General features: G+C 49.6%; 2 protein-coding genes across 2 annotated transcripts; both read right to left on the reverse strand.

The window, feature by feature from the left end:
- Positions 1 to 40,214: 40,214 nt before the first annotated feature.
- Positions 40,215 to 43,591, reverse strand: LOC141919096 (hydrocephalus-inducing protein-like). Its single transcript, XM_074814082.1, is given in 7 exon segments — positions 40,215 to 40,603; positions 40,606 to 40,795; positions 41,068 to 41,104; positions 41,285 to 41,508; positions 42,133 to 42,363; positions 42,787 to 43,125; positions 43,517 to 43,591. Coding segments are annotated over 7 exon segments (1,377 nt in total). The 3' UTR covers positions 40,215 to 40,322.
- Positions 42,801 to 52,826, reverse strand: LOC141919097 (hydrocephalus-inducing protein homolog). The gene is made up of 14 exons (XM_074814083.1): positions 52,737 to 52,826; positions 51,997 to 52,209; positions 51,177 to 51,315; positions 51,023 to 51,043; positions 50,846 to 50,914; positions 50,378 to 50,424; positions 49,903 to 50,110; positions 49,421 to 49,639; positions 48,694 to 48,947; positions 48,312 to 48,510; positions 46,357 to 46,637; positions 45,792 to 46,011; positions 44,761 to 44,953; positions 42,801 to 42,937 (listed from the first exon to the last, which is right to left on the reverse strand). The coding sequence occupies exons 1-13, from the start codon at positions 52,787 to 52,789 to the stop codon at positions 44,855 to 44,857; spliced, it is 2,022 nt and encodes a 673-aa protein (XP_074670184.1). The 5' UTR covers positions 52,790 to 52,826; the 3' UTR covers positions 42,801 to 42,937; positions 44,761 to 44,854.
- Positions 52,827 to 69,543: the final 16,717 nt, after the last annotated feature.

The following is a 69,543-nucleotide window of genomic DNA, read 5'->3' on the forward strand; positions in this document are numbered from 1 at the left end:
CGGGGAAAGGCAGGCAGAGAATTCCCTGCTAGCACCTTCTCTGTGCCTGTTCACATTGCTTCGCAGAATCGCTTTTGTGCAGAAAACAGTAACACTTGTTCAGAACGAAAGAAAGCACAGAGCCCTGGATTCTATGTTGCCCTGGAGAGCTTGCACAGCACTGGGGAAAGGCAGGCAGAGAATTCCTTGCTAGCACCTTCTCTGTGCCTGGGAAGCAGAAGTGTTCACATTGCTTCGCAGAATCGCTTTTGTGCAGAAAACAGTAACACTTGTTCAGAACGAAAGAAAGCACAGAGCCCCAGATTTTATGTTGTCCTGGAGAGCTTGCAGAGCACTGGGGAAAGGTAGGCAGAGAATTCCTTGCTAGCACCTTCTCTGTGCCTGGGAAGCAGAAGTGTTCACATTGCTTCGCAGAATCGCTTTTGTGCAGAAAACAGTAACACTTGTTCAGAAGGAAAGATAGCACAGAGCCCCAGATTTTATGTTGTCCTGGAGAGCTTGCAGAGCACTGGGGAAAGGCAGGCAGAGAATTCCCTGCTAGCACCTTCTCTGTGCCTGGGAAGCAGAAGTGTTCACATTGCTTCGCAGAATCGCTTTTGTGCAGAAAACAGTAACACTTGTTCAGAAGGAAAGAAAGCACAGAGCCCCAGATTTTATGTTGTCCTGGAGAGCTTGCAGAGCACTGGGGAAAGGCAGGCAGAGAATTCCCTGCTAGCACCTTCTCTGTGCCTGTTCACATTGCTTCGCAGAATTGCTTTTGTGCAGAAAACAGTAACACTTGTTCAGAACGAAAGAAAGCACAGAGCCCCAGATTCTATGTTGTCCTGGAGAGCTTGCAGAGCACTGGGGAAAGGCAGGCAGAGAATTCCCTGCTAGCACCTTCTCTGTGCCTGGGAAGCAGAAGTGTTCACATTGCTTCGCAGAATCGCTTTTGTGCAGAAAACAGTAACACTTGTTCAGAAGGAAAGAAAGCACAGAGCCCCAGATTTGCTGTTGTCTTGGAGAGCTTGCAGAGCACTGGGGAAAGGCAGGCAGAGAATTCCCTGCTAGCACCTTCTCTGTGCCTGTTCACATTGCTTCGCAGAATCGCTTTTGTGCAGAAAACAGTAACACTTGTTCAGAAAGAAAGAAAGCATGAGCCCCAGATTTTATGTTGTCCTGGAGAGCTTGCAGAGCACCGGGAAAAGGCAGGCAGAGAATTCCCTGCTAGCACCTTCTCTGTGCCTGTTCACATTGCTTCGCAGAATCGCTTTTGTGCAGAAAACAGTAACACTTGTTCAGAACGAAAGAAAGCACAGAGCCCCGGATTCTATGTTGCCCTGGAGAGCTTGCACAGCACTGGGGAAAGGCAGGCAGAGAATTCCTTGCTAGCACCTTCTCTGTGCCTGGGAAGCAGAAGTGTTCACATTGCTTCGCAGAATCGCTTTTGTGCAGAAAACAGTAACACTTGTTCAGAACGAAAGAAAGCACAGAGCCCCAGATTTTATGTTGTCCTGGAGAGCTTGCAGAGCACTGGGGAAAGGCAGGCAGAGAATTCCTTGCTAGCACCTTCTCTGTGCCTGGGAAGCAGAAGTGTTCACATTGCTTCGCAGAATCGCTTTTGTGCAGAAAACAGTAACACTTGTTCAGAAGGAAAGAAAGCACAGAGCCCCAGATTTTATGTTGTCCTGGAGAGCTTGCAGAGCACTGGGGAAAGGCAGGCAGAGAATTCCCTGCTAGCACCTTCTCTGTGCCTGTTCACATTGCTTCGCAGAATCGCTTTTGTGCAGAAAACAGTAACACTTGTTCAGAACGAAAGAAAGCACAGAGCCCCAGATTCTATGTTGTCCTGGAGAGCTTGCAGAGCACTGGGGAAAGGCAGGCAGAGAATTCCTTGCTAGCACCTTCTCTGTGCCTGGGAAGCAGAAGTGTTCACATTGCTTCGCAGAATCGCTTTTGTGCAGAAAACAGTAACACTTGTTCAGAACGAAAGAAAGCACAGAGCCCCAGATTTTATGTTGTCCTGGAGAGCTTGCAGAGCACTGGGGAAAGGCAGGCAGAGAATTCTCTGCTAGCACCTTCTCTGTGCCTGTTCACATTGCTTCGCAGAATCGCTTTTGTGCAGAAAACAGTAACACTTGTTCAGAACGAAAGAAAGCACAGAGCCCCAGATTCTATGTTGTCCTGGAGAGCTTGCAGAGCACTGGGGAAAGGCAGGCAGAGAATTCCCTGCTAGCACCTTCTCTGTGCCTGGGAAGCAGAAGTGTTCACATTGCTTCGCAGAATCGCTTTTGTGCAGAAAACACTAACACTTGTTCAGAAGGAAAGAAAGCACAGAGCCCCAGATTTGATGTTGTCCTGGAGAGCTTGCAGAGCACTGGGGAAAGGCAGGCAGAGAATTCCCTGCTAGCACCTTCTCTGTGCCTGTTCACATTGCTTCGCAGAATCGCTTTTGTGCAGAAAACAGTAACACTTGTTCAGAAAGAAAGAAAGCATGAGCCCCAGATTTTATGTTGTCCTGGAGAGCTTGCAGAGCACCGGGGAAAGGCAGGCAGAGAATTCCCTGCTAGCACCTTCTCTGTGCCTGTTCACATTGCTTCGCAGAATCGCTTTTGTGCAGAAAACAGTAACACTTGTTCAGAACGAAAGAAAGCACAGAGCCCTGGATTCTATGTTGCCCTGGAGAGCTTGCACAGCACTGGGGAAAGGCAGGCAGAGAATTCCTTGCTAGCACCTTCTCTGTGCCTGGGAAGCAGAAGTGTTCACATTGCTTCGCAGAATCGCTTTTGTGCAGAAAACAGTAACACTTGTTCAGAACGAAAGAAAGCACAGAGCCCCAGATTTTATGTTGTCCTGGAGAGCTTGCAGAGCACTGGGGAAAGGTAGGCAGAGAATTCCTTGCTAGCACCTTCTCTGTGCCTGGGAAGCAGAAGTGTTCACATTGCTTCGCAGAATCGCTTTTGTGCAGAAAACAGTAACACTTGTTCAGAAGGAAAGATAGCACAGAGCCCCAGATTTTATGTTGTCCTGGAGAGCTTGCAGAGCACTGGGGAAAGGCAGGCAGAGAATTCCCTGCTAGCACCTTCTCTGTGCCTGGGAAGCAGAAGTGTTCACATTGCTTCGCAGAATCGCTTTTGTGCAGAAAACAGTAACACTTGTTCAGAAGGAAAGAAAGCACAGAGCCCCAGATTTTATGTTGTCCTGGAGAGCTTGCAGAGCACTGGGGAAAGGCAGGCAGAGAATTCCCTGCTAGCACCTTCTCTGTGCCTGTTCACATTGCTTCGCAGAATTGCTTTTGTGCAGAAAACAGTAACACTTGTTCAGAACGAAAGAAAGCACAGAGCCCCAGATTCTATGTTGTCCTGGAGAGCTTGCAGAGCACTGGGGAAAGGCAGGCAGAGAATTCCCTGCTAGCACCTTCTCTGTGCCTGGGAAGCAGAAGTGTTCACATTGCTTCGCAGAATCGCTTTTGTGCAGAAAACAGTAACACTTGTTCAGAAGGAAAGAAAGCACAGAGCCCCAGATTTGCTGTTGTCTTGGAGAGCTTGCAGAGCACTGGGGAAAGGCAGGCAGAGAATTCCCTGCTAGCACCTTCTCTGTGCCTGTTCACATTGCTTCGCAGAATCGCTTTTGTGCAGAAAACAGTAACACTTGTTCAGAAAGAAAGAAAGCATGAGCCCCAGATTTTATGTTGTCCTGGAGAGCTTGCAGAGCACCGGGAAAAGGCAGGCAGAGAATTCCCTGCTAGCACCTTCTCTGTGCCTGTTCACATTGCTTCGCAGAATCGCTTTTGTGCAGAAAACAGTAACACTTGTTCAGAACGAAAGAAAGCACAGAGCCCCGGATTCTATGTTGCCCTGGAGAGCTTGCACAGCACTGGGGAAAGGCAGGCAGAGAATTCCTTGCTAGCACCTTCTCTGTGCCTGGGAAGCAGAAGTGTTCACATTGCTTCGCAGAATCGCTTTTGTGCAGAAAACAGTAACACTTGTTCAGAACGAAAGAAAGCACAGAGCCCCAGATTTTATGTTGTCCTGGAGAGCTTGCAGAGCACTGGGGAAAGGCAGGCAGAGAATTCCTTGCTAGCACCTTCTCTGTGCCTGGGAAGCAGAAGTGTTCACATTGCTTCGCAGAATCGCTTTTGTGCAGAAAACAGTAACACTTGTTCAGAAGGAAAGAAAGCACAGAGCCCCAGATTTTATGTTGTCCTGGAGAGCTTGCAGAGCACTGGGGAAAGGCAGGCAGAGAATTCCCTGCTAGCACCTTCTCTGTGCCTGTTCACATTGCTTCGCAGAATCGCTTTTGTGCAGAAAACAGTAACACTTGTTCAGAACGAAAGAAAGCACAGAGCCCCAGATTCTATGTTGTCCTGGAGAGCTTGCAGAGCACTGGGGAAAGGCAGGCAGAGAATTCCTTGCTAGCACCTTCTCTGTGCCTGGGAAGCAGAAGTGTTCACATTGCTTCGCAGAATCGCTTTTGTGCAGAAAACAGTAACACTTGTTCAGAACGAAAGAAAGCACAGAGCCCCAGATTTTATGTTGTCCTGGAGAGCTTGCAGAGCACTGGGGAAAGGCAGGCAGAGAATTCTCTGCTAGCACCTTCTCTGTGCCTGTTCACATTGCTTCGCAGAATCGCTTTTGTGCAGAAAACAGTAACACTTGTTCAGAACGAAAGAAAGCACAGAGCCCCAGATTCTATGTTGTCCTGGAGAGCTTGCAGAGCACTGGGGAAAGGCAGGCAGAGAATTCCCTGCTAGCACCTTCTCTGTGCCTGGGAAGCAGAAGTGTTCACATTGCTTCGCAGAATCGCTTTTGTGCAGAAAACACTAACACTTGTTCAGAAGGAAAGAAAGCACAGAGCCCCAGATTTGCTGTTGTCTTGGAGAGCTTGCAGAGCACTGGGGAAAGGCAGGCAGAGAATTCCCTGCTAGCACCTTCTCTGTGCCTGTTCACATTGCTTCGCAGAATCGCTTTTGTGCAGAAAACAGTAACACTTGTTCAGAAAGAAAGAAAGCATGAGCCCCAGATTTTATGTTGTCCTGGAGAGCTTGCAGAGCACCGGGGAAAGGCAGGCAGAGAATTCCCTGCTAGCACCTTCTCTGTGCCTGTTCACATTGCTTCGCAAGAATCGCTTTTGTGCAGAAAACAGTAACACTTGTTCAGAACGAAAGAAAGCACAGAGCCCCGGATTCTATGTTGCCCTGGAGAGCTTGCACAGCACTGGGGAAAGGCAGGCAGAGAATTCCTTGCTAGCACCTTCTCTGTGCCTGGGAAGCAGAAGTGTTCACATTGCTTCGCAGAATCGCTTTTGTGCAGAAAACAGTAACACTTGTTCAGAACGAAAGAAAGCACAGAGCCCCAGATTCTATGTTGTCCTGGAGAGCTTGCAGAGCACTGGGGAAAGGCAGGCAGAGAATTCCCTGCTAGCACCTTCTCTGTGCCTGGGAAACAGAAGTGTTCACATTGCTTCGCAGAATCGCTTTTGTGCAGAAAACAGTAACACTTGCTCATTACGAAAGAAAGCACAGAGCCCCAGATTTTATGTTGTCCTGGAGAGCTTGCAGAGCACTGGGGAAAGGCAGGCAGAGAATTCCCTGCTAGCACCTTCTCTGTGCCTGGGAAGCAGAAGTGTTCACATTGCTTCGCAGAATCGCTTTTGTGCAGAAAACACTAACACTTGTTCAGAACGAAAGAAAGCACAGAGCCCCAGATTCTATGTTGTCCTGGAGAGCTTGCAGAGCACTGGGGAAAGGCAGGCAGAGAATTCCCTGCTAGCACCTTCTCTGTGCCTGGGAAGCAGAAGTGTTCACATTGCTTCGCAGAATCGCTTTTGTGCAGAAAACACTAACACTTGTTCAGAAGGAAAGAAAGCACAGAGCCCCAGAATCTATGTTGTCCTGGAGAGCTTGCAGAGCACTGGGGAAAGGCAGGCAGAGAATTCCTTGCTAGCACCTTCTCTGTGCCTGTTCACATTGCTTCGCAGAATCGCTTTTGTGCAGAAAACAGTAACACTTGTTCAGAAGGAAAGAAAGCACAGAGCCCCAGATTTTATGTTGTCCTGGAGAGCTTGCAGAGCACTGGGGAAAGGCAGGCAGAGAATTCCCTGCTAGCACCTTCTCTGTGCCTGGGAAGCAGAAGTGTTCACATTGCTTCGCAGAATCGCTTTTGTGCAGAAAACAGTAACACTTGTTCAGAACGAAAGAAAGCACAGAGCCCCAGATTTTATGTTGTCCTGGAGAGCTTGCAGAGCACTGGGTAAAGGCAGGCAGAGAATTCCCTGCTAGCACCTTCTCTGTGCCTGTTCACATTGCTTCGCAGAATCGCTTTTGTGCAGAAAACAGTAACACTTGTTCAGAAGGAAAGAAAGCACAGAGCCCCAGATTTGATGTTGTCCTGGAGAGCTTGCAGAGCACTGGGGAAAGGCAGGCAGAGAATTCCCTGCTAGCACCTTCTCTGTGCCTGGGAAGCAGAAGTGTTCACATTGCTTCGCAGAATCGCTTTTGTGCAGAAAACACTAACACTTGTTCAGAAGGAAAGAAAGCACAGAGCCCCAGATTTGCTGTTGTCTTGGAGAGCTTGCAGAGCACTGGGGAAAGGCAGGCAGAGAATTCCCTGCTAGCACCTTCTCTGTGCCTGTTCACATTGCTTCGCAGAATCGCTTTTGTGCAGAAAACAGTAACACTTGTTCAGAAAGAAAGAAAGCATGAGCCCCAGATTTTATGTTGTCCTGGAGAGCTTGCAGAGCACCGGGGAAAGGCAGGCAGAGAATTCCCTGCTAGCACCTTCTCTGTGCCTGTTCACATTGCTTCGCAGAATCGCTTTTGTGCAGAAAACAGTAACACTTGTTCAGAACGAAAGAAAGCACAGAGCCCCGGATTCTATGTTGCCCTGGAGAGCTTGCACAGCACTGGGGAAAGGCAGGCAGAGAATTCCTTGCTAGCACCTTCTCTGTGCCTGGGAAGCAGAAGTGTTCACATTGCTTCGCAGAATTGCTTTTGTGCAGAAAACACTAACACTTGTTCAGAACGAAAGAAAGCACAGAGCCCCAGATTTGCTGTTGTCCTGGAGAGCTTGCAGAGCACTGGGGAAAGGCAGGCAGAGAATTCCCTGCTAGCACCTTCTCTGTGCCTGGGAAGCAGAAGTGTTCACATTGCTTCGCAGAATCGCTTTTGTGCAGAAAACAGTAACACTTGTTCAGAACGAAAGAAAGCACAGAGCCCCAGATTTTATGTTGTCCTGGAGAGCTTGCAGAGCACTGGGGAAAGGCAGGCAGAGAATTCCCTGCTAGCACCTTCTCTGTGCCTGTTCACATTGCTTCGCAGAATCGCTTTTGTGCAGAAAACAGTAACACTTGTTCAGAAAGAAAGAAAGCATGAGCCCCAGATTTTATGTTGTCCTGGAGAGCTTGCAGAGCACTGGGGAAAGGCAGGCAGGGAATTCCTTGCTAGCACCTTCTCTGTGCCTGGGAAGCAGAAGTGTTCACATTGCTTCGCAGAATCGCTTTTGTGCAGAAAACACTAACACTTGTTCAGAACGAAAGAAAGCACAGAGCCCCAGATTCTATGTTGTCCTGGAGAGCTTGCAGAGCACTGGGGAAAGGCAGGCAGAGAATTCCCTGCTAGCACCTTCTCTGTGCCTGTTCACATTGCTTCGCAGAATCGCTTTTGTGCAGAAAACAGTAACACTTGTTCAGAACGAAAGAAAGCACAGAGCCCCAGATTCTATGTTGTCCTGGAGAGCTTGCAGAGCACTGGGGAAAGGCAGGCAGAGAATTCCCTGCTAGCACCTTCTCTGTGCCTGGGAAACAGAAGTGTTCACATTGCTTCGCAGAATCGCTTTTGTGCAGAAAACAGTAACACTTGCTCATTACGAAAGAAAGCACAGAGCCCCAGATTTTATGTTGTCCTGGAGAGCTTGCAGAGCACTGGGGAAAGGCAGGCAGAGAATTCCCTGCTAGCACCTTCTCTGTGCCTGGGAAGCAGAAGTGTTCACATTGCTTCGCAGAATCGCTTTTGTGCAGAAAACACTAACACTTGTTCAGAACGAAAGAAAGCACAGAGCCCCAGATTCTATGTTGTCCTGGAGAGCTTGCAGAGCACTGGGGAAAGGCAGGCAGAGAATTCCCTGCTAGCACCTTCTCTGTGCCTGGGAAGCAGAAGTGTTCACATTGCTTCGCAGAATCGCTTTTGTGCAGAAAACACTAACACTTGTTCAGAAGGAAAGAAAGCACAGAGCCCCAGAATCTATGTTGTCCTGGAGAGCTTGCAGAGCACTGGGGAAAGGCAGGCAGAGAATTCCTTGCTAGCACCTTCTCTGTGCCTGTTCACATTGCTTCGCAGAATCGCTTTTGTGCAGAAAACAGTAACACTTGTTCAGAACGAAAGAGAGCATGAGCCCCAGATTTTATGTTGTCCTGGAGAGCTTGCAGAGCACTGGGGAAAGGCAGGCAGAGAATTCCCTGCTAGCACCTTCTCTGTGCCTGTTCACATTGCTTCGCAGAATCGCTTTTGTGCAGAAAACAGTAACACTTGTTCAGAACGAAAGAAAGCACAGAGCCCCAGATTTTATGTTGTCCTGGAGAGCTTGCAGAGCACTGGGGAAAGGCAGGCAGAGAATTCCCTGCTAGCACCTTCTCTGTGCCTGGGAAGCAGAAGTGTTCACATTGCTTCGCAGAATCGCTTTTGTGCAGAAAACAGTAACACTTGTTCAGAAGGAAAGAAAGCACAGAGCCCCAGATTTTATGTTGTCCTGGAGAGCTTGCAGAGCACTGGGGAAAGGCAGGCAGAGAATTCCCTGCTAGCACCTTCTCTGTGCCTGGGAAGCAGAAGTGTTCACATTGCTTCGCAGAATCGCTTTTGTGCAGAAAACAGTAACACTTGTTCAGAACGAAAGAAAGCACAGAGCCCCAGATTCTATGTTGTCCTGGAGAGCTTGCAGAGCACTGGGGAAAGGCAGGCAGAGAATTCCTTGCTAGCACCTTCTCTGTGCCTGGGAAGCAGAAGTGTTCACATTGCTTGGCAGAATCGCTTTTGTGCAGAAAACACTAACACTTGTTCAGAACGAAAGAAAGCACAGAGCCCCAGATTTTATGTTGTCCTGGAGAGCTTGCAGAGCACTGGGGAAAGGCAGGCAGAGAATTCCCTGCTAGCACCTTCTCTGTGCCTGTTCACATTGCTTCGCAGAATCGCTTTTGTGCAGAAAACAGTAACACTTGTTCAGAACGAAAGAAAGCACAGAGCCCCAGATTCTATGTTGTCCTGGAGAGCTTGCAGAGCACTGGGGAAAGGCAGGCAGAGAATTCCCTGCTAGCACCTTCTCTGTGCCTGGGAAGCAGAAGTGTTCACATTGCTTCGCAGAATCGCTTTTGTGCAGAAAACACTAACACTTGTTCAGAAGGAAAGAAAGCACAGAGCCCCAGATTTGCTGTTGTCTTGGAGAGCTTGCAGAGCACTGGGGAAAGGCAGGCAGAGAATTCCCTGCTAGCACCTTCTCTGTGCCTGTTCACATTGCTTCGCAGAATCGCTTTTGTGCAGAAAACAGTAACACTTGTTCAGAAAGAAAGAAAGCATGAGCCCCAGATTTTATGTTGTCCTGGAGAGCTTGCAGAGCACCGGGGAAAGGCAGGCAGAGAATTCCCTGCTAGCACCTTCTCTGTGCCTGTTCACATTGCTTCGCAGAATCGCTTTTGTGCAGAAAACAGTAACACTTGTTCAGAACGAAAGAAAGCACAGAGCCCCGGATTCTATGTTGCCCTGGAGAGCTTGCACAGCACTGGGGAAAGGCAGGCAGAGAATTCCTTGCTAGCACCTTCTCTGTGCCTGGGAAGCAGAAGTGTTCACATTGCTTCGCAGAATTGCTTTTGTGCAGAAAACACTAACACTTGTTCAGAACGAAAGAAAGCACAGAGCCCCAGATTTGCTGTTGTCCTGGAGAGCTTGCAGAGCACTGGGGAAAGGCAGGCAGAGAATTCCCTGCTAGCACCTTCTCTGTGCCTGGGAAGCAGAAGTGTTCACATTGCTTGGCAGAATCGCTTTTGTGCAGAAAACAGTAACACTTGTTCAGAACGAAAGAAAGCACAGAGCCCCAGATTTTATGTTGTCCTGGAGAGCTTGCAGAGCACTGGGGAAAGGCAGGCAGAGAATTCCCTGCTAGCACCTTCTCTGTGCCTGTTCACATTGCTTCGCAGAATCGCTTTTGTGCAGAAAACAGTAACACTTGTTCAGAAAGAAAGAAAGCATGAGCCCCAGATTTTATGTTGTCCTGGAGAGCTTGCAGAGCACTGGGGAAAGGCAGGCAGAGAATTCCTTGCTAGCACCTTCTCTGTGCCTGGGAAGCAGAAGTGTTCACATTGCTTCGCAGAATCGCTTTTGTGCAGAAAACACTAACACTTGTTCAGAACGAAAGAAAGCACAGAGCCCCAGATTCTATGTTGTCCTGGAGAGCTTGCAGAGCACTGGGGAAAGGCAGGCAGAGAATTCCCTGCTAGCACCTTCTCTGTGCCTGTTCACATTGCTTCGCAGAATCGCTTTTGTGCAGAAAACAGTAACACTTGTTCAGAACGAAAGAAAGCACAGAGCCCCAGATTCTATGTTGTCCTGGAGAGCTTGCAGAGCACTGGGGAAAGGCAGGCAGAGAATTCCCTGCTAGCACCTTCTCTGTGCCTGGGAAACAGAAGTGTTCACATTGCTTCGCAGAATCGCTTTTGTGCAGAAAACAGTAACACTTGCTCATTACGAAAGAAAGCACAGAGCCCCAGATTTTATGTTGTCCTGGAGAGCTTGCAGAGCACTGGGGAAAGGCAGGCAGAGAATTCCCTGCTAGCACCTTCTCTGTGCCTGGGAAGCAGAAGTGTTCACATTGCTTCGCAGAATCGCTTTTGTGCAGAAAACACTAACACTTGTTCAGAACGAAAGAAAGCACAGAGCCCCAGATTCTATGTTGTCCTGGAGAGCTTGCAGAGCACTGGGGAAAGGCAGGCAGAGAATTCCCTGCTAGCACCTTCTCTGTGCCTGGGAAGCAGAAGTGTTCACATTGCTTCGCAGAATCGCTTTTGTGCAGAAAACACTAACACTTGTTCAGAAGGAAAGAAAGCACAGAGCCCCAGAATCTATGTTGTCCTGGAGAGCTTGCAGAGCACTGGGGAAAGGCAGGCAGAGAATTCCTTGCTAGCACCTTCTCTGTGCCTGTTCACATTGCTTCGCAGAATCGCTTTTGTGCAGAAAACAGTAACACTTGTTCAGAACGAAAGAAAGCATGAGCCCCAGATTTTATGTTGTCCTGGAGAGCTTGCAGAGCACTGGGGAAAGGCAGGCAGAGAATTCCCTGCTAGCACCTTCTCTGTGCCTGTTCACATTGCTTCGCAGAATCGCTTTTGTGCAGAAAACAGTAACACTTGTTCAGAACGAAAGAAAGCACAGAGCCCCAGATTTTATGTTGTCCTGGAGAGCTTGCAGAGCACTGGGGAAAGGCAGGCAGAGAATTCCCTGCTAGCACCTTCTCTGTGCCTGGGAAGCAGAAGTGTTCACATTGCTTCGCAGAATCGCTTTTGTGCAGAAAACAGTAACACTTGTTCAGAAGGAAAGAAAGCACAGAGCCCCAGATTTTATGTTGTCCTGGAGAGCTTGCAGAGCACTGGGGAAAGGCAGGCAGAGAATTCCCTGCTAGCACCTTCTCTGTGCCTGGGAAGCAGAAGTGTTCACATTGCTTCGCAGAATCGCTTTTGTGCAGAAAACAGTAACACTTGTTCAGAACGAAAGAAAGCACAGAGCCCCAGATTTTATGTTGTCCTGGAGAGCTTGCAGAGCACTGGGTAAAGGCAGGCAGAGAATTCCCTGCTAGCACCTTCTCTGTGCCTGTTCACATTGCTTCGCAGAATCGCTTTTGTGCAGAAAACAGTAACACTTGTTCAGAAGGAAAGAAAGCACAGAGCCCCAGATTTGATGTTGTCCTGGAGAGCTTGCAGAGCACTGGGGAAAGGCAGGCAGAGAATTCCCTGCTAGCACCTTCTCTGTGCCTGTTCACATTGCTTCGCAGAATCGCTTTTGTGCAGAAAACAGTAACACTTGTTCAGAAAGAAAGAAAGCATGAGCCCCAGATTTTATGTTGTCCTGGAGAGCTTGCAGAGCACCGGGGAAAGGCAGGCAGAGAATTCCCTGCTAGCACCTTCTCTGTGCCTGTTCACATTGCTTCGCAGAATCGCTTTTGTGCAGAAAACAGTAACACTTGTTCAGAACGAAAGAAAGCACAGAGCCCTGGATTCTATGTTGCCCTGGAGAGCTTGCACAGCACTGGGGAAAGGCAGGCAGAGAATTCCTTGCTAGCACCTTCTCTGTGCCTGGGAAGCAGAAGTGTTCACATTGCTTCGCAGAATCGCTTTTGTGCAGAAAACAGTAACACTTGTTCAGAACGAAAGAAAGCACAGAGCCCCAGATTTTATGTTGTCCTGGAGAGCTTGCAGAGCACTGGGGAAAGGTAGGCAGAGAATTCCTTGCTAGCACCTTCTCTGTGCCTGGGAAGCAGAAGTGTTCACATTGCTTCGCAGAATCGCTTTTGTGCAGAAAACAGTAACACTTGTTCAGAAGGAAAGATAGCACAGAGCCCCAGATTTTATGTTGTCCTGGAGAGCTTGCAGAGCACTGGGGAAAGGCAGGCAGAGAATTCCCTGCTAGCACCTTCTCTGTGCCTGGGAAGCAGAAGTGTTCACATTGCTTCGCAGAATCGCTTTTGTGCAGAAAACAGTAACACTTGTTCAGAAGGAAAGAAAGCACAGAGCCCCAGATTTTATGTTGTCCTGGAGAGCTTGCAGAGCACTGGGGAAAGGCAGGCAGAGAATTCCCTGCTAGCACCTTCTCTGTGCCTGTTCACATTGCTTCGCAGAATTGCTTTTGTGCAGAAAACAGTAACACTTGTTCAGAACGAAAGAAAGCACAGAGCCCCAGATTCTATGTTGTCCTGGAGAGCTTGCAGAGCACTGGGGAAAGGCAGGCAGAGAATTCCCTGCTAGCACCTTCTCTGTGCCTGGGAAGCAGAAGTGTTCACATTGCTTCGCAGAATCGCTTTTGTGCAGAAAACAGTAACACTTGTTCAGAAGGAAAGAAAGCACAGAGCCCCAGATTTGCTGTTGTCTTGGAGAGCTTGCAGAGCACTGGGGAAAGGCAGGCAGAGAATTCCCTGCTAGCACCTTCTCTGTGCCTGTTCACATTGCTTCGCAGAATCGCTTTTGTGCAGAAAACAGTAACACTTGTTCAGAAAGAAAGAAAGCATGAGCCCCAGATTTTATGTTGTCCTGGAGAGCTTGCAGAGCACCGGGAAAAGGCAGGCAGAGAATTCCCTGCTAGCACCTTCTCTGTGCCTGTTCACATTGCTTCGCAGAATCGCTTTTGTGCAGAAAACAGTAACACTTGTTCAGAACGAAAGAAAGCACAGAGCCCCGGATTCTATGTTGCCCTGGAGAGCTTGCACAGCACTGGGGAAAGGCAGGCAGAGAATTCCTTGCTAGCACCTTCTCTGTGCCTGGGAAGCAGAAGTGTTCACATTGCTTCGCAGAATCGCTTTTGTGCAGAAAACAGTAACACTTGTTCAGAACGAAAGAAAGCACAGAGCCCCAGATTTTATGTTGTCCTGGAGAGCTTGCAGAGCACTGGGGAAAGGCAGGCAGAGAATTCCTTGCTAGCACCTTCTCTGTGCCTGGGAAGCAGAAGTGTTCACATTGCTTCGCAGAATCGCTTTTGTGCAGAAAACAGTAACACTTGTTCAGAAGGAAAGAAAGCACAGAGCCCCAGATTTTATGTTGTCCTGGAGAGCTTGCAGAGCACTGGGGAAAGGCAGGCAGAGAATTCCCTGCTAGCACCTTCTCTGTGCCTGTTCACATTGCTTCGCAGAATCGCTTTTGTGCAGAAAACAGTAACACTTGTTCAGAACGAAAGAAAGCACAGAGCCCCAGATTCTATGTTGTCCTGGAGAGCTTGCAGAGCACTGGGGAAAGGCAGGCAGAGAATTCCTTGCTAGCACCTTCTCTGTGCCTGGGAAGCAGAAGTGTTCACATTGCTTCGCAGAATCGCTTTTGTGCAGAAAACAGTAACACTTGTTCAGAACGAAAGAAAGCACAGAGCCCCAGATTTTATGTTGTCCTGGAGAGCTTGCAGAGCACTGGGGAAAGGCAGGCAGAGAATTCTCTGCTAGCACCTTCTCTGTGCCTGTTCACATTGCTTCGCAGAATCGCTTTTGTGCAGAAAACAGTAACACTTGTTCAGAACGAAAGAAAGCACAGAGCCCCAGATTCTATGTTGTCCTGGAGAGCTTGCAGAGCACTGGGGAAAGGCAGGCAGAGAATTCCCTGCTAGCACCTTCTCTGTGCCTGGGAAGCAGAAGTGTTCACATTGCTTCGCAGAATCGCTTTTGTGCAGAAAACACTAACACTTGTTCAGAAGGAAAGAAAGCACAGAGCCCCAGATTTGCTGTTGTCTTGGAGAGCTTGCAGAGCACTGGGGAAAGGCAGGCAGAGAATTCCCTGCTAGCACCTTCTCTGTGCCTGTTCACATTGCTTCGCAGAATCGCTTTTGTGCAGAAAACAGTAACACTTGTTCAGAAAGAAAGAAAGCATGAGCCCCAGATTTTATGTTGTCCTGGAGAGCTTGCAGAGCACCGGGGAAAGGCAGGCAGAGAATTCCCTGCTAGCACCTTCTCTGTGCCTGTTCACATTGCTTCGCAAGAATCGCTTTTGTGCAGAAAACAGTAACACTTGTTCAGAACGAAAGAAAGCACAGAGCCCCGGATTCTATGTTGCCCTGGAGAGCTTGCACAGCACTGGGGAAAGGCAGGCAGAGAATTCCTTGCTAGCACCTTCTCTGTGCCTGGGAAGCAGAAGTGTTCACATTGCTTGGCAGAATCGCTTCTGTGCAGAAAACACTAACACTTGTTCAGAACGAAAGAAAGCACAGAGCCCCAGATTTTATGTTGTCCTGGAGAGCTTGCAGAGCACTGGGGAAAGGCAGGCAGAGAATTCCCTGCTAGCACCTTCTCTGTGCCTGTTCACATTGCTTCGCAGAATCGCTTTTGTGCAGAAAACAGTAACACTTGTTCAGAACGAAAGAAAGCACAGAGCCCCAGATTCTATGTTGTCCTGGAGAGCTTGCAGAGCACTGGGGAAAGGCAGGCAGAGAATTCCTTGCTAGCACCTTCTCTGTGCCTGGGAAGCAGAAGTGTTCACATTGCTTGGCAGAATCGCTTTTGTGCAGAAAACACTAACACTTGTTCAGAACGAAAGAAAGCACAGAGCCCCAGATTTTATGTTGTCCTGGAGAGCTTGCAGAGCACTGGGGAAAGGCAGGCAGAGAATTCTCTGCTAGCACCTTCTCTGTGCCTGTTCACATTGCTTCGCAGAATCGCTTTTGTGCAGAAAACAGTAACACTTGTTCAGAACGAAAGAAAGCACAGAGCCCCAGATTCTATGTTGTCCTGGAGAGCTTGCAGAGCACTGGGGAAAGGCAGGCAGAGAATTCCCTGCTAGCACCTTCTCTGTGCCTGGGAAGCAGAAGTGTTCACATTGCTTCGCAGAATCGCTTTTGTGCAGAAAACACTAACACTTGTTCAGAAGGAAAGAAAGCACAGAGCCCCAGATTTGCTGTTGTCTTGGAGAGCTTGCAGAGCACTGGGGAAAGGCAGGCAGAGAATTCCCTGCTAGCACCTTCTCTGTGCCTGTTCACATTGCTTCGCAAGAATCGCTTTTGTGCAGAAAACAGTAACACTTGTTCAGAACGAAAGAAAGCACAGAGCCCCGGATTCTATGTTGCCCTGGAGAGCTTGCACAGCACTGGGGAAAGGCCGGCAGAGAATTCCTTGCTAGCACCTTCTCTGTGCCTGGGAAGCAGAAGTGTTCACATTGCTTCGCAGAATCGCTTTTGTGCAGAAAACAGTAACACTTGTTCAGAACGAAAGAAAGCACAGAGCCCCAGATTCTATGTTGTCCTGGAGAGCTTGCAGAGCACTGGGGAAAGGCAGGCAGAGAATTCCTTGCTAGCACCTTCTCTGTGCCTGGGAAGCAGAAGTGTTCACATTGCTTGGCAGAATCGCTTCTGTGCAGAAAACACTAACACTTGTTCAGAACGAAAGAAAGCACAGAGCCCCAGATTTTATGTTGTCCTGGAGAGCTTGCAGAGCACTGGGGAAAGGCAGGCAGAGAATTCCCTGCTAGCACCTTCTCTGTGCCTGTTCACATTGCTTCGCAGAATCGCTTTTGTGCAGAAAACAGTAACACTTGTTCAGAAGGAAAGAAAGCACAGAGCCCCAGATTCTATGTTGTCCTGGAGAGCTTGCAGAGCACTGGGGAAAGGCAGGCAGAGAATTCCCTGCTAGCACCTTCTCTGTGCCTGGGAAGCAGAAGTGTTCACATTGCTTCGCAGAATCGCTTTTGTGCAGAAAACACTAACACTTGTTCAGAAGGAAAGAAAGCACAGAGCCCCAGATTTGCTGTTGTCTTGGAGAGCTTGCAGAGCACTGGGGAAAGGCAGGCAGAGAATTCCCTGCTAGCACCTTCTCTGTGCCTGTTCACATTGGTTCGCAGAATCGCTTTTGTGCAGAAAACAGTAACACTTGTTCAGAAAGAAAGAAAGCATGAGCCCCAGATTTTATGTTGTCCTGGAGAGCTTGCAGAGCACTGGGGAAAGGCAGGCAGAGAATTCCCTGCTAGCACCTTCTCTGTGCCTGTTCACATTGCTTCGCAGAATCGCTTTTGTGCAGAAAACAGTAACACTTGTTCAGAACGAAAGAAAGCACAGAGCCCCGGATTCTATGTTGCCCTGGAGAGCTTGCACAGCACTGGGGAAAGGCAGGCAGAGAATTCCTTGCTAGCACCTTCTCTGTGCCTGGGAAGCAGAAGTGTTCACATTGCTTCGCAGAATCGCTTTTGTGCAGAAAACAGTAACACTTGTTCAGAAGGAAAGAAAGCACAGAGCCCCAGATTTTATGTTGTCCTGGAGAGCTTGCAGAGCACTGGGGAAAGGCAGGCAGAGAATTCCCTGCTAGCACCTTCTCTGTGCCTGGGAAGCAGAAGTGTTCACATTGCTTCGCAGAATCGCTTTTGTGCAGAAAACACTAACACTTGTTCAGAAGGAAAGAAAGCACAGAGCCCCAGAATCTATGTTGTCCTGGAGAGCTTGCAGAGCACTGGGGAAAGGCAGGCAGAGAATTCCTTGCTAGCACCTTCTCTGTGCCTGGGAAGCAGAAGTGTTCACATTGCTTCGCAGAATCGCTTTTGTGCAGAAAACAGTAACACTTGTTCAGAACGAAAGAAAGCACAGAGCCCCAGATTTTATGTTGTCCTGGAGAGCTTGCAGAGCACTGGGGAAAGGCAGGCAGAGAATTCCCTGCTAGCACCTTCTCTGTGCCTGTTCACATTGCTTCGCAGATTCGCTTTTGTGCAGAAAACAGTAACACTTGTTCAGAAAGAAAGAAAGCATGAGCCCCAGATTTTATGTTGTCCTGGAGAGCTTGCAGAGCACCGGGGAAAGGCAGGCAGAGAATTCCCTGCTAGCACCTTCTCTGTGCCTGTTCACATTGCTTCGCAAGAATCGCTTTGTGCAGAAAACAGTAACACTTGTTCAGAACGAAAGAAAGCACAGAGCCCCAGATTCTATGTTGTCCTGGAGAGCTTGCAGAGCACTGGGGAAAGGCAGGCAGAGAATTCCTTGCTAGCACCTTCTCTGTGCCTGGGAAGCAGAAGTGTTCACATTGCTTGGCAGCATCGCTTTTGTGCAGAAAACACTAACACTTGTTCAGAAGGAAAGAAAGCACAGAGCCCCAGATTCTATGTTGTCCTGGAGAGCTTGCAGAGCACTGGGGAAAGGCAGGCAGAGAATTCCCTGCTAGCACCTTCTCTGTGCCTGTTCACATTGCTTCGCAGAATCGCTTTTGTGCAGAAAACAGTAACACTTGTTCAGAACGAAAGAAAGCACAGAGCCCCAGATTTTATGTTGTCCTGGAGAGCTTGCAGAGCACTGGGGAAAGGCAGGCAGAGAATTCCTTGCTAGCACCTTCTCTGTGCCTGTTCACATTGCTTCGCAGAATCGCTTTTGTGCAGAAAACACTAACACTTGTTCAGAACGAAAGAAAGCACAGAGCCCCAGATTTTATGTTGTCCTGGAGAGCTTGCAGAGCACTGGGGAAAGGCAGGCAGAGAATTCCCTGCTAGCACCTTCTCTGTGCCTGGGAAGCAGAAGTGTTCACATTGCTTCGCAGAATCGCTTTTGTGCAGAAAACAGTAACACTTGTTCAGAAGGAAAGAAAGCACAGAGCCCCAGATTTTATGTTGTCCTGGAGAGCTTGCAGAGCACTGGGGAAAGGCAGGCAGAGAATTCCCTGCTAGCACCTTCTCTGTGCCTGTTCACATTGCTTCGCAGAATCGCTTTTGTGCAGAAAACACTAACACTTGTTCAGAACGAAAGAAAGCATGAGCCCCAGATTCTATGTTGTCCTGGAGAGCTTGCAGAGCACTGGGGAAAGGCAGGCAGAGAATTCCCTGCTAGCACCTTCTCTGTGCCTGGGAAGCAGAAGTGTTCACATTGCTTCGCAGAATCGCTTTTGTGCAGAAAACAGTAACACTTGTTCAGAAGGAAAGAAAGCACAGAGCCCCAGATTTTATGTTGTCCTGGAGAGCTTGCAGAGCACTGGGGAAAGGCAGGCAGAGAATTCCCTGCTAGCACCTTCTCTGTGCCTGTTCACATTGCTTCGCAGAATCGCTTTTGTGCAGAAAACAGTAACACTTGTTCAGAACAAAAGAAAGCACAGAGCCCCAGATTCTATGTTGTCCTGGAGAGCTTGCAGAGCACTGGGGAAAGGCAGGCAGAGAATTCCTTGCTAGCACCTTCTCTGTGCCTGGGAAGCAGAAGTGTTCACATTGCTTGGCAGAATCGCTTTTGTGCAGAAAACACTAACACTTGTTCAGAACGAAAGAAAGCACAGAGCCCCAGATTTTATGTTGTCCTGGAGAGCTTGCAGAGCACTGGGGAAAGGCAGGCAGAGAATTCCCTGCTAGCACCTTCTCTGTGCCTGTTCACATTGCTTCGCAGAATCGCTTTTGTGCAGAAAACAGTAACACTTGTTCAGAACGAAAGAAAGCACAGAGCCCCAGATTCTATGTTGTCCTGGAGAGCTTGCAGAGCACTGGGGAAAGGCAGGCAGAGAATTCCCTGCTAGCACCTTCTCTGTGCCTGGGAAGCAGAAGTGTTCACATTGCTTCGCAGAATCGCTTTTGTGCAGAAAACACTAACACTTGTTCAGAAGGAAAGAAAGCACAGAGCCCCAGATTTGCTGTTGTCTTGGAGAGCTTGCAGAGCACTGGGGAAAGGCAGGCAGAGAATTCCCTGCTAGCACCTTCTCTGTGCCTGTTCACATTGCTTCGCAGAATCGCTTTTGTGCAGAAAACAGTAACACTTGTTCAGAAAGAAAGAAAGCATGAGCCCCAGATTTTATGTTGTCCTGGAGAGCTTGCAGAGCACCGGGGAAAGGCAGGCAGAGAATTCCCTGCTAGCACCTTCTCTGTGCCTGTTCACATTGCTTCGCAGAATCGCTTTTGTGCAGAAAACAGTAACACTTGTTCAGAACGAAAGAAAGTACAGAGCCCCGGATTCTATGTTGCCCTGGAGAGCTTGCACAGCACTGGGGAAAGGCAGGCAGAGAATTCCTTGCTAGCACCTTCTCTGTGCCTGGGAAGCAGAAGTGTTCACATTGCTTCGCAGAATTGCTTTTGTGCAGAAAACACTAACACTTGTTCAGAACGAAAGAAAGCACAGAGCCCCAGATTTGCTGTTGTCCTGGAGAGCTTGCAGAGCACTGGGGAAAGGCAGGCAGAGAATTCCCTGCTAGCACCTGCTCTGTGCCTGGGAAGCAGAAGTGTTCACATTGCTTGGCAGAATCGCTTTTGTGCAGAAAACAGTAACACTTGTTCAGAACGAAAGAAAGCACAGAGCCCCAGATTTTATGTTGTCCTGGAGAGCTTGCAGAGTACTGGGGAAAGGCAGGCAGAGAATTCCCTGCTAGCACCTTCTCTGTGCCTGTTCACATTGCTTCGCAGAATCGCTTTTGTGCAGAAAACAGTAACACTTGTTCAGAAAGAAAGAAAGCATGAGCCCCAGATTTTATGTTGTCCTGGAGAGCTTGCAGAGCACTGGGGAAAGGCAGGCAGAGAATTCCTTGCTAGCACCTTCTCTGTGCCTGGGAAGCAGAAGTGTTCACATTGCTTGGCAGCATCGCTTTTGTGCAGAAAACACTAACACTTGTTCAGAACGAAAGAAAGCACAGAGCCCCAGATTCTATGTTGTCCTGGAGAGCTTGCAGAGCACTGGGGAAAGGCAGGCAGAGAATTCCCTGCTAGCACCTTCTCTGTGCCTGTTCACATTGCTTCGCAGAATCGCTTTTGTGCAGAAAACAGTAACACTTGTTCAGAACGAAAGAAAGCACAGAGCCCCAGATTCTATGTTGTCCTGGAGAGCTTGCAGAGCACTGGGGAAAGGCAGGCAGAGAATTCCCTGCTAGCACCTTCTCTGTGCCTGGGAAACAGAAGTGTTCACATTGCTTCGCAGAATCGCTTTTGTGCAGAAAACAGTAACACTTGCTCATTACGAAAGAAAGCACAGAGCCCCAGATTTTATGTTGTCCTGGAGAGCTTGCAGAGCACTGGGGAAAGGCAGGCAGAGAATTCCCTGCTAGCACCTTCTCTGTGCCTGGGAAGCAGAAGTGTTCACATTGCTTCGCAGAATCGCTTTTGTGCAGAAAACACTAACACTTGTTCAGAACGAAAGAAAGCACAGAGCCCCAGATTCTATGTTGTCCTGGAGAGCTTGCAGAGCACTGGGGAAAGGCAGGCAGAGAATTCCCTGCTAGCACCTTCTCTGTGCCTGGGAAGCAGAAGTGTTCACATTGCTTCGCAGAATCGCTTTTGTGCAGAAAACACTAACACTTGTTCAGAAGGAAAGAAAGCACAGAGCCCCAGAATCTATGTTGTCCTGGAGAGCTTGCAGAGCACTGGGGAAAGGCAGGCAGAGAATTCCTTGCTAGCACCTTCTCTGTGCCTGTTCACATTGCTTCGCAGAATCGCTTTTGTGCAGAAAACAGTAACACTTGTTCAGAACGAAAGAAAGCATGAGCCCCAGATTTTATGTTGTCCTGGAGAGCTTGCAGAGCACTGGGGAAAGGCAGGCAGAGAATTCCCTGCTAGCACCTTCTCTGTGCCTGTTCACATTGCTTCGCAGAATCGCTTTTGTGCAGAAAACAGTAACACTTGTTCAGAACGAAAGAAAGCACAGAGCCCCAGATTTTATGTTGTCCTGGAGAGCTTGCAGAGCACTGGGGAAAGGCAGGCAGAGAATTCCCTGCTAGCACCTTCTCTGTGCCTGGGAAGCAGAAGTGTTCACATTGCTTCGCAGAATCGCTTTTGTGCAGAAAACAGTAACACTTGTTCAGAAGGAAAGAAAGCACAGAGCCCCAGATTTGCTGTTGTCTTGGAGAGCTTGCAGAGCACTGGGGAAAGGCAGGCAGAGAATTCCCTGCTAGCACCTTCTCTGTGCCTGTTCACATTGCTTCGCAGAATCGCTTTTGTGCAGAAAACAGTAACACTTGTTCAGAAAGAAAGAAAGCATGAGCCCCAGATTTTATGTTGTCCTGGAGAGCTTGCAGAGCACCGGGGAAAGGCAGGCAGAGAATTCCCTGCTAGCACCTTCTCTGTGCCTGTTCACATTGCTTCGCAGAATCGCTTTTGTGCAGAAAACAGTAACACTTCTTCAGAACGAAAGAAAGCACAGAGCCCCAGATTTTATGTTGTCCTGGAGAGCTTGCAGAGCACTGGGGAAAGGCAGGCAGAGAATTCCTTGCTAGCACCTTCTCTGTGCCTGGGAAGCAGAAGTGTTCACATTGCTTCGCAGAATCGCTTTTGTGCAGAAAACAGTAACACTTGTTCAGAACGAAAGAAAGCACAGAGCCCCAGATTTGCTGTTGTCCTGGAGAGCTTGCAGAGCACTGGGGAAAGGCAGGCAGAGAATTCCCTGCTAGCACCTTCTCTGTGCCTGTTCACATTGCTTCGCAGAATCGCTTTTGTGCAGAAAACAGTAACACTTGTTCAGAAAGAAAGAAAGCATGAGCCCCAGATTTTATGTTGTCCTGGAGAGCTTGCAGAGCACCGGGGAAAGGCAGGCAGAGAATTCCCTGCTAGCACCTTCTCTGTGCCTGTTCACATTGCTTCGCAGAATCGCTTTTGTGCAGAAAACAGTAACACTTGTTCAGAACGAAAGAAAGCACAGAGCCCCGGATTCTATGTTGTCCTGGAGAGCTTGCAGAGCACTGGGGAAAGGCAGGCAGAGAATTCCCTGCTAGCACCTTCTCTGTGCCTGGGAAGCAGAAGTGTTCACATTGCTTCGCAGAATTGCTTTTGTGCAGAAAACACTAACACTTGTTCAGAACGAAAGAAAGCACAGAGCCCCAGATTTTATGTTGTCCTGGAGAGCTTGCAGAGCACTGGGGAAAGGCAGGCAGAGAATTCCTTGCTAGCACCTTCTCTGTGCCTGGGAAGCAGAAGTGTTCACATTGCTTCGCAGAATCGCTTTTGTGCAGAAAACACTAACACTTGTTCAGAACGAAAGAAAGCACAGAGCCCCAGATTTTATGTTGTCCTGGAGAGCTTGCAGAGCACTGGGGAAAGGCAGGCAGAGAATTCCCTGCTAGCACCTTCTCTGTGCCTGGGAAGCAGAAGTGTTCACATTGCTTCGCAGAATCGCTTTTGTGCAGAGAACACTAACACTTGTTCAGAAGGAAAGAAAGCACAAAGCCCCAGAATCTATGTTGTCCTGGAGAGCTTGCAGAGCACTGGGGAAAGGCAGGCAGAGAATTCCCTGCTAGCACCTTCTCTGTGCCTGTTCACATTGCTTCGCAGAATCGCTTTTGTGCAGAAAACAGTAACACTTGTTCAGAAAGAAAGAAAGCATGAGCCCCAGATTTTATGTTGTCCTGGAGAGCTTGCAGAGCACCGGGGAAAGGCAGGCAGAGAATTCCCTGCTAGCACCTTCTCTGTGCCTGGGAAGCAGAAGTGTTCACATTGCTTCGCAGAATCGCTTTTGTGCAGAAAACAGTAACACTTGTTCAGAACGAAAGAAAGTACAGAGCCCCAGATTTTATGTTGTCCTGGAGAGCTTGCAGAGCACTGGGGAAAGGCAGGCAGAGAATTCCCTGCTAGCACCTTCTCTGTGCCTGTTCACATTGCTTCGCAGAATCGCTTTTGTGCAGAAAAGAGTAACACTTGTTCAGAACGAAAGAAAGCACAGAGCCCCAGATTTTATGTTGTCATGGAGAGCTTGCAGAGCACTGGGGAAAGGCAGGCAGAGAATTCCTTGCTAGCACCTTCTCTGTGCCTGGGAAGCAGATGTGTTCACATTGCTTCGCAGAATCGCTTTTGTGCAGAAAACACTAACACTTGTTCAGAATGAAAGAAAGCACAGAGCCCCAAATTTTATGTTGTCCTGGGGAGCTTGCAGAGCACTGGGGAAAGGCAGGCAGAGAATTCCCTGCTAGCACCTTCTCTGTGCCTGTTCACATTGCTTGGCAGAATCGCTTTTGTGCAGAAAACAGTAACACTTGTTCAGAACGAAAGAAAGCACAGAGCCCCAGATTTGCTGTTGTCCTGGAGAGCTTGCAGAGCACTGGGGAAAGGCAGGCAGAGAATTCCCTGCTAGCACCTTCTCTGTGCCTGGGAAGCAGAAGTGTTCACATTGCTTGGCAGAATCGCTTTTGTGCAGAAAACAGTAACACTTGTTCAGAACGAAAGAAAGCACAGAGCCCCAGATTCTATGTTGTCCTGGAGAGCTTGCAGAGCACTGGGGAAAGGCAGGCAGAGAATTCCCTGCTAGCACCTTCTCTGTGCCTGTTCACATTGCTTCGTAGAATCGCTTTTGTGCAGAAAACACTAACACTTGTTCAGAACGAAAGAAAGCACAGAGCCCCAGATTTTATGTTGTCCTGGAGAGCTTGCAGAGCACTGGGGAAAGGCAGGCAGAGAATTCCCTGCTAGCACCTTCTCTGTGCCTGGGAAGCAGAAGTGTTCAGATTGCTTCGCAGAATCGCTTTTGTGCAGAAAACACTAACACTTGTTCAGAATGAAAGAAAGCACAGAGCCCCAAATTTTATGTTGTCCTGGAGAGCTTGCAGAGCACTGGGGAAAGGCAGGCAGAGAATTCCCTGCTAGCACCTTCTCTGTGCCTGTTCACATTGCTTCGCAGAATCGCTTTTGTGCAGAAAACACTAACACTTGTTCAGAACGAAAGAAAGCACAGAGCCCCAGATTTGCTGTTGTCCTGGAGAGCTTGCAGAGCACTGGGGAAAGGCAGGCAGAGAATTCCCTGCTAGCACATTCTCTGTGCCTGGGAAGCAGAAGTGTTCACATTGCTTCGCAGAATCGCTTTTGTGCAGAAAACAGTAACACTTGTTCAGAACGAAAGAAAGCACAGAGCCCCAGATTTTATGTTGTCCTGGAGAGCTTTCAGAGTACTGGGGAAAGGCAGGCAGAGAATTCCCTGCTAGCACCTTCTCTGTGCCTGTTCACATTGCTTCGCAGAATCGCTTTTGTGCAGAAAACAGTAACACTTGTTCAGAACGAAAGAAAGCATGAGCCCCAGATTTTATGTTGTCCTGGGGAGCTTGCAGAGCACTGGGGAAAGGCAGGCAGAGAATTCCCTGCTAGCACCTTCTCTGTGCCTGTTCACATTGCTTCGCAGAATCGCTTTTGTGCAGAAAACAGTAACACTTGTTCAGAACGAAAGAAAGCACAGAGCCCCAGATTCTATGTTGTCCTGGAGAGCTTGCAGAGCACTGGGGAAAGGCAGGCAGAGAATTCCCTGCTAGCACCTTCTCTGTGCCTGGGAAGCAGAAGTGTTCACATTGCTTCGCAGAATCGCTTTTGTGCAGAAAACAGTAACACTTGTTCAGAAAGAAAGAAAGCACAGAGCCCCAGATTTGCTGTTGTCCTGGAGAGCTTGCAGAGCACTGGGGAAAGGCAGGCAGAGAATTCCCTGCTAGCACCTTCTCTGTGCCTGTTCACATTGCTTCGTAGAATCGCTTTTGTGCAGAAAACACTAACACTTGTTCAGAACGAAAGAAAGCACAGAGCCCCAGATTCTATGTTGTCCTGGAGAGCTTGCAGAGCACTGGGGAAAGGCAGGCAGAGAATTCCCTGCTAGCACCTTCTCTGTGCCTGTTCACATTGCTTCGTAGAATCGCTTTTGTGCAGAAAACACTAACACTTGTTCAGAACGAAAGAAAGCACAGAGCCCCAGATTTTATGTTGTCCTGGAGAGCTTGCAGAGCACTGGGGAAAGGCAGGCAGAGAATTCCCTGCTAGCACCTTCTCTGTGCCTGGGAAGCAGAAGTGTTCAGATTGCTTCGCAGAATCGCTTTTGTGCAGAAAACACTAACACTTGTTCAGAATGAAAGAAAGCACAGAGCCCCAAATTTTATGTTGTCCTGGAGAGCTTGCAGAGCACTGGGGAAAGGCAGGCAGAGAATTCCCTGCTAGCACCTTCTCTGTGCCTGTTCACATTGCTTCGCAGAATCGCTTTTGTGCAGAAAACACTAACACTTGTTCAGAACGAAAGAAAGCACAGAGCCCCATATTTGCTGTTGTCCTGGAGAGCTTGCAGAGCACTGGGGAAAGGCAGGCAGAGAATTCCCTGCTAGCACATTCTCTGTGCCTGGGAAGCAGAAGTGTTCACATTGCTTCGCAGAATCGCTTTTGTGCAGAAAACAGTAACACTTGTTCAGAACGAAAGAAAGCACAGAGCCCCAGATTTTATGTTGTCCTGGAGAGCTTGCAGAGTACTGGGGAAAGGCAGGCAGAGAATTCCCTGCTAGCACCTTCTCTGTGCCTGTTCACATTGCTTCGCAGAATCGCTTTTGTGCAGAAAACAGTAACACTTGTTCAGAAAGAAAGAAAGCATGAGCCCCAGATTTTATGTTGTCCTGGGGAGCTTGCAGAGCACTGGGGAAAGGCAGGCAGAGAATTCCCTGCTAGCACCTTCTCTGTGCCTGTTCACATTGCTTCGCAGAATCGCTTTTGTGCAGAAAACAGTAACACTTGTTCAGAACGAAAGAAAGCACAGAGCCCCAGATTCTATGTTGTCCTGGAGAGCTTGCAGAGCACTGGGGAAAGGCAGGCAGAGAATTCCCTGCTAGCACCTTCTCTGTGCCTGGGAAGCAGAAGTGTGCACATTGCTTCGCAGAATCGCTTTTGTGCAGAAAACAGTAACACTTGTTCAGAAAGAAAGAAAGCACAGAGCCCCAGATTTGCTGTTGTCCTGGAGAGCTTGCAGAGCACTGGGGAAAGGCAGGCAGAGAATTCCCTGCTAGCACCTTCTCTGTGCCTGTTCACATTGCTTCGTAGAATCGCTTTTGTGCAGAAAACACTAACACTTGTTCAGAACAAAAGAAAGCACAGAGCCCCAGATTCTATGTTGTCCTGGAGAGCTTGCAGAGCACTGGGGAAAGGCAGGCAGAGAATTCCCTGCTAGCACCTTCTCTGTGCCTGGGAAGCAGAAGTGTTCAGATTGCTTCGCAGAATCGCTTTTGTGCAGAAAACACTAACACTTGTTCAGAATGAAAGAAAGCACAGAGCCCCAAATTTTATGTTGTCCTGGAGAGCTTGCAGAGCACTGGGGAAAGGCAGGCAGAGAATTCCCTGCTAGCACCTTCTCTGTGCCTGTTCACATTGCTTCGCAGAATCGCTTTTGTGCAGAAAACACTAACACTTGTTCAGAACGAAAGAAAGCACAGAGCCCCAGATTTGCTGTTGTCCTGGAGAGCTTGCAGAGCACTGGGGAAAGGCAGGCAGAGAATTCCCTGCTAGCACCTTCTCTGTGCCTGGGAAGCAGAAGTGTTCACATTGCTTGGCAGAATCGCTTTTGTGCAGAAAACAGTAACACTTGTTCAGAACGAAAGAAAGCACAGAGCCCCAGATTTTATGTTGTCCTGGAGAGCTTGCAGAGTACTGGGGAAAGGCAGGCAGAGAATTCCCTGCTAGCACCTTCTCTGTGCCTGTTCACATTGCTTCGCAGAATCGCTTTTGTGCAGAAAACAGTAACACTTGTTCAGAACGAAAGAAAGCATGAGCCCCAGATTTTATGTTGTCCTGGGGAGCTTGCAGAGCACTGGGGAAAGGCAGGCAGAGAATTCCCTGCTAGCACCTTCTCTGTGCCTGTTCACATTGCTTCGCAGAATCGCTTTTGTGCAGAAAACAGTAACACTTGTTCAGAACGAAAGAAAGCACAGAGCCCCAGATTCTATGTTGTCCTGGAGAGCTTGCAGAGCACTGGGGAAAGGCAGGCAGAGAATTCCCTGCTAGCACCTTCTCTGTGCCTGGGAAGCAGAAGTGTTCAGATTGCTTCGCAGAATCGCTTTTGTGCAGAAAACACTAACACTTGTTCAGAATGAAAGAAAGCACAGAGCCCCAAATTTTATGTTGTCCTGGAGAGCTTGCAGAGCACTGGGGAAAGGCAGGCAGAGAATTCCCTGCTAGCACCTTCTCTGTGCCTGTTCACATTGCTTCGCAGAATCGCTTTTGTGCAGAAAACACTAACACTTGTTCAGAACGAAAGAAAGCACAGAGCCCCATATTTGCTGTTGTCCTGGAGAGCTTGCAGAGCACTGGGGAAAGGCAGGCAGAGAATTCCCTGCTAGCACATTCTCTGTGCCTGGGAAGCAGAAGTGTTCACATTGCTTCGCAGAATCGCTTTTGTGCAGAAAACAGTAACACTTGTTCAGAACGAAAGAAAGCACAGAGCCCCAGATTTTATGTTGTCCTGGAGAGCTTGCAGAGTACTGGGGAAAGGCAGGCAGAGAATTCCCTGCTAGCACCTTCTCTGTGCCTGTTCACATTGCTTCGCAGAATCGCTTTTGTGCAGAAAACAGTAACACTTGTTCAGAACGAAAGAAAGCATGAGCCCCAGATTTTATGTTGTCCTGGGGAGCTTGCAGAGCACTGGGGAAAGGCAGGCAGAGAATTCCCTGCTAGCACCTTCTCTGTGCCTGTTCACATTGCTTCGCAGAATCGCTTTTGTGCAGAAAACAGTAACACTTGTTCAGAACGAAAGAAAGCACAGAGCCCCAGATTCTATGTTGTCCTGGAGAGCTTGCAGAGCACTGGGGAAAGGCAGGCAGAGAATTCCCTGCTAGCACCTTCTCTGTGCCTGGGAAGCAGAAGTGTGCACATTGCTTCGCAGAATCGCTTTTGTGCAGAAAACAGTAACACTTGTTCAGAAAGAAAGAAAGCACAGAGCCCCAGATTTGCTGTTGTCCTGGAGAGCTTGCAGAGCACTGGGGAAAGGCAGGCAGAGAATTCCCTGCTAGCACCTTCTCTGTGCCTGTTCACATTGCTTCGTAGAATCGCTTTTGTGCAGAAAACACTAACACTTGTTCAGAACAAAAGAAAGCACAGAGCCCCAGATTCTATGTTGTCCTGGAGAGCTTGCAGAGCACTGGGGAAAGGCAGGCAGAGAATTCCCTGCTAGCACCTTCTCTGTGCCTGGGAAGCAGAAGTGTTCAGATTGCTTCGCAGAATCGCTTTTGTGCAGAAAACACTAACACTTGTTCAGAATGAAAGAAAGCACAGAGCCCCAAATTTTATGTTGTCCTGGAGAGCTTGCAGAGCACTGGGGAAAGGCAGGCAGAGAATTCCCTGCTAGCACCTTCTCTGTGCCTGTTCACATTGCTTCGCAGAATCGCTTTTGTGCAGAAAACACTAACACTTGTTCAGAACGAAAGAAAGCACAGAGCCCCAGATTTGCTGTTGTCCTGGAGAGCTTGCAGAGCACTGGGGAAAGGCAGGCAGAGAATTCCCTGCTAGCACCTTCTCTGTGCCTGGGAAGCAGAAGTGTTCACATTGCTTGGCAGAATCGCTTTTGTGCAGAAAACAGTAACACTTGTTCAGAACGAAAGAAAGCACAGAGCCCCAGATTTTATGTTGTCCTGGAGAGCTTGCAGAGTACTGGGGAAAGGCAGGCAGAGAATTCCCTGCTAGCACCTTCTCTGTGCCTGTTCACATTGCTTCGCAGAATCGCTTTTGTGCAGAAAACAGTAACACTTGTTCAGAACGAAAGAAAGCATGAGCCCCAGATTTTATGTTGTCCTGGGGAGCTTGCAGAGCACTGGGGAAAGGCAGGCAGAGAATTCCCTGCTAGCACCTTCTCTGTGCCTGTTCACATTGCTTCGCAGAATCGCTTTTGTGCAGAAAACAGTAACACTTGTTCAGAACGAAAGAAAGCACAGAGCCCCAGATTCTATGTTGTCCTGGAGAGCTTGCAGAGCACTGGGGAAAGGCAGGCAGAGAATTCCCTGCTAGCACCTTCTCTGTGCCTGGGAAGCAGAAGTGTGCACATTGCTTCGCAGAATCGCTTTTGTGCAGAAAACAGTAACACTTGTTCAGAACGAAAGAAAGCACAGAGCCCCAGATTTTATGTTGTCCTGGAGAGCTTGCAGAGCACTGGGGAAAGGCAGGCAGAGAATTCCCTGCTAGCACCTTCTCTGTGCCTGTTCACATTGCTTCGCAGAATCGCTTTTGTGCAGAAAACACTAACACTCGTTCAGAACGAAAGAAAGCACAGAGCCCCAGATTTTATGTTGTCCTGGAGAGCTTGCAGAGCACTGGGGAAAGGCAGGCAGAGAATTCCCTGCTAGCACCTTCTCTGTGCCTGTTCACATTGCTTCGCAGAATCGCTTTTGTGCAGAAAACAGTAACACTTGTTCAGAACGAAAGAAAGCACAGAGCCCCAGATTTGCTGTTGTCCTGGAGCGCTTGCAGAGCACTGGGGAAGGGCAGGCAGAGAATTCCTTGCTAGCACCTTCTCTGTGCCTGGGAAGCAGAAGTGTTCACATTGCTTCGCAGAATCGCTTTTGTGCAGAAAACAGTAACACTTGTTCAGAAGGAAAGAAAGCACAGAGCCCCAGATTTTATGTTGTCCTGGAGAGCTTGCAGAGCACTGGGGAAAGGCAGGCAGAGAATTCCCTGCTAGCACCTTCTCTGTGCCTGTTCACATTGCTTCGCAGAATCGCTTTTGTGCAGAAAACAGTAACACTTGTTCAGAACGAAAGAAAGCATGAGCCCCAGATTTTATGTTGTCCTGGAGAGCTTGCAGAGCACTGGGGAAAGGCAGGCAGAGAATTCCCTGCTAGCACCTTCTCTGTGCCTGGGAAGCAGAAGTGTTCACATTGCTTCGCAGAATCGCTTTTGTGCAGAAAACACTAACACTTGTTCAGAACGAAAGAAAGCACAGAGCCCCAGATTTGCTGTTGTCCTGGAGAGCTTGCAGAGCACTGGGGAAAGGCAGGCAGAGAATTCCCTGCTAGCACCTTCTCTGTGCCTGTTCACATTGCTTCGCAGAATCGCTTTTGTGCAGAAAACACTAACACTTGTTCAGAACGAAAGAAAGCACAGAGCCCCAGATTTGCTGTTGTCCTGGAGAGCTTGCAGAGCACTGGGGAAAGGCAGGCAGAGAATTCCCTGCTAGCACCTTCTCTGTGCCTGTTCACATTGCTTCGCAGAATCGCTTTTGTGCAGAAAACACTAACACTTGTTCAGAACGAAAGAAAGCACAGAGCCCCAGATTTGCTGTTGTCCTGGAGAGCTTGCAGAGCACTGGGGAAAGGCAGGCAGAGAATTCCCTGCTAGCACCTTCTCTGTGCCTGGGAAGCAGAAGTGTTCACATTGCTTCGCAGAATCGCTTTTGTGCAGAAAACACTAACACTTGTTCAGAACGAAAGAAAGCACAGAGCCCCAGATTTTATGTTGTCCTGGAGAGCTTGCAGAGCACTGGGGAAAGGCAGGCAGAGAATTCCCTGCTAGCACCTTCTCTGTGCCTGTTCACATTGCTTCGCAGAATCGCTTTTGTGCAGAAAACACTAACACTTGTTCAGAAGGAAAGAAAGCACAGAGCCCCAGATTCTATGTTGTCCTGGAGAGCTTGCAGAGCACTGGGGAAAGGCAGGCAGAGAATTTCCTGCTAGCATCTTCTCTGTGCCTGCGAAGGAGAAGTGTTCCCATTGCTTTGCAGAATCGCTTTTGTGCAAGTGATACCAAACTGTGAGGTGCTGATGACTCTCTTGAAGGACAGGAGGCATTGCAGAGGGATCTAGATAGATTGGAGCACTGGGCAATCGTTAATGGGATGAAATTTAAGAAATGAAAATACCGGCTTCTGCACTTGGGAGGGCGCTACGGCAGGCACAATTATAATAGGGAGAGGAGTGGCTGGAGAGCATCCCTGCAGAAAGGGATCCAGGGGCACTGGCTGACAGCAGGCTCAGTGTGAGCCAGCAGCGTGCGCCCTGGCAGCCAAGAGCGGAAACCGCACCCTGGGGTGCATCAGCCACAGCATAAGCAGCCGGGCAAAAGAGGGGATTATCCTGCTGTGTTCAGCGTTGTTGCGGCCTCACCTTGAGTGCTGTGGTAGTTCTGGGCCCCACCATTTGAGAAGGCTGTGAAGGTCCTGGAATGTGTCCCGAGAAGGGCAAGCAAGCTGGTGAAAGGGCTGGAAGGACTATCCTGTGAGGAGCAGTGGGGGACTTTGGGTTTGTTTGGCTTGGTGAGAAGGAGGCTGAGGTGTGACCTCATTGTTCTCTAGAGCTTCCTGAGGAGGGGGAAGGGGAGGGGGAGGTGCTGATCTCTTCTCCCTGGTATCCAGGGCGAGGGTGTGTGGGAAAGGTTCAAAGCTGCGCCAGGGGAGGTTTAGGGCGGACATTAGGAAGCATTTGTTTGCCAAGAGGGAGGTCAAACACTGGAACAAAATTCCTGCAGAGGTGGTTGATGCCCCAAGCCTGTCAGTGTTTAAGAGGGCTCTGGACAATGCCCTTAACAACAGGCTTTAACTTTTGGTCAGCACTGAAGTGGTCACGCAGTGGGACTGGACAATCCTAGTAGGTTTCTTCCAGCTGAACTATACATTCCCTTCCCCATTTCCCATTTCCCTTCCCCACTTCCACTTCCCTCCCAGTGAGACGAACAGCAAGGAGACTGTCGCTTGCCTGAAATGTCAGGGCTTTTTGAGCTCCAAAACCACATTCAAGGACACGCATCACAAAGGTTACAAGGGCTAACAGGATTTTATTGTTTCAGAGCAGATGCTCACAAGCATTAACATGGTGCAGATGTGTAGCCAGGAGCAGGCTGATGCAGTCCTCGGTTTAGCTTGAAAAAAACATCACTTGAAGCCTGGCAAAGGCAAGTGAGAGCCACAGAAAGTCACAAATGCCCTGCGTCGTGTGGAGGGACAGATGCGTGGATATTATGGTTAAGAAAATATTAATCTTTGCCGGAAAAAGGAAAGCAGATAACTGACTGATGCACAGAGAAGGTGCTCTTGAGAGCAAACTGAAAAGTTTTAAGAATGTGACCTTTCTCCCTTTTTTTGGGAATGAACTATTTTCACATGAATTTCCATCCTGGCATCCAAAAACCACCTAAACATTCCTGCACCTAGTTTATAATTATTTTTATATTTTTATAATTACATTTTAATAATATTTATATTTTTATAATTTTATTTTTTATTATTATATTTTTTTGCTCTTTACTTTTTATTCTTTTGATTGGGCTTTTAAAATTATTTTTATCCTTAGTTTTGCTCTCGTGTTTCTACATCCTTTCTTTCAGACTGTAAGAAAGGACGATCATCAATGCCACATTTGATTTATATAATTTTTAGAATTATATTTGTATAATTCGATGTTTTAACTGTTTATATTTGTTTTAAAAGCTATTCCTATAACTATTTTATAACTATTTGAATGGCTATTTTTATTATTAATTTTCCTCTTTACTTTTTATTCTTTTAATTGGGCTTTTTAAAATTATTTTTATCCTTAGTTTTGCTCTCGTGTTTGTAAATCCTTTGTTTCGGACTCTAAGAAAGGACGATCATCAATGCCACATTTGACTTAAATAATTTCTAGAATTCTATTTTGATATTTCGATTTTATAGCTTTTTATATTTGTTTTTATAGGTATTCCTATAACTATTTTTATAACTATTTGAATGGCTATTTTTATTATCATTTTTGCTCTTTACTTGTTATTCTTTTAATTGGGCTTTTTAAATTATTTTTATCCTTAGTTTTGCTCTTGTGTTTCTAAATCCTTTGTTTCAGACTGTAAGAAAGGACTATCATCAATGCCACGTTTGATTTATATAATTTTTAGAATTCTATTTTTATAATTCGATTTCATAACTGTTTATATTTGTTTTTATAGGTATTCCTATAACGATTTTATAACTATTTGAATGGCTATTTTTATTATTAATTTTGCTCTTTATTTTTTTTTTAATTGGGCTTTTTTAATTATTTTTATCCTGTTTTGCTCTCGTGTTTCTAAATTCTTTGTTTCAGACTGTAAGAAAGGACGATCATCAATGCCACGTTTGACTTAAATAATTTCTAGAATTCTATTTTGATAATTCGATTTTATATCTTTTTATATTTGTTTCTATAGCTATTCCTATAACTATTTTTATAACTATTTGAATGGTTATTTTTAATATTATTTTTACTCTTTACTTTATATTCTTTTAATTGGGCTATTTTTATTATTTTTATCCTTAGTTTTGCTCTCATGTTTCTAAATTCTTTGTTTCAGACTGTAAGAAAGGACTATCATCAATGCCACCTTTGATTTATATAATTTCTAGAATTCTATTTTGATAATTCGATTTTATAGCTTTTTAGATTTGTTTTTATAGCTATTCCTATAATTATTTTATAACTATTTGAATGGCTATTTTTATTATTAATTTTGCTCTTTACTTTTATTCTTTTAATTGGGCTTTTAAAATTATTTTTATCCTTAATTTTGCTCTCGTGTTTCTAAATTCTTTGTTTCAGATTCTAAGAAAGGATGATCATCAATGCCTTGTTTGATTTATATAATTTTTTAGAATTCTATTAAGGTAATTCAATTTTACAGCTTTTTACATTTGTTTTTATAGCTTTTCCTATAACTATTTTATAACTATTTGGCTGTTTGTATTATTAATTTTGCTCTTTACTTTTATTCTTTTAATTGGGCTTTTAAAATTATTTTTATCCTTAGTTTTGCTCTCGTGTTTGTAAATCCTTTGTTTCGGACTCTAAGAAAGGACGATCATCAATGCCACATTTGACTTAAATAATTTCTAGAATTCTATTTTGATATTTCGATTTTATAGCTTTTTATATTTGTTTTTATAGGTATTCCTATAACTATTTTTATAACTATTTGAATGGCTATTTTTATTATCATTTTTGCTCTTTACTTGTTATTCTTTTAATTGGGCTTTTTAAATTATTTTTATCCTTAGTTTTGCTCTTGTGTTTCTAAATCCTTTGTTTCAGACTGTAAGAAAGGACTATCATCAATGCCACGTTTGATTTATATAATTTTTAGAATTCTATTTTGATATTTCGATTTTATAGCTTTTTAGATTTGTTTTTATAGATATTCCTATAACTATTTTATAACTATTTGAATGGCTATTTTTATTAATTTTCCTCTTTACTTTTATTCTTTTAATTGGGCTTTTTTTACTATTTTTATCCTTAGTTTTGCTCTCGTGTTTCTAAATCCTTTGTTTCAGACTGTAAGAAAGGATGATCATCAATGCCACGTTTGACGTAAATAATTTCTAGAATTCTATTTTGATAATTCGATTTTATAGATTTTTATATTTGTTTTTATAGCTATTCCTATAACTATTTTATAACTATTTGAATGGCTATTTTTATTATTATTTTTGCTCTTTACTTTTTATTCTTTAATTGGGCTTTTTTTATATTATTTTTATCCTTAGTTTTGGTCTCGTGTTTCTAAATTGTTTCAGTCTGTAAGAAAGGACTATCATCAATGCTACCTTTGATTTATATAATTTCTAGAATTCTATTTTGATATTTCGATTTTATAGCTTTTTATATTTGTTTTTATAGCTATTCCTATAACTATTTTATAACTATTTGAATGGCTATTTTTTTATTAATTTTGCTCTTTACTTTTATTCTTTTAATTGGTCTTTTTAAATTATTTTTATCCGTAGTTTTGCTCTCGTGTTTCTAAATTCTTTGTTTCATTTTGATAATTCGATTTTATAGCTTTTTATATTTGTTTTTATAGCTATTCCTATAACTATTTTATAACTATTTGAATGGCTATTTTTATTATTAATTTTGCTCTTTTTATTCTTTTAATTGGGCTTTTTTTACTATTTTTATCCTTAGTTTTGCTCTCGTGTTTCTAAATACTTTGTTTCAGACTGTAAGAAAGGGCTATCATCAATGCCACATTTGACTTAGGATGATAAAGTGGCAGCAAGAAAGCAGGCCAGGTATTCCCTGTTTCCTCAAGAGCGAGAATCTGCAGAATGAGGACCAGGACCAATGACACACTTTGAAAAGAGGAGGAGCAAGAAGGAGGTACGTGGTATTTTCCAAAGTATTACACTTGCCAACGCCAGTCGTACTTTCGGCCCTCCAAAACCTGCTCTGCTGTGCTTCTGGGCCAGGCATGGGAAGGAGAGCCAGGGCACGAGGGGTGTTTCTGGCTTGGTGGTGCCAGAGCCGCAGGCAAGGACGGAGCCAAAAGGACTCAGAGGAGCCCTGACAAGGGGCTGTGCTCAGTGCTACAGAGGACAAGCAGCAACCCCCGGGGGCCACCCTTGGGGCCCACCCTGGGAGTCTAGAAAGCTTCCTCCCCCCGGATGCGGGGCACGAGGGCCACCTTCATGGAGCAAGAGCAGCAGGCAACTGGCCAGCATGGCCCAAAGGACCCCTGGCCAGGGGCCGTGCTCAGCGCTGCAGAGGAAGGCAAAAAACCCCAGGGGACACCTGCTAGCGCACCGTGGGGGGAAAAAAGCCTTCCTCCCCACAGCTGAAGGTCATGAGAGGCCATCTTCGTGGTGCACGAGCAGCAGGCAGTAAGCCAGCCAAAAGGGACCGGAGGAGCCCTGGCAAGTGGTCCTGCTCAGTGCTGCAGAGGAAGGCAAAAAACCCCCGGGGACCAGTGCCAATGTGCCCTGGGGGAAAATTCCTTCCTGACCCCAGAGTGCTGGCGATCGGCTATTCCCTGAGCAGGTGAGCAAGACCTGCCTCCTCATCCCACAGGCTGGTCACGCCTCCCAGGAGATGCCCAAGCCCTGTTCTCCCTCACCTTGGAGCCATCTCAGGGGCTTCCGAGAGTGGCCAAATGCCCCTGGTCAGATTGACCTTGGGGGCAAGAATCTTTCCTGTGCCTGTCTAGCGGGTGCTCCAAAGCACTGGGACCCCTGACAACATCCCTGCATCCCATTTCTTACGGCTGCAACGGCGAGCTCTGCAGTGCTCCTCAAGGCGGCATTCATTCCCTTCGGCTGGCCACGGCTCTCCAGCAGAAACGGCCTGATAGCCTAGGGCACATCCAGCGCTTGGTGGCTCTTCTCATCTCCTGAGGGGTTTGCATCTGTTCCCGGAAGGCTTGAAGCAGGATTTCCATCCGTCAGATGAGATTTGAAGGTGGCCCTGCCAGGAGCTGGCCTTGCAGCAGAGAACCTCCAGCATCCTCGAGCAGGTTCCAGCCTTCCTCCCTCAGCCCCCTCCCAGTAATCCCACCCTCTCCTCAAGGGCTTCCTCTCAGATGTCTTTGGGCTGCCCCTGGGGCAGCTCTGGCACAGCTGGACACTGGCAGGTGCCCCCTTTTATACTGCCCCGGGGCACTGCGACTGCTGCGTTGCCGGGGGTGACATTGTGACGTGGGGGCGGCATTGTGACGTGGGGGTGACTGACAGGGCCCCCCACGCACAGCCCCGCCCGCCCCCTCCGCCCAGCACCCTTCAGAGGAAGCCTTTGGGGTGCTGGCCCCGAGGCAGTCGCTGTGCCCAGGAGGCCCAGGGGCTGTCCCTGCCCTTGGTGGCCATGCACTGGGCACAGCTGAAACCGCCTGGAATGGTGGGGGGATGAAGTTACTGATGAGGTTATTCAGATGCAAAGGAGCTGCTTTTTTTGGTTTTCTTTTAAATTAATAAAAGCAACGATATAAACCAATCCTCTAGCACATGCCTGGTAATGAATCAGTCTGCAAAACTAGTGAAATGAGGGCGGAAAGCTGCCAGGCTATGTTGACTCAGTTAAAGAATCACAACATTTTGATGCCAGCCAGGTGTGAAGAGACAGGCCCTCGCCCCTGTCCAGACATGGCTCTGATGGAGCAGCAGGCAGAGTGAGGCTAGAGATGAGTTCCCTTGCCAGGAGTGCCCCCTCTGCAGAGGGCTGTTAGGAAGAAGACAGCCTGTCAGGAGCCAGGACTTCAAACCACATCTACTTTATCAGCTAAAACCTGCACTTTGAGTCACACTTGGAAACGAACCAGTTTCCAAGGCAGTGCATCTTAAGAGCATGCTTTCCTCTTTGCAAGGGCCCTGCAAGGCCAGGAGGTGCTGAAATAGCACATCCTGAAAGAATTTAACTCTGGCAGTACTAACTGCATTCCCAGACAGTGCTCAGTATCAATCGATCACTGCACTGACTGCCACATCCAAAAAGACAGGTCATATCGTTTAGAACAGACTAGAATAGACTGTTTCATGTGGAAGGGACGTACAGCGACCATCCAGTCCAACTGCTTGATCAATTCAGGGCTGACCAAAAGTTAAAACCTGTTGTTAAGGGCGTTGTCCAGATGCCTCTTAAACACTGACAAGCTTGGGGCATCAACCACCTCTCCAGGAATTTTGTTCCAGTGTTTGACCTCCCTCTTGGCAAACAAATGCTTCCTAATAACAGGACGTCTTGGCTCAACCGTTCATCTCCATCGAGGAGGCTGGTCCTAGCAGGGACGAAGGTCCCAGGTGGAGCTCAGTGCCTGCCAAACGCTCTTTCTGCTGGTGAGAAGCCCAGAGGTTGGCTAGGGGTACTTGGAATATCCCAAAGCGCTATCCCTAAAATTTCAGATTCAAACTCCAATTCAGATAAAACTTCAGATCTACCTTACTCCATGTTTTAAGACCTTTTATTTTAATCTTTTTAGCACTTGTCATTTATTCCTTCTTTCCATCTGTCCTGAGAACTGCAGATGATGTGGAGGATGTAGCTGTCGCTGTATTCTTCAACTTTGACAAATGTTGCTTAGTATTGCTGCTGCGGAATGAGAATCCTGGCCGGCTCCTCTGGGTCCAGGCGTTGTGTATGTGGGAATGATTTCTGGCAAGAGCATTTTGAGCACTGGCGCAGTAGCAGCTTTCCTGGTGGGAAAGGTTTCTTCTGCCCCTCCTGAGAGGTGAGCCGTGATTACCAGCAGGGGCTTGAGTTGGTTGACGGGAGGTGTGTTGGTGTCAATGAGTTGTCAGTCTTTGGAATAGAGAGGATGCCCATACGATTGACGGTGATCACACCACGCGCCGCCCGCCCCCCCCCGCCCCCCCCCCCCCCCCCGCTAGGATTGACGCTGATCAAGCCACGCAACCAGAAGCCACCTGCAGTGACACAGGTCTGACTCCCTCCCTGCTGTCACACGAGGTCGTCTCGGCAGACACAAGGTCAGATGCTCCTGCGGGGAGCCAGGCTGCCTTGTTCGCAAAGCCCCGTCTCTCTCTCTCTCTGACTTGGTACTTAGAGAAAGACGTATTTGACCTTTTTAATTATGCTGAAAACTGTGAATTACTAAACTCTTAGTTTAGACGCATTAAGCGTTCTTTTGGGGCTAGAATGTGGTTTTCTAGATGTGATGCATTCTCATTTTCTCAAATTCTTGCAGAAGCATTTAGCCATGAGTTTTTCAAAATGAATTTTGCAGTTGTTCCAGGCCTTCCTTCACTCGAAAGAATGTATTTATGCGTCACCATTTAAAACTGCATCAGACCATCCTAGTTAAATCTACGTTTTAATAACTTTATTTATTGAAATGTTTTACAGGGTCAAACCTAATTTCTAGTAAGGAGAATTAATGGGTTTCGTTCAGTGAATGATGTCAGCATGCACAATATTATCAGTGTTTTTGAAGAAGGGATTGGTGACATGGTAATGTTAAATCACGCTTGTGACAGCAGAAACTCTGATTTCACAGGGGTGATGCCAGCATCATCCAGCAACTCGAGTCGCTTTAAAGGATCACATACAAGTCATTTGGCAAATGTTCTCTAATTTAACTGTATGTGTTAAAAATATGTTTTACTTTGAAATCCTTAGCCATCATGTTAAAAAACCCCTTCTATATTACCGGCTTCACTGTGTTACACTGAACTCAGGAGGACTGGGAAGAAAGCTTATCACAAATATACTAATGTGGATTCTTATCTCAGAATTTTTTTTGTATTTCCTTCTTAGATGTTTTTGAGACTTGAGAAAGTTTCTAAGTTTTGACATTTCACCCACCTAGTGGTGAAGGGATGGCAGTGGATGTAGTTCTTCTGGATTCTAGTAAAGGTTTTTGATAGTGTCCCTCATAGCATCCTTCTGGACAAGTTGTCCGACTGTGGGATGAGCAGGTTGATGGTGCACTGGGTGAAGAACTGGTTGAAGGGCAGAGCTCAAAGCCTTGTAGTGACTGAGGCTACATCTGGTTGGAGACAAGCCACCATCGGCGTTCCTCAGGATTCAGTCCTAGGGCCAGCTCTGTTCAGTATTTTATCAATGATCTCACTGGAGGAGTTGAATGTACCACTGGCAAGTTTGCCAGTGATACCAAACTGGGAGGTGCTGATGACTCTCTTGAAGGACAGGAGGCCTTGCAGAGGGATCTAGATAGATTGGAGCACTGGGCAATCATTAATGGGATGAAATTTAAGAAATGAAAATACCGGCTTCTGCACTTGGGAGGGCACTATGTCAGGCACAAGCATAATGGGGAGAGGAGTGGCTGGAGAGCATCCCTGCAGAAAGGGATGCAGGGGCGCTGGCTGACAGCAGGCTCAGTGTGAGCCAGCAGTGTGAGCCGAGCAGCACGGGCCGGCTCCCGCCACCCCCATCCATCTCCTCAGCCTTGTAGGCCACCACCTTCCACCCCCTGCAGAGCTCGTATTTCAGCACCCGACCGCTGCCTCCCGCTCAGCCACCACTGGACCCCTCCGCCATGCTGCAGAGCACCCCTGCGCAGTGTGGAGGACTCCTGCACTTGCCCCAGCCCCGGCGCCACCGGCCCCGCACCCTGGTCTGCTCTGGGTTTACTCCAAAGCAAGCAGGTTTAGTCCAAAACCAACGGTTTAGTCCAAAACTAGCGTGGTTATTGCAAAGGGAAGGGGGTTAGTCCAGAGCAACCGCTGTAGCAGTAACTGCGCCCTCAGGTCACGCCCCAACAGCTGCGGCCTTGAGCCCAAGGGGCTCCTGGGGGGGCACAGCTCACCTGTGAGGGGGAAGGCCCCGGAGGTAGTAGACCCAGGAGACACCCCCTGCCCCAGTGCAGGACACCACCATCTTGCGGGTGACGGGGGCTGTGCCAGGGGTCAGGCCACCCTCGAAGGAGATGGAGAGGGAGGTGGTCTGCTTGGAGCGCAAGCTCTCGGGGGCCCTGAGGGTGAAGGCCAGGTGCTCCACCCGGTACTGGAAGGCCATGGGCTGCAGGAAGATGTTCTTGAAGGGGATGGAGGTGCTGTCATCAGCCTGGATGGGGGAGGGGCCCTGGGACTTGGGGGGAGGGCCAGGCCCAAGAGGGGGATGCTGTATTCCCCACCAAGCAGGGAGGAGAGCTGCAGTGTGGCCCTGGCTTCACCCAGCTGGCAGGGCTCGAAGGTCACATCCATGCTCACCTCCGAGCCTCCCGGGTTGGCAGGGGACACGCCGATGGTTTTCGTCAGGAAGCCGGCGCAGTTGGTCTGCACAGGGGAGAGAAGAGACCATGGAGGGGGCGGGTCACAAAAGCAGATCCAGCACCTCAGGAAGAAACAGAAGGTCCCCACCGTCACATTGTCTAGGGTCCCTGTCCCTTGCCTGTCACTGCGCCTGTCCCCCCCACCACTTGCCAGTGAGGAATGGCCATCAGGAATGTCCAAACGTGCCCAGCAGGGACAACCCTGCACCCAAGTTCTGGAGGACCTTAAACCCCAGCCCTGGCAGTAACGGGGAAGTCTTGCATGGGCCACGGAACCTGCAAGAGCAGCTCCAGAAAGGGCAGCAGAGAACATCTGCAAGTGAAGACAGGCCAGCTGGGGACAAGCCCAGCATTGGTGGGGAGACCCGCAGGCTCATGTGGCCACCCCAGCTCAGCCAGGCCAAGCTAGAGGGGTAGGATCCCTTGACAGAGAGGGCTGATGCTGGCCAGACAAGCTGCCTCCCAGCAAGGGCCCAGGGCAGGCTGGGGTCACCTGGAGTGGTAGTTGGTCTTCTGCTGGGCGTAATTCATTATTTTGGTGGTCATGGTCTGACTAGAGCCCAGTGTGGTGCAGAAGTAGAGGGGCTTCTCCGGCCCACTCATGGTGGCTTTCAGGTGCAGATTGTAATAGAAAGAGCCCAAGCTGCTGCTCCGGAGCACCAGGCACCCGGTGCTCTCACCCACTTTCACAGGCTGATACTCAAAGACAAGATCATCCTGGGAGGAACCAAAGGAGAAGCCACTGAGTCAGGCAGAGATGGGGAAAGCAGGGCCTGCAACAGGGGAAATCGGTCCCTGGTGTGCTCCAGCAGTGCTGGAAGGCAGCCCAGCACCCTCCCTTGCTCCAGGTCCCTCTCTCTGGGGCAGAGCCTTGCTACATCTGGGGGACAGTTCACTCGGGGGACCGTCCCCAACAGCTCAGAGCCCTCCAGCACTATCCCAGAAGCTTCCCACCCTAAAATGCCCCTCTACTCCCCCAGGGCAAAAAACACCTATCGATCGAGGCTGCAAACTCCCTGCCAGTGGGGTGAGGCATGCCCTGCAGCCACTCTAAACTGAAAATACCCACACTAAATACAGAGCCTGTGGCACAAGGACCCGCCCTGTGAGGCCTGATGGAAACATCTCAGAAGGGGTAGCATGGCAGACTCCACCAGCGCAGGGCGATTCCCACTAGGCATCTTCTTACACTCTGCTTCCCCTCCAGATTATTAGTAGGTGGGAGCTGTCACCCTTGGGAAGAAGCCCCAGATGGTTCATGCAGGGCGTCACCCCTCAGGACCACCCACTCCCAGAAAGGCTGCAGGAGAGGAGAGCACACTGCATGAGCTTTGCTCCTACCTCCGACTGCGCAGGAACAGTGAAATGTGGGGGAACACTGATGTCGGGCACTTTGCAACGTACAGCAAACGTCACCGGGACAGGCAGAGGGTTGTCCACCTTGACGGTGGCAGACACTCTCTGCCCAACAGCACCGGTCACTTCAAGAGTGCTGATGGGTCCTGAAGCAGTGGCCTTGAAAGTCACCATGTAGAACAAGTACTCCTTGGTCACCTTGTTGAGGAAGGTCACCTGAATCGGAGAAAAAGGGCAGCGCTGGTCATTCTGCACATAAAAATATACCAGCTGTGCTGAAGCCAGCCTCAAGAGCACCAAGCTCAGCACCCTGCTTCCAAGAACGGCTGTAAGCAGCCACCGAGGAAGAGTGCGAGGCTGGGGAAAGCGTGTGAGGTATTTCTACTTGATACTCTCCCGACTGCCCATTGATTCCAGCTCACCAGTGTCCTGGTCCACCTGTGCTTAGCAGCCCCCGGTGGGACCCTCACAGAGACTGACAGGTGAGTGGGGGGTGTGGAGAGATGCCTGCTGTTCAGTACCCACCCAGGACACCTACAGTCCCACCAGTGGGCACGGGGAGGTATGAGAGCAGGCGTGTAGCTTCTCAGGAAGTCAACAGCTCCTTGGAAGGCCCCACAGCCCCATGTCCACACTTACCATTGCGTTAAAGACTGCTTCCTTGTAGGAGAGGAAGGTGAGCTTGTAGTCCTTCTTGGCAGAGCCTGGCACATCAATGTATTCCAGCCCCTGCAGCACAGAACTGCTTTCCAGGTTTTCTGGTTTGAGCATGTCTACCACCACGAGGAACCTGTGGGTGAGAAGAATGCAGTGAAGGTCAACAGGAAGGACTCCCACAGGACACCCCTCATGGTGGGGTACAACCCAGCCCCTCTCTTCCTCAATGCCCCCGAGGGAGCCAGCTCTCATCTGCCTGGGAGGAAAGCCCTCCAGGACGGGTCTGCGTAGGCAGAACATGGCCAGTGTGATCCCAGACACCTACAGGCAGAAATAGCCAAGGAGAGTGAAAAGCTTGCAGGAAGGAGCTTCCAGGCAGTGGGAAGCTCTTCCTTGCACCACTGCAGGGATTGCTGATGGGATGAGACTTCCTGGGCTAGAGTCACCACTGTGTGGCCTGTTCAGCCAGTTGGAGACAGGGATGAGCTCAGTGTAGGAAGTCCTACATGGCACCTGCTGGAAATGGTCCCTGAACACTTTGGGGTCTCAGCAGTCCCTTGCAGGAGATAGTACAAGCCTGTCCCATCTGGCAATGGGAAATAGAGGGAGTCCTAGAGACAAGAAATAGGGTAAGTGAGCTCGCCTGCTCTCTGCCTGGACCAGTTACTGGCTCTTCAGCACACCTGGACAGTCCCATGTCTCAGGCTGCCACCTGAGCAGCTTTGGGCAGGTCCAGCTGGCAGACCTGTGACCGCAGCCCCGTGTCTTTCGCCGGTGGAGATGGCATCGTCGTACCCACTGGGGCTGGCGCAGTGACAGGACACGGGCAGCATGTCTGGGCAGAGCAAGCTCACAGCGGCCCTGCAGCAGAGCTGCTCTGACCATCCTAACACCCCTTTCCCTGGGCACATCAGCTGCCAGCCCTGTGCTCGTGCAGGGACAGCTGTGCTAAGGGGGTGGCAGTCCCTGCTAAGCTCGACTGCCCCAGCATTACTGCCTGTCAGCTGGCACGGCAGGGTCCCACCAGCCAGGGTGAGCCATGGAAAGTTCATATCCAGTCCTCATCTGGGGTGCCAGTGGGTCACAGCCACCTACCCTGGGGCATCTCCTCTGCCTCCAGAGCAGCTGAAAACTGTGGGACTCTTCATGCAGGGCTGTATGTTAAAGAGATGCTGAGCATGTCCAACCCCACAGGGCACGGATCTGCTGAGCACCCTGGAGATTGTGCCCACAAGTCTCCAGCCTCCACTCAGGCCTAAATTCTGGTGTGGGAGAAGGTCAGCTGGAGTGGGACAAGGACCCCAGCAGCTCCAGCACCCCAGAGCCCTTCTGCACTGACCCCCTTGATTTAAGAGCTTGCCCCTGGTCTGCCCATGCGACCAGAGGGGCCAGTCACCCCCATCTGCCCAGTCCCAGACCTGCAGGAAGGGCTCTTTCCAAAGCTCCTGAAGGAGATGTCAAGAGAGATCTCAGTGTCATTTCCCACCTGGCTGCTCATGGCCGGGGGGGGCGCTGAGAAATGGCAAGGCAGCTTCTCCCCTCTAGTTCCCTGTGTGCTGCAAAAGGGCCCCAGCAGGGCAGTGCAGGCAGAAGTGGTCATGCCCAGGGCGTGGGGAGCCTGTGCAGCCCATAGGGCTGAGCACAGGGGTCTCTGAGCCCCCCTGGGCTGCACAGGCAACGACCAGGAGCTGCACAAAACAAACTTCATTTCCTGGACCATCAGACAGCCTGGCTTTTTAGGTTAGCTGCTCCAGTACGTTTAGTGGTCAGTCCAGACCTCCCACCTGAACTTCCCTTACACCTGGCCTCTAGCCACCAAGAAACCCAGTTTCCAACATAGGATCTCAGGATAATTTCTGTTCATAGGGGACCTCTGAAGGTCATCTCGTCCAACCTCCTGCCCAAAGCAATGAGGGTCATGCTCTGAGGGTCAGCGTGCTGGCACAGCTCACATACCTGATGCTTCTTGTTCTCAGAGCTCATGGTTAGGGGTTCGTAAGTGATCGTGTAGGGCTTGTGGAAAAATTCAGGCCCCTTCCAGTGTTGCCCCTCAATGACGCCTTGCACAGTGCAAGTCCTTATTGTTCGGGTTGGACAGGAGGATGGTCTGACTGTGCTTCTCGCGCATGGCACACGTGAAAGTCAGCGTCTGCAACAGAGGAGCACAGAGGCTGCTTGGTCACAGCGAGGAACCCTTTCCACTCTGACTAGCTTTATGCACAGGGAGAGGCTTTTCCTTGTCGTATACCAAATTTCCATTTGAGCATAGATCTTGGCGTAAATCAAATTGTTGGTTCTTAGAGAAGGAAGAGGAATGAGTCTTTTGCATGCTGGGTGAAGGGGGCTGCTGCCTCCCTAGGAGGGGAGAAAGAAAACTGAAAGCCCTGGAAGGATCTCTCTCCTGTGCAAGGACAAGTCCTGCAGCCGCGCAGTCCCTTCGTGGGCAGGCTGACGAGCAGTTCCTGATTCTCTCTTGGGAGCAAGAGCCAACACCTCCCAGCTGCATGCTCCTGCAAGGCCTGTAAGGGCCAGGAGTCCTTCACGTGGCATCCCTGTTCCCCAGGAGCTGGATGCAGATGCCTTGTCCGCTCCTAGTGCTGAATGCCCTCCCCCGCCCCGACAGGGAGGAAAAATGTGGGTGCCGGTGCCATATTGTGGCTATAGATGGGTGGCTCTGGGGGACGTGGGGGGGGTCTCAGAAAAGCCCTGCAGGGTGTCCCCACGGCAAAGGTGCTGCAGGGCAGAGCCAGGACAGCTGAGGTACTCGCTGGAGGAACAGCACCTTTAATAGGTGAGGAAGGCAACTACAGGGCTCACAGATTTTGGGAACCCTGCCCAGGGGTTTTCTCAGCTCTCTAGGACACCCAGGCAGGATGACAGGCAGGAGTGACTCTATGCCTGTAAGATTCCTCTAGTTCCTGCCCTGGGAGAGATGTGGTGCAAATGGTGGGGTAAGGGGGCACCTGTCCTGTCTCTGTTCCAGTTACCTCTTTGGACACAGGGGTCTCCATGCAGCATCCTGCCAGCGTAAGCTGGAGCGGCTCACTGCCCTCGATGAAGCACTGCAGGCCCTCGCACTGGATAGCACAGCTCAGCTTAGAGGGGCAGAAGGTCACAACGAAGGGAACGTCCATTCCTGGGAAGATGTAACCCTTTGTGGGGCTGATGCAGAAATCTGGCTTGAAGCTCTTGATGTCCCACTTAAACCTTGCCAAGGAAAGCACAAGGACAGAAAGGAACGATTAACAACCGGGAGGCTGCGAACACAACGTGCCATTTCTAATTCTCTTGTGGGCTTTTCCACAGCATCTCAGCAGGGTGCTGAGCCACCTGGCACTAAGGCTTCAGGTTGGGCAGGACTCAGCTGCACCCATCCGTAAACAAGCTTTTGGTTGTACCCCTTGCTAAGTTCCAGGGCCTGACTGCACAGCCTTGGCTGCACAACTCCCCACTGGAATGGAAAAGCAGACGACAACTCTCTGGGCAAGCTACAGCTCCATCCAACCCTCACCCAAGCTCTCGGCCACCAGAGAGGACAGGGCTTTGCATTACTTGACTCCTATGTCGCCCGTGTTCTGCATGGTGAGGTGCCAGGATGTGTAGCTCTGCTGCACCACCACTCCGAAGCTGAGGTGTTCCTGGTCCAAGCTCACGTGGGTGCCCTGGCAGGAGCCCCACACCATGAAGAGGGAACGCACCAGGCCACTGCACTCCAACATCACTTCTTCGGTGAACGGCTGGATGCAGCACTTTGGGGAGAAGATCACTTCCACTTTACAGGTCTCTCCTTTGGGCTTCAGGCTTAGTTCATTGGTGGGCTTCAAGCAGAGAACCTGCCCAAAGAAATGAGTGGAGACTACTTCATCGGGCAACCGAGCTGTGAATCCTCCATAGAGTCTTCCCATTCCTGTTCTGTTCCCATCAACATTGCCCCAGTCCTACTCATTCCCAGGTACACATCCTCAGCTACCAAAGGAATTTTCCTGTGATGTGTGCATCCAGCCACGGTGAGCTGGACTACGTCTTCCAAAGTAATTTCACTTGAGCTCCAGGAGAGCCATAACTCTTGGTCTTTAAAGATTACATTTCCATACCTAATACATCCTAACATATGTGTCTGAAACAGGTGAGGAATGGTACCTTCTTCTCACTTCTGGCTATGAGGGGAGTCCTGACACCTGGCTCAGATGAGGCACTCACACTGCCCAGCAGGGAGGACAGGACAGCACACAACTGTAATTAGCTACTAGCTCCCCCCAGAGCAGCTCACAGCTACCTGCAGGCATCCCTGGAGGCACAGCAAAGCGCTCTCCAGTGAAGAAAGGGGCCTTCCTGCAGCTCTGGCATGGTTGACTTGAGACTGAGCTTAAAAGTGAGAGGAGCAGCACTGTTGTTGGCTATGGTGACAATCTTCTTCACCATCTGTCCGATGGAGAGGGCTCCCAGCTTCACCACCTTTCCTTGTGGTTCCACATGAAGTGCTAAGGCTTGGACCATAGGCCCAAGCCAGAGTTGACCTATAGATGAATCCTGTATATTTTATAACCATTGTGCTAACAGGTATTATACTAAGTTATAACAAACCACCTATTCTGATATAAAGGGTGGAAGTGTTGAAGCCTGAGCAACAGGCCCTGAACCAAAACTGTTAACTCAGTATGTAATCATTAATGAAATATGCATGGAGGATGGAGCTATCTTGGATGTATCTTTCCCTTCCTTTGTATATGAATAGAATAACAGAGTCATGGAGGCAGGTGCCTGTCCTCGAGGCCTGATGTGAGACCTTGTGCATAATCCGATCCGATAAGCAGAGAAATTCCCTTAGTTTCTTCCTTGAGCCCTGGCCAGGCTCTGGGGGGAACCTAATGTGAAATTTAAACCAGATATTTCCACTTAAAACAAAGGTGCCAGCTATTCTGGCTTGCTGATTTTTAGGTATATAAGGCTGGACCCGCTCACAGTGACTTTGGGTCCCTCACCTATGGGTGGACGCACTGCGTAGGATTTCCCACTCGCCGGGACAGGCTCAACAAATCCTCGCTGCACCCGGGGCTGCCCAGCGCCTGCAGGTCTGGATGGTGGGAACGGGTGCAAGTGGTGATGGATCTTTCTTAATCACTATTCTCTCTCTCAGGTAGTAATGATTTCATGCATTACCCTGTATTTTCCTATTTGTTTAAATGCACTATTCTGTCTTTTCTTACTGTATGTTTTCTGTATTATTCTGTTATATTATTTAGTTATTTCTAGTAAAATATGCCTGCTCTTTTCACTCTGGTGTCTGAGTTTAATTGATATCCCTAATCAGCAAAACACCACAACGTCAACCTAAGGCAGGAGAAATTAATATAAAGCAAAAGGAAAGAAGGAGAAAAGGTTTTCTGACACCCTTGTGGCAGAAAACTAAAACATGGTAGGCTGGGGAAGAGACGAGGAAAACGAGCGAGAAAGCTGTGCCCGCGGCCTGTGCCACCTGGGGTTTTAAGATTTGGATTTCATCTCACCTTCATTTCCGTGCCCCTTCCTCGGACCTCAATAGTTTGCTGGCAAAGACCGTTGATTTCAAAAGGGATGAGCTCATGGTAAGACGCAATCTCTCTGGGATAGAAAGTGATGGGCACCGCCACTGTCCCTCCTGGGCGTAGGACGTACCCTGGGAAGTCCACATGGAGGTGTGAGGTGCTGGTGAACAAGCAGCTCAGACTGGCAGAAAGCACAGCTGAGAGGAGCAGAGGTGTCACAAGGCTGTGTGTGCAACATCAGGGCTACTTAGGGCTCTCCTGTCTCCTCTCCCTGCGTCCTCAGGATGTCACCCACAGTGCTCATGAAGACATGGAGCAGGCACATGCTAAGCAAGGGCCGAAGGAGTGTGTGGAGAAGGCCTACCTCACATCCTTATCTGGCTGGTTCGTGATGATGAGGCTCTGATGGGAAGGTGCCATTCCAGCATAGTAGATGAAGCAGGTTCCAAAGTTGAGTCTGGTAGTGGAGAAGTGGACAGTGGGCACTACCACAGTGGCCAGGAACACGCAGGTAAACCCTTGTTGATCTGGCGAGGAGAAAGACAGCATAAGCCCACTGAAGAGATGGGAACTACAACTGCAAACACCGAGGAAGAGGATGGGGGGCAGCTGGCTGCACTGACAATAAGGAAAAGCAAGTGCCAAAAGACTCCAGAATGGCAATAGAAGGTAGAAGGCTTGGTCCAAGAGGGAATGGGTTTTTGGAGAGTCGTGGCCCTGCTTTGTGCAGCCACATGCTGAGCTGTGCGGCCACATGCTGGCAGGACCTTTCTGCACGGTGGGACCAGCGCAGCAGAGGCCTGGCAAGGAGAAACAGCTCCATCTCCACACACATCTAGGACCCCCCCAGATTAGGGGCAGAGGGGGCCTGGGGGATATGCCCTGCCACAAAAGTGCTGCCCAAAGTCATCCTGGGTAAGCACTTATTAAAATACTCCATTCAGAAGCTGTCAGGCTCTTTATTTCTGCAACAGGAGCCTCTTTGCCTTGTTCAGGCTCTTCAGTGACAGAGCTCACCCCTAGCTCTGGGCTCCTGCTGCCAAGCTGCTGCGTAGGAGGTGAAGGTCCCGTATTAAACCCTCGTGCCTCACCTGAAGCGTCAGCTCTACGTCTTTTAAAGAGCACATCCTCTGTGGGTGAAAAGCCAGCTGGGTCTCTGCTTTCCCCTTCGCCTGCAAGACTGTCTGAGGGGTGACAGTAAGGACCTGCTTACAGGCTGCGGGGCCACTCAGTTCCCACGAGAAGGTGAAGCTGAACTTGCTGTTATTGTGGATGCTAAAGAGATGCTGGACATTCTTGTTCAGCTGTACCTGCAGGGAAAAGCAGTGAGGACTGGGGGTTAGAGCACATGCAAAGTGTCAGCTGGCCCAGCAAGTGCTCCTCCCTAATGTGCTCCTGCATTTTTCATATTCAGCTAATGACCTGTGTGAAAGATCAATCTCCCTCCCTCCAGAGACCCATAAATGAAGAAAAACATTCCCTTGTGTTCAAACATCTCTGTGAAGCTCCTGGTTCAGGCCCAACGTTGCAGGCCTTTGTGGGGCAAATGGTTCAGGGAAGCAGTGCTGCTCACCTCCTTGAAATCAATGACGTTGATCTCCTGTGCACTGAGCTCCGTGACACAGCCGTCGCTGTCCTCACACCTGACAGACGTGTGCACGCTATAGCCGGTGGCCTTGATATTCAAGGAGAGGGGCTGGGTCTTCCTCTTGACATCGCACTTGAGGCTGAAGACCGCCTCTCCTTCTAGCGTTGGTGTGAAGAAGACTGTAATGGGAAACCTGGCGAGAGAAGACCCTTTTTGCTCCATTTGCCATCTCTTGGCTTTCCTGGCCACACGTTGCCTGCTCTATGGGAGAGCAGCTGTGCAATGGCCCTGGTGAGGCCCCAGGCCTGGGAGAAAGCAGGAGCAGCACTCTGCCTTTCCAGGGCCTTCCACTATGGAGCAAGCCCTGGTCAGCCCTGCTTAGGGTACAATGATCCCATGCAATGAAATGCCAGAGGATACAACAACAAGGCATCAAACCCTGAGCTAACGCTGACCTTACTGCCCTGTCCACATGCTACAGGGCACCACCGGGTCGAGACCCCGCTTCTGTCCCAGACACAAAGGAGGGCACTCATGGAGACCCCCAGTCTCTCTGATCTATATGACAAGGGTAAGTAACATCCTCTTTGCCAAGAGGAGTCGTCCAGCTCCCGTGACAGCAGCACAGCGTGGGTGCCACCAAACTGCCTCTTTGTAATTTTTGTGGGTAATTTCTGGGTATGTGATCAAAACCAAACAAACTACAGAGATTTAAGGAATTACCACTTCTCAGGTGAGCCACAGTAACTGATGCAGGATGCTTTCTTGCACTCTGTGGCAAGCCAAAATTCAGCATCTTTTAAGACACAGCAAAGCTGCCTGGAGCTAATGTGTTCTCCTTACACCCTGGCAGGCTGGGAGTGGGCACAGGGACATCCATGATGGATCAGCAAATGAGTTGGTGACTGCTTATACCGCTTGAACTCACGATCACGTCTGAGCACAAATCATGGCTGCAGTTTACAAGAAAAGAGCATCTGCTTTCTGACAGGTGATCCTGCAAAACACAGCTAGTCGCCTAAGCCTGTTGCTGTCCCCCATGACGGGCTCAAATGCTGCCTGCAGTGCTGCTTCTGTGCTTTGTTGTTTTTGGCCCTGCACCGACCGCGCATGGTGGGCTTTCTCGCTAAAGGAACACAGGGAAGAGAGGAGACCTTGCCCACTTAGAGCTGCTGGCTCAGGGGTCACAGGGGTAATACCCCCAAACATGCTTTTGTCACCAAAACTAGAAGATCCAAAGCCTGAATTTCTGCACCCACCTCTGCTTGCTTCCCTGGCTGGATGCGACCTCTCTCTGTGTGGCAGAAGGCGGCCACCTGTTCTGGTGGGGCTTCAGGGTCTTGGCAAGTCCACTGGAAGGAATACGTGGAACTGGATGGGTTCATAACCATGAAGGTCCTGGGAACACAAAGCAAAAAGGACTACTAAGGTGGTGCTGGGACATTAGTGACTCTGTCCTGCAGCAGACATCAGGCACTGCCCGTCCTCGACACTACCCGGAAGGAGTTATTTGGTACAGTGGAACAAGATTGGGAGCACAAACATTTCATCTGCTTTATAAGGGCCCTGTCTGTTTCCTGGGTGGCTACAGATTAACGTCTATTGACAAAGAAATTCGCAAGGATATAGCCAAAGTCTTGCATGCTAAAACGATAAGATCAAGCGAAAATGGTAAAATCAAGTCCAGTCAGACTCCTTTGGAAGATGGTACTCTTGGTTGTGGTTGCAGCCTTCATTGACCATGTCTGACTGGTATCTCAAAAGAGCAAGAATGTCCCAAGGATGCTCTTCAAAGGGACGAAGGTTGTACTGGCCCTATTGCACAAGCTGGGGTTACGTGGTCGTCCCAGACTGACCCATACCTTATTGAAGAAAGGGACAAAGAGAACAAAAAATGGGCCAGTTGGACTTCAGTGACCACCTTGTGCCAGGTCCAAAACAGACTCATGGCCAAGGGTCAGCAGATCAGAGACAAGGCACAAATGTGCCCTGAGGCTTGGAAGAGCAGCTGGAGAGGTCTCTGGTTAAGAAGGGTGACCAGGAGACGGTCATCAGGAGAAGCCATGTCCACACACTTACCTGCTGTGCCTGCCACGCACTCCAATTGCCTCAAACTCAATCACTCTTGTGTTGAGATCTAACGTTGCCCCCTTTGGTCCCTGCAACTCTGGTACACGCCTTTTTGCAGTGATGTAGTCAGAGTCTTCCAGCTCAAAGTGGCAAAGTGACATCAGGCTTCTCCCCTTCACAGCCACCTCCGGGCCCTTCTGATTTGGCCTCAGGTTAGGAATACTAGAAAGAAAGGGACCAGTATTAGCCAGACTAACATTTCCAGCCAGCCAGCTGCTTGTTTATCTCCTTGTGCAGCACAGTGTTGCATCCTCTCTCCATGCAAGCACCGATCAGCAAATCAAACAGAACTGCACTCCCCACCAGAGGCAGTGGAGGTGAAATGGCAGAAACACAGAGACTGACTGCAGCACACAGGTTTCTAGGTAGATAAGGTGGCCATGCTTGTCTGATAAGAAAGCATAGCTAGGGACTAGCTGGCCCCTTGACAGCCTTTCTGGATCTCTCGTTCCAGATTTTGGAACCCTCCGGAAGCTTAGTATTTCATACAGTGTCTTGTCCCAGTGTCTCCATACCTGCTTCTACCAAGGCTGGATGATAATTTGCCTTTGCTCCTGTATGTTGGTTGTTTCTGCTGCCTCACTGGGGCTGGCTGTCCCCAGGTCTGCACTCCCACCCACCCCAATCACAGGCAATACCACAACTACCCAGCAGTAGCACGAGTTGAAAAGTGCCTGGATGCTTCCTACCTGCAGAGCATACGGCTCTCAAAGTCCCCCACGTACACCGGAGAGAACTTCATCTACAAGAGCTGCTCCTGTCCTGCAGGGATGGTGCTGCTGCGGGGCTTGACAGAGAACAGTGAGGAGGCACTGACGGTGTTCAGAGACGAGCTCAGGGAGGAAGAGACCTGCTCCAGAGCGCGGCCCAGCTGGCTCGAACAGCGGCTAGACTGGAGCTTCACAGAGGCACCAGAAGTGGAGGCGAGGAAACCCCCTGCAGTAAAGGAAGAGGTTATAGCATGACATCTTCTTTCAAGGAGAAAATCCTTTGTTCCCAGCAACTCTGCCTCCTGCTGCAGGTGGACAGAAGGGAGCTGGGATGCACTTGGAGCACCTCTGGCCAAGGGTTTTCAGCAGGACTCCCAGTGAAGCAAAGGGAAAGTGTATGTTAGCAAATTCAACAGGCCCAGGACTGAAGTCAACTGCTTCACTCCAGTCTGTTAAACTCTCTCCATCTCCAGGACTGGGGACCTAATGCAAACTTCTGCAGAATGGTTTCTGGCCAGCTTTCATTCCCGAATCATGTCCAGGAACTAACAGTAGAGATGTGTGTGTGTTACAGCACCTGGATAAATTTCTGGGCATCATTTCATGTCCCAGTACAGCCAGCCTCAGAATCACAGAATCATCTAGATTGGAAAAGACCTTGAAGATCATCCAGTCCAACCGTTAACCTAGCACTGACAGTTCCCAACTACATCATATTCCTAAGCGCTATGTCGACTCTACTCTTAAACACCTCCAGGGATGGGAACTCCACCACCTCCCTGGCAGCCCATTCCAACGCCCAACAACCCCTTCTGGAAAGAAATACTTCCTAATATCTAGTCTAAACCTTCCCTGGTGCAACTTGAGGCCATTCCCTCTTGTCCTATTGTCTATGACTTGGTTAAAGAGACTCATCCCCAGTTCTCTGCAACCTTCTTTCAGGGAGTTGTAGAGGGTGATGAGGTCTCCCCTCAGCCTCCTCTTCTCCAGACTAAACAACCCCAGTTCCCTCAGCCGCTCCTCGTACGACATGTGCTCCAGACCCTTCACCAGCTTCGTTGCCCTTCTCTGGACACGCTCTGCTGACGTGGAAGTCCCGGACACAACTTATACGACCAATTTGATCAAGTTGATGCCACTTTATTACAGGATACACATCAATTTATACACTATCAGAAGCTTCACGCAGCGCTATCTTCTTGTTAATAGGCTAAAGCTACTTGTTCACTCGCCCTTCTGCCCTCTATGATTGGTCCCGGTGTGGTGTCCATGCGCTGCTCTCCCCCCAGGTAGACCCCCTGTTTTCGACATTCCAACATCTTTATCTCTTGGCCAGGAATGTAGTTTCTCAGGCCATCTTGGCCTTGTTTATGTCCTTGAACACAGCTGCAGCTTGCTGTTACAGTGAGGCCCCTCGGTCTGGATCGCTCACAACATGTCCGTTGTTCTCCAGCAATGCCACAATGCTCGAGTAATTCAATGTCCTTTTTGTAGTGAGGGGCCCAAAACTGAACACAGTAATTGAGGTGCGGCCTCACAAGTGCCGAGCACAGGGGGAAGATCACTTCCCTGTCCCTGCTGGCCACGCTACTGCCGATACAAGCCTCAGTGCTTAGCATTAAGGATATGTTCATTAAGGACAGCATTAAGTCCTGCTCCCCTGTCGCCTGCAGAATTGAGTTTTGTTTGTTACATGTGGTGGAGAGAAGGCTTTGGGGAACAGCGCTGCTCTGACCTTCACACCCTTTCCCCCCTTCCTCTTTGTCGGGCTTTCATAACCAATGACCAGAGAGCTGATGGCACAGCCCAGCAGACTGGCTTCAGCACAAGTGTGCCCTGTGCCGGGGAAGAGCCAATGCCAGGACGCACAGAGGAGGGAGATAAGCATGTTCAGGGCATCAAGGACTTGGGCTGAGTTGTCCCATCTTGACCATCAGGCAAGCTGCCTGTGCTAGGAAACACATGGGTTGCCAGCTCTCCTCACTCCTGTTTCTGATGAGACCTCTTGGACACACAGCCCTGTTTCCCTGTAGAACCACGCTGCTCCCAAGCAGACTGTGCACTCAGACACAACCGCGTTACTGCGGGTTGGTGAGTCACGGCCCCGCCATTGAGCTCCAATGGCTGCTGTGAGCAGGGGCTCTGCCTGCAGCAAACACTCCCCTGCCCGAGTTAAGAGGGTTAGTTTTCGACAGTGACGTCGCATTTTCCCTGGATCAGGGAATTGCACACGGACAGTGACTGCAGGTCAGCTAACTCGTCGTTACACCATGAATTTTCCCCAGTCTCAGAGACTTCCCAAAGAGGTGCCCGAATCTCCCCCTTCCCAGACCTGACCCACCACGTGGCTCTCCCCCGAGCCAGGCTCAGCTCCCGTGCAGAGCACAAGTGTCAGAACACTCACAGGAGGCTCTGAAAGGTAGAGAAGGGGCAGGGAAAAAGTCTCCAGCTGCAGCTGGGAAGATGCTGATGAAAGTGGACAACCAGACAGGGACAAAAAAGAAATTCATGTTTTGGGGGGAAGCGGCATGGTCATCTCCCCAAGCCCTCAGCTGCCAGCCAAAATGCCCTGGGCACCCTGAGCTGTCACACAGAGCCAGTCCCTTACCATCCAGACTGGGTGGGAGCGGCTCCCCAGCATGGCTCACTGCACTTTCATCCTCCATGGCCGCCATCCAGGTGTATTCCAGGGCCACAATCCCTGTATTGGACAGCTGGAAACTGGAAAGCAAGGAGGAGTTTAAAAAAAAAAAAAAGAAAAAGCCTAATAAATACAAAGTGAGTAGAGAAGTAACACTGTGTGGTGGGCTCCTGACACCCCTTTCTTTATGCTGAGTAGCATCTTCTTTCCCAGACAACTCTGCCACATCTAGATTGCTGCCCTGGGCTGCCCCAGAAGTATTTCCGAGTTTGGAAGTTACAGAGGAAAGGGCAGACATGGTGCCCAGGAGACTTATTCTGGTCTTACGTCTCCGTTTCACATTATTTTGACTGCAAACCCGTCCTTGAGCAGATAAGGACAGGCACCATGCAATGAAAGCAAAACCACGGCTGTTCTCAGCAGAAAGGCACAGCAGAATTGAACCTCTGCTGGCACGCCTTGGTGCAATGGCAGCCACCATCTCCTGCTTGGCTTTCTGTGCATATATATGGGCCCCAGCACCCAGCCAGGACTTGGAAAGGATGAAACAATAAAGGATTTGTTTAAAAGGATGAACAGCAGGTGAGACTGAATGTAAAGCCCGAGAAGGGACTCAGGTCCACATGTGGGAGATCTCCAGGCCCTGGGATGTGCCAGATTATGTGTGGAAGCTGAAACCTCAGACTCAGCAGGCAGGAGCACCCCCCTCTAAGGCTGATCAGCCTGTTAGAAATCAGAAGAGGTTTATTAAGTGGCTGAGCAATAAACATGTCAGTGTAACTTTAGCAGGCACAGGACCATGAGTAGAAGGAAAAGCAGTGGCCACCGGAGAGCACAGCGCAGCTCTGGGGAAGCAGACATGGGTCAGCCCTGGGCAAAGGCAGTCCCCACTTGTAGGTCCCTGTCTGGCACTCATGTGAACATCCTCGTCTGGAAGAGCAAGGTCTCCTTGAACTCAATCATGTCCGTCTTCAGCTTGAACTTGGCATAGTCAACGACAGCACTGAGGCGAAGTTCCACCTCACGGATGCTCTTCTCCAGGACAGTGTGAGCTGGTTCTGGGTCGGTCTCGATCACCTCCAAACAGGAGAGGGAAGAATCACTGACCAGAGCCCAGAAAGCCAGGCTGAGCAGGGAATCTTTTGGCCTCTAAAATCAGCCACATATAAGGGCTAGAAAGGACCATTCCCATTTATTTCCCTCGAAAGATAACCAAATTTGACCCTTCCGCTATAGTATTTGTTTCTACCTACTGATCACAGCAGTCACCACGACTGTGAATACACCCATGGGGACTATGACCGGGTATCAGCCTCTGTGTTTCAACCCTGTAGTGTCTGACCTTTTTCCTGGCCTCCTACAAGTCCAGCAGGCTTCCAAATCAGGATTAAGTTCCCCTGCTGGAGCTCTGTGGATGGAGAACCCCAAGACTGAACAAACCTAGAAAGCACCTTTTCCTTCTTGTCTCAGGAGAAAGTGCTTTCCAGATGTCATGTGCGGGGCAACAGCCACACTGGTGGTGGCTGGGGATGGGCATTTTGGGATGGGAGTGAACTCACTAGGAAAGTCTCCGACTGCTGATGCTCTGATGGGGAAGAAGTTCGGTTTACAGGTCTTAAAATGGTTCAGAAACTGGGGAAGAACCATCACCCAAGATAAATGTGTCTGGCAACAACAATAGTAAAAGCAAGAGTTTCTGGAGATGACACTTCTCCAGACTCCTGCGTGACTGCCATACAGTACCTGGGCTGCTCCATAATGAGACATCCTACACCATACAGAGACCACAACCAGAACCTCTGGTACCAGTGTAGGCAGAGCTCAGAGCTCGCCCACAGCGTGCTGGTGGGCTAGCCAGCACACACAGAAGAGCACTAGTGTTGCTCTCCACTTCAGAACAAGAGACAGAGCACAGTGGATTTAACTCCTTGTTGGTGAAAAGGTACTGAATCAGGTGAAGAGATTTTAACACCATAAAATGTATTATCATAAAATGTGGCATTCAACACAGGCTGCAACACTTCTGCTTTTGGCAGAGACCAATAGTTTGCAAGTGGCAAAATGTCTCTTGTCAAAAAGACTTCCCCATCTTGTGGGGGTGTATCAGGCCACCGTGCATCCACCTCTCCTGAAATGCACTGCTGGTTAACCGCACAGGTGGATTAAATGTCAGGAGGAGGCAGGAACTGCTTAGCCAGCAGAGATGGCAGCCTGCTGCCGTTGGCTGTTCTTCTTGTGGATGCTCAGTTAGCTTTTGCTATTGTGCTTCTTACCTTCTTCTTGACAGGCCATGTGGCTGCCGGGCCCCTCATGGCATCCACCCACTTGACGGTGTGCAGGCAGTCGTCCCAGTCGGGAACCTGCTCTGGCAGCAGCTGCAAAGCGATCCGAGCCACCTTACACCTCACAGGGTGCTTTTTGAAGGCGACTGCAATGTCCGATCTCAGGGTCACTGTGATGTTCTTAGCACAGCCAGCATGGAGGTGTCCCACCTAGGCAGAACCAGAGACCGAAGACCAAACTGGAATCCTTGGCAAGGGCAGGACTGACAGCAAAGGGACTGATGTGCTGAGCAGCTGTGCCAGGAATCTGCGTCTTACTGTGTATCTATCTGAAGTTTGATAAAGTACAAACAAAAGATGCCACCTCCCGTAACATGGAGCCTTTTCTGTGGGGCAGACAGCCCTGCCCCAGCAAAGCCAGGGATCGCAGCTCCTACATGGCTCTGAGCCGGGCTCTCACTGGTCTGTGGGGACTCCCTGCGAGCTCCCGGGAACCCGCCGGGCACTGCTTGAGCAGCGGGGAAAGGCAGAGCTGTCCAAGCTCACCTGGGGGGAGAAGTGAAACAGGGCGCCTGCCAGCCACTCAAACCACATCGCCTCCGTCCTGCTGCGATTGGTGATTGTGAAGCTCACGGTGTAGGGTGTCCCGATGTGACAGTCCCCGAACTGCATGTGATCCACCTCTGGCAGCTGTTAACAATGAGAGCAAGGGATCTCAGTGTGTGGTGAGGTCCATCTGCCCCCCCCCATCTACAGACACGTTATGTCCAACTCTTCCTTGCTCCAAACCTTCCTCCCCCTGGGAGATGCAGCTGCTCCCCATCCTACCACTTTCAGGGAAACGCCCTGACACATCCCTAAACATGTGGTTGCAGCTGTGCAGAGACATGCAGTACAGCCTGCACTGCCTCTGTGCACACGGCTGGCACGCTCACAGACCGCCAGCTCCGCTGGGTGACAGCACAGGCCTGCTCATATAGAGGACACAGATTATCATACACGGTCTTCATCTCCACAATATCCCACGGGCGAGCAGACCTCCTTTTAGAGATACTCAGCTGAATGCTGGTATCTCTGACCCCACCCTACTAGCCTGTAAGCTTCTCCCTTGACAGAGGATCTTCCCTTTGTTCTCAAGTGTGGCTGCTCTCCAGGCTACAAAAGGCAACAGGATCTGTCTCCTAAGGTTGGACCACACCTGCACCAGCACAAGGTGAGCAGAAATGTGGATTTTCCTATTCCTTGCTCCATCTTGTCAGTCTCTCCTCTCTTACCCTCAATTATGTCTTCCTCCATATTGCCCTCAGTGTTCTCCTCGCTGTTTGCCATTAGTTCATGGATGTTATCTAGCATGAAGTCATCCTCGTAGCCTTCACCCACCAGCTGAATGTTGGTTTCTTCGTAGGGGTTGTCCACCACTGATAGGTGGATCCTCGCTTCCACACATTGGGCCAGGGTGGGTTTGAAAAGCACATCAAACTCTGCTGATTCCCCGTGATGCAGGACCAAGGAAGCGGTGTGAGGCCTCCTCTCTGCACAACAATGGAAATCAGAGAAAAGTGATACAGCTGTAGAGAGAAAAATATTTCCATGGGGTATAGGAGGAGTAAGAGGTTGAAACCCAGCTGTCTCTAAGCACAGGTTCTCCCACCGATGGTTCCAGACCCTCCTCCTATGGTCACAAGACTATGACACCACTGTGCATATCACTGCTAAAGTGTCTTAACCTCAGGGTAACACCCAGCTCTCACTCAAACTGCACCCAGCCAGCTCCTGCTATACATAAAGCTGAGTCAAAGGGTGGTTTTGATTTCTGTTGGCTGGCTGTGGGCTCAAGGGCTGCCTCCATTCAGGCTGGTAACTTCCCAAATGCAGCGAAGACCTCACTGAAGTGGTGATAGTCCCCCACAACTCAACCCCACCATGTCCAGAAGAACAGAAAAACTTCCTACAACTTGTTAGGAGGAAACCCTACAAAGCATCCACATGAAAAACTAGGGGTACAGAGAGCCCCAGGAAAGAAACTGTGTCTAACATCTGGCTGCTGCTTGGCCAAGCCAAGAGCAGGGCACACATCTTCCCAATGACTGACCACACTTGATGGTTATTGAATTTACCTTCTCCAGGAGCATCCTCCTCCATGCCTGCAGCTTGGTAGATGCAGTGTGTGGCGGGCCTGGCTTTCAAGAAGAAAACTCCCCCTTCATCCAACAGGTCTATCATCAACTAAGAAAAGGGAACACAGAACACAACCCCACTGGTGTGGGTACAGGGTGGCATGTGGATTGACAACGCACTGCTGCTGGTCCAGCATGGAGAACCCAGCATGCTACCCTGCTTCAAACACAGCTGTTAGCACAAAGTTTAAGTAAAATCAGACAGGAAAAAAAACTGATCAGAGGCATTGGAATGTAATTAAAATACAACCAAACAGTACAGGAAATACTAAAAGGAGCAGAATGTAATTAAACTACAATAGAGTTTAATTCAAATGTAGTAAAATGGGAGTACAGGAGTACTTTGACCCCAGCTTTAAGGCAGGCCTAATCCTGGGTTGCAACCCCAGACTCCTCCAAGGAAGATACCCAGGATTTTTTTTCTCCTGTAAAGCAAGAGGTTTGCTCCAGAACCCACCCAAGACTCCTCTCAGGCATGTCCTGCAGTGCTTTGACCCCAGCTTTAAGGCAGGCCTAATCCTGGGTTGCAACCCCAGACTCCTCCAAGGAAGATGCCCAGGATTTTTTTTCTCCTGTAAAGCAAGAGTTTTGCTCCAGAACCCACCCAAGACTCCTCTCAGGCATGTCCTGCAGTGCTTTGACCCCAGCTTTAAGGCAGGCCTAATCCTGGGTTGCAACCCCAGACTCCTCCAAGGAAGATGCCCAGGATTTTTTTTCTCCTGTAAAGCAAGAGGTTTGCTCCAGAACCCACCCAAGACTCCTCTCAGGCATGTCCTGCAGTGCTTTGACCCCAGCTTTAAGGCAGGCCTAATCCTGGGTTGCAACCCCAGACTCCTCCAAGGAAGATACCCAGGATTTTTTTTCTCCTGTAAAGCAAGAGGTTTGCTCCAGAACGCACCCAAGACTCCTCTCAGGCATGTCCTGCAGTGCTTTGACCCCAGCTTTAAGGCAGGCCTAATCCTGGGTTGCAACCCCAGACTCCTCCAAGGAAGATACCCAGGATTTTTTTTCTCCTGTAAAGCAAGAGGTTTGCTCCAGAACCCACTCAAGACTCCTCTCAGGCATGTCCTGCAGTGCTTTGACCCCAGCTTTAAGGCAGGCCTAATCCTGGGTTGCAACCCCAGACTCCTCCAAGGAAGATACCCAGGATTTTTTTTCTCCTGTAAAGCAAGAGGTTTGCTCCAGAACCCACCCAAGACTCCTCTCAGGCATGTCCTGCAGTGCTTTGACCCCAGCTTTAAGGCAGGCCTAATCCTGGGTTGCAACCCCAGACTCCTCCAAGGAAGATACCCAGGATTTTTTTTCTCCTGTAAAGCAAGAGGTTTGCTCCAGAACCCACCCAAGACTCCTCTCAGGCATGTCCTGCAGTGCTTTGACCCCAGCTTTAAGGCAGGCCTAATCCTGGGTTGCAACCCCAGACTCCTCCAAGGAAGATGCCCAGGATTTTTTTTCTCCTGTAAAAGCAAGAGTTTTGCTCCAGAACCCACCCAAGACTCCTCTCAGGCATGTCCTGCAGTGCTTTGACCCCAGCTTTAAGGCAGGCCTAATCCTGGGTTGCAACCCCAGACTCCTCCAAGGAAGATACCCAGGATTTTTTTTCTCCTGTAAAGCAAGAGGTTTGCTCCAGAACCCACCCAAGACTCCTCTCAGGCATGTCCTGCAGTGCTTTGACCCCAGCTTTAAGGCAGGCCTAATCCTGGGTTGCAACCCCAGACTCCTCCAAGGAAGATGCCCAGGATTTTTTTTCTCCTGTAAAGCAAGAGGTTTGCTCCAGAACCCACCCAAGACTCCTCTCAGGCATGTCCTGCAGTGCTTTGACCCCAGCTTTAAGGCAGGCCTAATCCTGGGTTGCAACCCCAGACTCCTCCAAGGAAGATACCCAGGATTTTTTTTCTCCTGTAAAGCAAGAGTTTTGCTCCAGAACCCACCCAAGACTCCTCTCAGGCATGTCCTGCAGTGCTTTGACCCCAGCTTTAAGGCAGGCCTAATCCTGGGTTGCAACCCCAGACTCCTCCAAGGAAGATACCCAGGATTTTTTTTCTCCTGTAAAGCAAGAGTTTTGCTCCAGAACCCACCCAAGACTCCTCTCAGGCATGTCCTGCAGTGCTTTGACCCCAGCTTTAAGGCAGGCCTAATCCTGGGTTGCAACCCCAGACTCCTCCAAGGAAGATACCCAGGATTTTTTTTCTCCTGTAAAGCAAGAGGTTTGCTCCAGAACCCACCCAAGACTCCTCTCAGGCATGTCCTGCAGTGCTTTGACCCCAGCTTTAAGGCAGGCCTAATCCTGGGTTGCAACCCCAGACTCCTCCAAGGAAGATGCCCAGGATTTTTTTTCTCCTGTAAAGCAAGAGTTTTGCTCCAGAACCCACCCAAGACTCCTCTCAGGCATGTCCTGCAGTGCTTTGACCCCAGCTTTAAGGCAGGCCTAATCCTGGGTTGCAACCCCAGACTCCTCCAAGGAAGATGCCCAGGATTTTTTTTCTCCTGTAAAAGCAAGAGTTTTGCTCCAGAACCCACCCAAGACTCCTCTCAGGCATGTCCTGCAGTGCTTTGACCCCAGCTTTAAGGCAGGCCTAATCCTGGGTTGCAACCCCAGACTCCTCCAAGGAAGATACCCAGGATTTTTTTTCTCCTGTAAAGCAAGAGGTTTGCTCCAGAACCCACCCAAGACTCCTCTCAGGCATGTCCTGCAGTGCTTTGACCCCAGCTTTAAGGCAGGCCTAATCCTGGGTTGCAACCCCAGACTCCTCCAAGGAAGATGCCCAGGATTTTTTTTCTCCTGTAAAGCAAGAGTTTTGCTCCAGAACCCACCCAAGACTCCTCTCAGGCATGTCCTGCAGTGCTTTGACCCCTGCTTTAAGGCAGGCCTAATCCTGGGTTGCAACCCCAGACTCCTCCAAGGAAGATGCCCAGGATTTTTTTTCTCCTGTAAAAGCAAGAGTTTTGCTCCAGAACCCACCCAAGACTCCTCTCAGGCATGTCCTGCAGTGCTTTGACCCCAGCTTTAAGGCAGGCCTAATCCTGGGTTGCAACCCCAGACTCCTCCAAGGAAGATACCCAGGATTTTTTTTCTCCTGTAAAGCAAGAGGTTTGCTCCAGAACCCACCCAAGACTCCTCTCAGGCATGTCCTGCAGTGCTTTGACCCCAGCTTTAAGGCAGGCCTAATCCTGGGTTGCAACCCCAGACTCCTCCAAGGAAGATACCCAGGATTTTTTTTCTCCTGTAAAGCAAGAGGTTTGCTCCAGAACCCACCCAAGACTCCTCTCAGGCATGTCCTGCAGTGCTTTGACCCCAGCTTTAAGGCAGGCCTAATCCTGGGTTGCAACCCCAGACTCCTCCAAGGAAGATGCCCAGGATTTTTTTTCTCCTGTAAAGCAAGAGTTTTGCTCCAGAACCCACCCAAGACTCCTCTCAGGCATGTCCTGCAGTGCTTTGACGCCAGCTTTAAGGCAGGCCTAATCCTGGGTTGCAACCCCAGACTCCTCCAAGGAAGATGCCCAGGATTTTTTTTCTCCTGTAAAAGCAAGAGTTTTGCTCCAGAACCCACCCAAGACTCCTCTCAGGCATGTCCTGCAGTGCTTTGACCCCAGCTTTAAGGCAGGCCTAATCCTGGGTTGCAACCCCAGACTCCTCCAAGGAAGATACCCAGGATTTTTTTTCTCCTGTAAAGCAAGAGGTTTGCTCCAGAACCCACCCAAGACTCCTCTCAGGCATGTCCTGCAGTGCTTTGACCCCAGCTTTAAGGCAGGCCTAATCCTGGGTTGCAACCCCAGACTCCTCCAAGGAAGATGCCCAGGATTTTTTTTCTCCTGTAAAGCAAGAGTTTTGCTCCAGAACCCACCCAAGACTCCTCTCAGGCATGTCCTGCAGTGCTTTGACCCCTGCTTTAAGGCAGGCCTAATCCTGGGTTGCAACCCCAGACTCCTCCAAGGAAGATGCCCAGGATTTTTTTTCTCCTGTAAAAGCAAGAGTTTTGCTCCAGAACCCACCCAAGACTCCTCTCAGGCATGTCCTGCAGTGCTTTGACCCCAGCTTTAAGGCAGGCCTAATCCTGGGTTGCAACCCCAGACTCCTCCAAGGAAGATACCCAGGATTTTTTTTCTCCTGTAAAGCAAGAGGTTTGCTCCAGAACCCACCCAAGACTCCTCTCAGGCATGTCCTGCAGTGCTTTGACCCCAGCTTTAAGGCAGGCCTAATCCTGGGTTGCAACCCCAGACTCCTCCAAGGAAGATACCCAGGATTTTTTTTCTCCTGTAAAGCAAGAGGTTTGCTCCAGAACCCACCCAAGACTCCTCTCAGGCATGTCCTGCAGTGCTTTGACCCCAGCTTTAAGGCAGGCCTAATCCTGGGTTGCAACCCCAGACTCCCCCAAGGAAGATACCCAGGATTTTTTTTCTCCTGTAAAGCAAGAGTTTTGCTCCAGAACCCACCCAAGACTCCTCTCAGGCATGTCCTGCAGTGCTTTGACCCCAGCTTTAAGGCAGGCCTAATCCTGGGTTGCAACCCCAGACTCCTCCAAGGAAGATACCCAGGATTTTTTTTCTCCTGTAAAGCAAGAGTTTTGCTCCAGAACCCACCCAAGACTCCTCTCAGGCATGTCCTGCAGTGCTTTGACCCCAGCTTCAAGGCAGGCCTAATCCTGGGTTGCAACCCCAGACTCCTCCAAGGAAGATACCCAGGATTTTTTTTCTCCTGTAAAGCAAGAGTTTTGCTCCAGAACCCACCCAAGACTCCTCTCAGGCATGTCCTGCAGTGCTTTGACCCCAGCTTTAAGGCAGGCCTAATCCTGGGTTGCAACCCCAGACTCCTCCAAGGAAGATACCCAGGATTTTTTTTCTCCTGTAAAGCAAGAGTTTTGCTCCAGAACCCACCCAAGACTCCTCTCAGGCATGTCCTGCAGTGCTTTGACCCCAGCTTTAAGGCAGGCCTAATCCTGGGTTGCAACCCCAGACTCCTCCAAGGAAGATACCCAAAAGGATTTTTTCCCTCAAAGGACCCTCTCTTCTCTGGCATCTGCCCAAGATTCCTCACAGACATGTCCCACACTGTCTTGAGCCCTGCTTCAGGGACCTGAGATCCCAGGTAAAACTCTTAGACTCCTCCAAGGAAGACACAGGGAATATTTTTTAGTATTAGGGAAAGCTCTTACCTCCAAGATCCACACCACACTCCTCCCAGGCAGCTCCCAGTATCTTCCGACTCTGCTTTAGGGACCTGAGGTCTCAGGTAGCAGCACTAGACTCCCCCAAGGAAGCTTCCTGGGTTGTCTTTTCTCCTGTAAAGGAAAAGTTTTGCTCCAGGACTCACCCAAGACTCCTCTCAGGCATGTCCTGGAGTACTTTGACCCCAGCTTTAAGGCAGGCCTAATCCTGGGTTGCAACCCCAGACTCCTCCAAGGAAGATACCCAGGATTTTTTTTCTCCTGTAAAGCAAGAGTTTTGCTCCAGAACCCACCCAAGACTCCTCTCAGGCATGTCCTGCAGTGCTTTGACCCCAGCTTTAAGGCAGGCCTAATCCTGGGTTGCAACCCCAGACTCCTCCAAGGAAGATACCCAGGATTTTTTTTCTCCTGTAAAGCAAGAGGTTTGCTCCAGAACCCACCCAAGACTCCTCTCAGGCATGTCCTGCAGTGCTTTGACCCCAGCTTTAAGGCAGGCCTAATCCTGGGTTGCAACCCCAGACTCCTCCAAGGAAGATACCCAGGATTTTTTTTCTCCTGTAAAGCAAGAGGTTTGCTCCAGAACCCACCCAAGACTCCTCTCAGGCATGTCCTGCAGTGCTTTGACCCCAGCTTTAAGGCAGGCCTAATCCTGGGTTGCAACCCCAGACTCCTCCAAGGAAGATACCCAGGATTTTTTTTCTCCTGTAAAGCAAGAGGTTTGCTCCAGAACCCACCCAAGACTCCTCTCAGGCATGTCCTGCAGTGCTTTGACCCCAGCTTTAAGGCAGGCCTAATCCTGGGTTGCAACCCCAGACTCCTCCAAGGAAGATGCCCAGGATTTTTTTTCTCCTGTAAAGCAAGAGTTTTGCTCCAGAACCCACCCAAGACTCCTCTCAGGCATGTCCTGCAGTGCTTTGACCCCAGCTTTAAGGCAGGCCTAATCCTGGGTTGCAACCCCAGACTCCTCCAAGGAAGATACCCAGGATTTTTTTTCTCCTGTAAAGCAAGAGTTTTGCTCCAGAACCCACCCAAGACTCCTCTCAGGCATGTCCTGCAGTGCTTTGACCCCAGCTTTAAGGCAGGCCTAATCCTGGGTTGCAACCCCAGACTCCTCCAAGGACGATGCCCAGGATTTTTTTTCTCCTGTAAAGCAAGAGTTTTGCTCCAGAACCCACCCAAGACTCGTCTCAGGCATGTCCTGCAGTGCTTTGACCCCAGCTTTAAGGCAGGCCTAATCCTGGGTTGCAACCCCAGACTCCTCCAAGGAAGATGCCCAGGATTTTTTTTCTCCTGTAAAGCAAGAGGTTTGCTCCAGAACCCACCCAAGACTCCTCTCAGGCATGTCCTGCAGTGCTTTGACCCCAGCTTTAAGGCAGGCCTAATCCTGGGTTGCAACCCCAGACTCCTCCAAGGAAGATACCCAGGATTTTTTTTCTCCTGTAAAGCAAGAGTTTTGCTCCAGAACCCACCCAAGACTCCTCTCAGGCATGTCCTGCAGTGCTTTGACCCCAGCTTTAAGGCAGGCCTAATCCTGGGTTGCAACCCCAGACTCCTCCAAGGAAGATACCCAGGATTTTTTTTCTCCTGTAAAGCAAGAGTTTTGCTCCAGAATCCACCCAAGACTCCTCTCAGGCATGTCCTGCAGTGCTTTGACCCCAGCTTCAAGGCAGGCCTAATCCTGGGTTGCAACCCCAGACTCCTCCAAGGAAGATACCCAGGATTTTTTTTCTCCTGTAAAGCAAGAGTTTTGCTCCAGAACCCACCCAAGACTCCTCTCAGGCATGTCCTGCAGTGCTTTGACCCCAGCTTTAAGGCAGGCCTAATCCTGGGTTGCAACCCCAGACTCCTCCAAGGAAGATACCCAGGATTTTTTTTCTCCTGTAAAGCAAGAGGTTTGCTCCAGAACCCACCCAAGACTCCTCTCAGGCATGTCCTGCAGTGCTTTGACCCCAGCTTTAAGGCAGGCCTAATCCTGGGTTGCAACCCCAGACTCCTCCAAGGAAGATACCCAGGATTTTTTTTCTCCTGTAAAGCAAGAGGTTTGCTCCAGAACCCACCCAAGACTCCTCTCAGGCATGTCCTGCAGTGCTTTGACCCCAGCTTTAAGGCAGGCCTAATCCTGGGTTGCAACCCCAGACTCCTCCAAGGAAGATGCCCAGGATTTTTTTTCTCCTGTAAAGCAAGAGTTTTGCTCCAGAACCCACCCAAGACTCCTCTCAGGCATGTCCTGCAGTGCTTTGACCCCAGCTCTAAGGCAGGCCTAATCCTGGGTTGCAACCCCAGACTCCTCCAAGGAAGATACCCAGGATTTTTTTTCTCCTATAAAGCAAGAGGTTTGCTCCAGAACCCACCCAAGACTCCTCTCAGGCATGTCCTGCAGTGCTTTGACCCCAGCTTTAAGGCAGGCCTAATCCTGGGTTGCAACCCCAGACTCCTCCAAGGACGATGCCCAGGATTTTTTTTCTCCTGTAAAGCAAGAGTTTTGCTCCAGAACCCACCCAAGACTCGTCTCAGGCATGTCCTGCAGTGCTTTGACCCCAGCTTTAAGGCAGGCCTAATCCTGGGTTGCAACCCCAGACTCCTCCAAGGAAGATGCCCAGGATTTTTTTTCTCCTGTAAAGCAAGAGGTTTGCTCCAGAACCCACCCAAGACTCCTCTCAGGCATGTCCTGCAGTGCTTTGACCCCAGCTTTAAGGCAGGCCTAATCCTGGGTTGCAACCCCAGACTCCTCCAAGGAAGATACCCAGGATTTTTTTTCTCCTGTAAAGCAAGAGTTTTGCTCCAGAACCCACCCAAGACTCCTCTCAGGCATGTCCTGCAGTGCTTTGACCCCAGCTTTAAGGCAGGCCTAATCCTGGGTTGCAACCCCAGACTCCTCCAAGGAAGATACCCAGGATTTTTTTTCTCCTGTAAAGCAAGAGGTTTGCTCCAGAACCCACCCAAGACTCCTCTCAGGCATGTCCTGCAGTGCTTTGACCCCAGCTTTAAGGCAGGCCTAATCCTGGGTTGCAACCCCAGACTCCTCCAAGGAAGATACCCAGGATTTTTTTTCTCCTGTAAAGCAAGAGTTTTGCTCCAGAACCCACCCAAGACTCCTCTCAGGCATGTCCTGCAGTGCTTTGACCCCAGCTTTAAGGCAGGCCTAATCCTGGGTTGCAACCCCAGACTCCTCCAAGGAAGATACCCAGGATTTTTTTTCTCCTGTAAAGCAAGAGGTTTGCTCCAGAACCCACCCAAGACTCCTCTCAGGCATGTCCTGCAGTGCTTTGACCCCAGCTTTAAGGCAGGCCTAATCCTGGGTTGCAACCCCAGACTCCTCCAAGGAAGATACCCAGGATTTTTTTTCTCCTGTAAAGCAAGAGGTTTGCTCCAGAACCCACCCAAGACTCCTCTCAGGCATGTCCTGCAGTGCTTTGACCCCAGCTTTAAGGCAGGCCTAATCCTGGGTTGCAACCCCAGACTCCTCCAAGGAAGATACCCAGGATTTTTTTTCTCCTGTAAAGCAAGAGGTTTGCTCCAGAACCCACCCAAGACTCCTCTCAGGCATGTCCTGCAGTGCTTTGACCCCAGCTTTAAGGCAGGCCTAATCCTGGGTTGCAACCCCAGACTCCTCCAAGGACGATGCCCAGGATTTTTTTTCTCCTGTAAAGCAAGAGTTTTGCTCCAGAACCCACCCAAGACTCGTCTCAGGCATGTCCTGCAGTGCTTTGACCCCAGCTTTAAGGCAGGCCTAATCCTGGGTTGCAACCCCAGACTCCTCCAAGGAAGATACCCAGGATTTTTTTTCTCCTGTAAAGCAAGAGTTTTGCTCCAGAACCCACCCAAGACTCCTCTCAGGCATGTCCTGCAGTGCTTTGACCCCAGCTTTAAGGCAGGCCTAATCCTGGGTTGCAACCCCAGACTCCTCCAAGGAAGATACCCAGGATTTTTTTTCTCCTGTAAAGCAAGAGGTTTGCTCCAGAACCCACCCAAGACTCCTCTCAGGCATGTCCTGCAGTGCTTTGACCCCAGCTTTAAGGCAGGCCTAATCCTGGGTTGCAACCCCAGACTCCTCCAAGGAAGATGCCCAGGATTTTTTTTCTCCTGTAAAGCAAGAGTTTTGCTCCAGAACCCACCCAAGACTCCTCTCAGGCATGTCCTGCAGTGCTTTGACCCCAGCTTTAAGGCAGGCCTAATCCTGGGTTGCAACCCCAGACTCCTCCAAGGAAGATACCCAGGATTTTTTTTCTCCTGTAAAGCAAGAGGTTTGCTCCAGAACCCACCCAAGACTCCTCTCAGGCATGTCCTGCAGTGCTTTGACCCCAGCTTTAAGGCAGGCCTAATCCTGGGTTGCAACCCCAGACTCCTCCAAGGAAGATACCCAGGATTTTTTTTCTCCTGTAAAGCAAGAGTTTTGCTCCAGAACCCACCCAAGACTCCTCTCAGGCATGTCCTGCAGTGCTTTGACCCCAGCTTTAAGGCAGGCCTAATCCTGGGTTGCAACCCCAGACTCCTCCAAGGACGATGCCCAGGATTTTTTTTCTC

The sequence above is a fragment of the Strix aluco genome, unplaced genomic scaffold (genome assembly GCF_031877795.1).
Source record: "Strix aluco isolate bStrAlu1 unplaced genomic scaffold, bStrAlu1.hap1 HAP1_SCAFFOLD_95, whole genome shotgun sequence".
Classification (NCBI taxonomy): domain Eukaryota; kingdom Metazoa; phylum Chordata; class Aves; order Strigiformes; family Strigidae; genus Strix; species Strix aluco.

Excerpts from the sequence above, each read along its gene's own strand:
- LOC141919097 (XM_074814083.1), bottom strand. The coding sequence starts at position 52,789 with ATGAAGTTCTCTCCGGTGTACGTGGGGGACTTTGAGAGCCGTATGCTC. Across the intron at positions 50,111-50,377 it reads TGTAGCATGTGGACAGGGCA|GTTTCCCATTACAGTCTTCT; the intron begins GTAAGGTCAGCG and ends TTCTCTCGCCAG. Across the intron at positions 48,511-48,693 it reads CAGCCAGATAAGGATGTGAG|TCTGAGCTGCTTGTTCACCA; the intron begins GTAGGCCTTCTC and ends GCTTTCTGCCAG.